The sequence below is a fragment of the Phascolarctos cinereus genome, unplaced genomic scaffold (assembly GCF_003287225.1).
Source record: "Phascolarctos cinereus isolate Bilbo 61053 unplaced genomic scaffold, phaCin_HiC Scaffold_726;HRSCAF=1367, whole genome shotgun sequence".
Taxonomy (NCBI): domain Eukaryota; kingdom Metazoa; phylum Chordata; class Mammalia; order Diprotodontia; family Phascolarctidae; genus Phascolarctos; species Phascolarctos cinereus.
In genome coordinates, this window is record NW_027556098.1 from 362,141,801 (window position 1) to 362,213,392 (window position 71,592).

Below are 71,592 nucleotides of genomic sequence, written 5' to 3' on the forward strand. Positions count from 1 at the left end.
TCAACCTAGGTGTCATTCTTGACTTCTCTCTCTGTCTCTCTCTCTCTCTCTCTGTCTCTGTCTCTCTGTGCCTCTCTGTCTCTCTGTGTCTCTCTGTGTCTCTCTGTCTCTCTGTGTCTCTGTCTCTCTCTCTCTCTCTCCCCCTCTCTCTGTCTCTGTCTCTCTGTGTCTCTGTCTCTCTCTCTCCCTCTCTCTCTGTCTCTCTGTGTCTCTGTCTCTCTCTCTCTCCCCCTCTCTCCAATATCCAGTCATTTGCCAAGCCTTGCTATTTCTGTTTTCATAATTTCTCATATATATATATATATATCTCCCCTTCTCTCCTTTGACACTGTCACTACCCAGGTCTAACTCCTCATTGCCTCACACTTGGATTATTCCAATATCCTGTTGTTTGGCCTCTCCACCTCAAGTCTCTCTCCACTTTAGTTCATTCTCCACTCAGCTGTCAAATCAGTCTTCCTAAATCACAAGTCTGACTATGTTACCCTCCTAGTCAATAAACTCCAGTGGCTGCTATTGCCTCCAGAATCAAAAATAAAACCCTCTGTTTGACTTTTAAAGACATTTATGACCTCACCCCTCTTCAGGTCTTCTTATACCTTACTTCTCTCCCTGTCCACTCCCCTCCACCATCCAGGCGACCATCAGACAAACACTCTGTGATTTAGAGATACTTCTGGTCTTTGCACATAAAACTGCATCTCTTGACTCTTAAGTGTTTTCCCTGGCTGTCCTCCAGGCCTAGACTGCTCTCCTTCCTCATCTCTATACGCTGCTTTCTCTGGCTTCCCTTAAGACTCAGTTTAAATTCCACCTATTTCAAGGAGCCTTTCCTGATCCCGCTTAATGTTAGTGCCTTCCCTCAGAGGATTATCTCCAACTTGTTCAGCCTTTGTCTTGTCCACATCTAGATACTCTCTTCTCTCTAGGTTTTCAGGACACCACCCTCTCCTGATTCTCTTACTCATCTAACTGTTCCTTATCTATCTCCTTTGCTGGATCCTCCAACAGATCACAGCCTCTAATCTCAGGGTTTTGTCCTTCTCTTGTGGCTATCCTACTTTACTTGGTGATCTCATCAGCTCCCTTAGATTTAATTGCCATCTCTATGCTGATGATTTTCAAATCTGTCAAAATCTCACCCCAAACTCTCTGTTGACCTCCAATCTTACAACTCCAACTACCGTTTAGGCATCTCCAACTGGATGTCTAAAATGCAATTTATTTTTTCCTCTAAACTTTCCCCCTCCCAACTCCCCTATGACTACAGAGGGCAATACCATCGCAGTCCCTCAGGCTCCCAATCTAGGAGTCATCCTGGACTCCTCACTATGTCTCAACCCTCTCCCCCCATATCCAAGCTGTTGCTAACTTCAGGGAGGTGATGGCCATGACGTGCAAGTGAATCGGATTCAGTACCACTGGCCTCCTGAATGATCCACGAATGGGACACTCCATCTTTCCAATGAAGGCATTTTCATTGTCTGTCCCCCATGCCTGGAATACTCCCTTCTCCACTCCACTCACCAGCCTCTATGGCTTCTTTCCTTTAAGTCCCAATTAAAATCCCACCTTCTAAACAGAGACCTTCTCAACTTCTCTTAATTCCAACGCCTTCCCTCTTTTAATTATTTCCTATTTATCCTGTATATAGCTTGCTTTGTATATACTTGTTTGCACCTTGTCTCCCTGATTAGAATGTAAGCCCCTTGAAGGCAGGGACTGTCTTTTGCCTCTCTTTGAATCCCTGGCACTTAGCACTCAGTAGATGCTTCATCAATCCTTTTGGCCCGACTAATGTTCCTTCCCTTTACCTCTTGGAACCCCTTGACCCTTTAAAAGCTCCACTCAAATGCCACTTTCTTCAAAGGACCTTTTTCAAAACCCTTCACCAATCACTTTGTATTTATCTCGCATATCCACATGTTTACTTTGTTTGACTTTTGTTTCTGTCTGCCCAGGGCCTAGCATCACACAAGGAACATAGAAGTACATGGCTGCAATATAATAAATTCTTCTTGGTTGAACTCTAAGGCTCTGTCCTCAGAGTCAATGTTTCTTCCAGTGTTCTAATGGGTGGGATTAGGGATTAGGTAAGGAGGAATGGGATGCCTTCAGATCCAAGAAAATTATAGAAATGTAGCAGCTGTCCTGGGTGCTCAAAAGAATGTGGACACCACTGTCAGGTATCAAGAAGGGAAGAGAAAGGAGAAATTATGGTCAGAGAAAGGGAGGAACTGTCATAATATTTTTAAAGTAAAACCTTGAAGAAATAAAACTCATTTTATTACAACCTTATAGTATGGGGCTTTTTCCCTCTTTTTTTTTTGCAGGGGAGGATGTCTTTTAGCAATGTACAAAATGGATTACTTTTTTACCTTAGGAAATTTGAAGGTCTTCTATGTTTACTCTTCCTGGAGCAATAAATTACCACAGGGAGCTGAAGGGGTTCTGGAGAACAAAAACCAGAATGGTGGAATTGGAAGGGCCTTTAAGACACAGAATGTCAGAGCTGGGACAGATCTTAGAACATAGAACATCAGAGCCGAGAAGTTCCTTAGAAGATAGAACATCAGAGGTGAGAGGGACCTTTTTACATTGAATCTCGGTGCTGCAAAGACCTTAGACTATAGAATGTTCGAAAATGAAGAAGCCTCAGAACACAGAATTTTGGATCTGGGAGGGACTTTAGAACATAGAATGTCAGAGCTGCAATGAAGCTTAGAACAGAGCATGGAAGAGCTGGGGGCTAGGGAAGACTTTATAACACAGAATGTCAGAACTAACAAGAACGTTAGGGCATTGCATGCCAGTGCTGAAAGGGACCTTCGCTATCATATTGTTCAACCCCTTCATTTTACGGATAAGGAAACAGATCTAGAGAAGAGAAATAAGTTACTCAAAGTTACATAGCTACCAGGACTAGAACCCTTGTCTTCTGGTCCTTCCCCTACTTCTGAATTCTTCTCAAGATATAGTAATTAGTAAAAGTTTCTACATTGGCTGCAGAGGAGATAGAGAAGGAAGAAGGCTTAGTATTCAGCATGAGTTCCTATTTTAATAATATTTAACAGATTAGAAAAAGACCACTTTGAACACAACCTGTAAGGAAAGTGGTTTGAGAATTACTCCCATTTCACAGATTCACTCATTCATTTTTTCTTACCTTCACACATTCCACAAATATTTACCAAGCACTCTCGCTGTAAGCAGGGGCTCGTGACGGTAGAGATTTTGTCTAAAGTTCTTGTCATTAGGGACCCTAGTAGGGAGTCTCTAACCAAATACAAATTAGGTGGAAGGAGTAAAGTTAACAGAGGGGGTTTCCCGGAGTTTTCCTGGAGGATGTCGAATTTAAGGAAACTGGGAAAACTCAAAATGGTTATAGAATCAAAGGATTTAGAACAGAAAGAGACTTAGGAGAAGTGGTCGAACAATCCTCCCTCCACCCTTCATTTTACAGACGAGAAAACTGAGGCTCAAATAGGGGAGGTATTACCAAATACCACAGGACTGGTAAGTGACAGAGCTTGGATTCAAACTCAGGCCTCTTGATCCCCCCCCCCCTCGGCAGACTCCTTCACAGGTGTCTCAGTCCTTACTAAATGATGGCCAAGGACACAGCTGCCAAACCAGCAACTATTTCCTTTGGGAGTAGGGGAGGGGGCTAAGTGGGGGTAGAAATGGGCCAACCTGAGTGTGAGTGATCTGTGCAGAGTAAAATGCAGAGTCACCTCCACTCAGCTGGGCCAGTCTTTAGGGGAGCCCCTGAGAGCCCTTACAAGAGGTACACACGAGCTGGCTTATTCAGGGGGCTGCCAAAGTAGTCCTTACCTCCTCAGACTTTTCTGAAACTCAAGTTAAACAATCTATGTAAAGTTCTTTGAAAAACTAAAATCATTCTTGAGGTTATTACTTTTTCAAAATAGATCTCTGTCGATATCTGTTGTTTTGACGTTGCCTAGATCTTCCCTCCACCCCCACCCCATCACTATAACAAAGATGTGATTGTTTTTTATCAGTATGCTTTAACATTTGATTAAACTATAAAGCAGCAAAAGCACCCAGAAGTCTCTTGTTCAGACTTCAGATCTCTCTCTAAATCTCCAGTTTGGGGATAGTTGTTTCAAACCAGGGATTTGATTTTATAAACATGCTAATTAAGATGGTTTTGCACCAGTTCTTTAATAAGTAAGTTCAGTCTTCTAGTTCCCCAGAGCTATAATTGCCCTCCCTCTCACTCCCCCCATTATCTCTAATTTCCATATAGTATCCCTCAACGAATTTAAACTCCTAGGGGGCAGGGGCCCTTTCACTCCCTCTCTCATTATCATGTACAAGCCTATTTCCATATAGTATCCCCCATCAAAATGTAAACTCCTAGAGGGCCCAGCTGGTTTTCCTTTGGTCTTTGTAGCACTTGGCTTTTGTTATTTTTCGGTCCTGTCTTATTCTTCCTGACCACGGAGTTTTCTTGGCAAAGATACTAGAGTGGTTTGCTATTTCCTTCTCCAGTGTGTCTCCATTTTACAGATGAGGAATTGAGGCAAATACGGATTAAGGAACTTGCCCAGGGTTACACTGTAAATGTCTGAGGTCGAATTTGAACTCAGATCTTCCAGACTCCAGGCCCGGTGCACTACCCACTGCACCCCCTAGCAGCCCGAATGGGTGTTTAGCAGACACCTAATACTGTAAATGTAGAGTGCCTCGGTGGGGGGCTGAGAAGATCAGGCCCTGGGAAGCTCAAATGGAGGGTGGTCTGGTTCACTGTTCCAGGAGATTCCTGGAGGGTCGTAGCAGCTGCCTTAGGGCGCAGCCTGAGCTCTGAGGAGGACTCTTCCTTTGGCCCCAAGACTGGGAATGGGATTCTTCGAACTCGGACACCAGGGTACTTTTCTCTCCCGTGGAAGAATAGGACTGTGGTGTGGCTGGCTTGTCCTCTTGATCCCGGCATCGGACCGCTCCTCGGCGCTTGGGGCAAAGCCCCCAGGCACCAGGTGAAGGAGGGACAAAAGGGCCCAGGAAGTGGAAGCGTCGGCCCAGGAGCTCTGGGCATTTTAAGAGATCCGGGAGCCGTGGGCATCGCCGAAGGTCAGGCTAGTGCCCCGGGGCGGGGACGGGGGCAGGACTCGTTGATTGGCAGGGGGCGGACCTGCGAGGCAGGTCCTTAAGAAGGGAGGAGGAGGCGCAGGAGGGAAAGTCGAGAAAAAGACCGAAGGGAGGCGGGGTAGGGAAGCACACACACGCGCACACGCAGACACACACACACACACACACACACACACACACGCGCGCGCGCGCGCGCACACACACACACACACACACACACACACACATACAAGTAGGGGAGAAAAAAAGAAAGAAAGAAAGCAGGCGGGCAGAGAGCTCTTTGCCGGCTCCGCCGCCTGGCGCTTTGCTTTCCCTTGCGTTTCATTCAAAGCCTAGCGCTGCTCCAGCCGCCCCAGCTCTGCTCGGTTCCGGGCCATGGCCAAAGGCGAGGGCGCAGAGAGCGGTTCAGCCACCGGGCTGCTACCCCCGGGCATCCTTCGGGGCGAGGAGAACGGGCGGACTCAGGTGAGAAGGGCGCAGTGGGGAAGTAGGATGGTGTTGAGGTGCTGGGGCAAGGATGGCGGCGGCTCAGGGTTGGAGGATTACAGGTCCGGGGGATGGCAAATAGCTAGAGGGGTAGAGTGGCATGTGGGGGCAGTTGTGGGGGGCACATTGGGGAAGGGGGGGCATACAAGGAACAAAGAGGAGGTGAGCCTGGAGGCCTGAGGCTGGAGGATGGAGAGCCCAGGATCTGGGGGACAGAATCACGGGACACTGAGCTGAGAGAATTGGGGACGCACAGTGAGGGAGGGGCAGAGATGTATTTAGTTAGGAAAAAGGGGAGCAGGTGGTGGTGGCTGTGGATCCGGGGAAGAGTATATGTAGCGGGGCGGAATAAATTTAGGGTAGATGGTAACGGGGAGGGGAAGGGTTCAGGGAAAGGGGATCAGCTTGAGCTTGAGGGGCTGCTGTGGAAGGGGGGAGTACAGGTGGAAAGCATAAGGCTGGAGTTGGGGAGGATGATAAGGAAGTGGGGGGTGGGGATAGACTTCTGGGACGCTAAAGGGCTGGAGGAGGAGGTCTCGGGACTGGGGCACAGAGTTAGAGAGGCGAGAGCGTGACACTTAGGGCCAGGATGGGGAGGAAGGCAGGTTCCATTTCGGGGCCAGGGATGCAGAGAAGAGTCCTTAGCTTTTCGGTGGACTGCTTGGGGGAAGGGGTCGGATGTGGGTCGTTTCAGTGGACGATTAACTGGGACACTGGGCAGGCAGAGTAAGCAAAGAGTTGGGGTTGGAGGGTGGTTACAGTCCTACCCAAAAGGAAAGTAGATGGGTCCGGCGGGGAACTTGTGTACTCTGGAGGCTCAGGGTTGAGCGGGGTACTGGGGGAAGAGGGTGTAGATATATGGTGGCGTCAGGTTGGGGGTACAGGTTTAGCTCCAGCTCAGGTGGGGTGGAGGGCGGGAGCTGGCGAGCAACCCCACCCCACCCCCTTCCTCTCCCTTCTCGGGTAGCTTGGCTCGCCGGCTTCCAGCTCCACGTGGTAGTGAGTGACTCCGCTACCTCATCCGGCCCGGCTTCCCGGCTCCCGAAGCCCTGTAGCCATGAACTGGGCGTCTAGAACCCAGAATCGAAACTCCAGGACCTGGGACCTGGCCTTCCCTTCTCAGCCCTGTTTTACCCTCAAGTTCATTCATAAGGACAGAGGCTCCGTTCTTAAAAGGGACAAGGCTGAGTCGTGCCGAGCTGGGCAGAATAGAACGAAGGAGATGAAGGGGAAGTCTTAACTTTGTGCGCCGCCCTGGTTCCCCTGCTCCATCTGGAGGGGGGTGGGGGTGCTCAGAGGCTGCTCCGGCTCTTGCCTCCTCATATCTGTGTCCTGGGAAAGTCGTAGAGTTTCAGGGTCCGGACCGTTGGGACGCACAGTCCTGTCCATTCCAGGTGGCTGGGACGCACAGTCCAAAGCAACTCAGCTCAGACCCCGAGGTTACCTCGTCCTGCCTCCTGTCCCCCCTCTCTTGCCGGGGCTGGGTGGTGCCCCCACCACTCCCTGTCCCCGCCCATTCCTGGGGCTCTCGAATTAATTTTAGAAGCTAGGGCTAGGCCGGGCATCTGTCTCTTGTCTGCCCCCTGCGGCCCTCCCCAGCCCCTTCCCCCCTCCCTTCTCCGAGCTGCTTGGAGCCTAAGTTTGCCGGGGAAGGGGATCTTGGCCAGGACTGCTGTCCGCCCCCCGCCCCAACTGCTTGGGAGGCCTGGCAGGGAAGCTGGGCCTGGAATCCTGAGATGACTGTCTTTACCTTTTAATTTTATTAATTGTTCCTCTGAAGGGTCTCCCACCTCAGCTATTAATCCGCTCACGATGAGTAATCCTAGTTTTCTGCCCCTGTGGTCTCGCCTCAACATGCCATTCCATCACCTCCCCCCCAACCCCCCCCACCTTTCAGAGCTCAGGGTTGGAAGAGACCTTGTAGAAGGTAGACGATGATTTCGGGTTTATGAAGTGCCCACTGTGTGCCAAAACCTGGGAAAGAGTTTAGTCAAGTCGTCTCTGCCCTCCTGTAATTAAATTGGAGGCCATTCAGTTCATTTTCAGAGGCGGAAACTGACGGCCAGGGATAGGAAGTAGCCTACCCACCAACCAGAATGAAAGCTGGTGGCTTCAGAATTCAGGGTTTGGGTTTCCAGCCTTTGAGTCCTCTTTCGTGGGGGGGGGGGAGAAGCAGGTTGAAGGAGGAAGAGCCCAATGTCATTCAGTTCAACAAGTATATATTAAGTGCCCACTAAGGATAGTGGACAGCCATAGTTTAGATGAGACCAAGCCTTTGCCTTCATAGAAATCCTAGCAGAGAAGCCTAATCTTTCTGAGGGCAACCAGGAGATCTCAAGGTAGCTTGTGGGGCTGAGCTAGGGCTCCTAGAGTTGGGAATAGTTCTTAATGACCACTTAGGATGGACTAGAGAACATTGTGCATCCGAGCTCCGGGGCTTTCCACCCTCCCCCACTCTCAGTGAAGTCCCTGGGGCCTGGAGGTTCCTGGAGGCTTGGGGTAGATTTGCCTTCTTGGGCACTAGCCCAACCCCCACCCCTCACTAGGGGCTATGGAGACCTTGACCGACCAGATGGAATGAAGCAGCTGTAAGCCTAGGCTTAGAAGGGCTGAGGCCCTGGGCTAGGCTTCCCTTCAGCCCTTATAGACAGGTCTATTCAACGTGAGTGGGACCTGGTCCTGGGTGGGGTTGGGCCCAGGTCCCAGATGCCTTGGAGAGGATTTTCAGGTTGTGGCAAAGGGACTGGTTGGGCTGCTGGAACCTGCTCTGTTTTCCTTATCCCATAGAGTGTCTTCCTCCAGCTAAATCCTTTCTTTGGTCTGGGGGTGGGGAGTGGAGGGAGAAGAACCCATAGGTTAAACCAAAAGTTGAAGGCCCTGCTTAGGAGTGGGGATAAGCAAAAATCACAGCCTTTCCTTCCTACCTCTTTTCCTTTTATTTGCCATTCCTCTTCTCCCTGCCCCCAATCTCTAGAAGTGAACATTTCTTTCCTTGTTTCTCCTCAAAGTGAGGAGTGTCCTGGCTGTGAGTGGGAGAAGGGAGGGGATGGAAAACCAGGGAGCCTGCTGGACTGGGGGAGGGACCGTACAAAGGGAGCTTGCTGGCCCTGGGAGAGGGGGCACTGGGAATGTAGGGTCTGATGGGGACTTGCTGGACAAACCCCATTGAACTGCTTTCTGTCCCTACAGAAGGTTGGGATCAAGAAGCTGACCATCTGCAGTAAGGTCTGCTATGCTGTGGGGGGCGCTCCCTACCAGATCACTGGCTGTGCTTTGGGCTTTTTCCTTCAGATCTACCTGCTCGACGTGGCTCAGGTGAGTGCTGCTGGCTCGGAGTTGTCTTGGGTACTACGTATGCTAAAGGGAGGACCTAGCCTCCCCTTTCCCTTTCCCCATTCCTTTCCTCTGAAGATTAGAGAGTTGGGAGGCACCTGAGATCATAGTGTGTTAAAGCTGGGAAGGACCTGGGAACACAGGGTGTTAGAGCGGGGAACAGCTTTAGAATATAGAATGTCAGAGCTAGGAGGGGCCATGGACCTAGATTGTCTAAGATGTTACAGGCCTACTGCCAGATGGAGCATTGAGGACCAAAGACCTTATGTGAGCTGCCTAAGGTCATAAAGCCAGCCAATGACAGCTCTTCCTTTCAAAATTATGTCTATAATGCTTTAAGATTGTAAAGAGGTATATATATGCTGTCACATTTGATCCTCAGAACAACCTTGGGAGGTAGATGCTGTTATTACCTCCATTTTAAAGAGAAGGAAACAGAGGCTGAGAAGGGTTAAGTGACTTGCTCAGAGTCACATAGCTGGTTAGTATCTGAGGGAGGATTCAAACCTAGGTCTTTCTGAGTCCTAGATGCTTGGCAATTGGAAGACCCTATTCCTGGCCCTGGGTTATACTTGTTCCAAAGGCAGGCACAGATGAAGATGGGAGTGGAGGTGGAGAGAGGATGGGATGAGTAAGAATGGTTCCTCCCTCCCATTGCCATTAGTGAAAGGAAGCAAGAGGTGTCAGGGAGTAGGGATAAGTATGGACCTGATGAGGAGGGGTCAGCAGAGGGAAGCCTGCCATTGGCAGTGGTTGATCAGTTTGTTCCAAGAAGAGATGGGCACACTGTGTCCCTGGCTTGGGGGCAAGCAGGGGCCTTGGCATGAGGTTTTCAGGGAGTGGCTGTTAGCTGATGGAGAGGAGTGAGTCTGACCCCTTTCTCCCAACTGGAGGTGGGGGTTAGGAGGCTGGGAAGTGGAGCACTGAAACTCTGAGAGGGCAGCAGTGCCCAAGCCCATCCGAGCTGCGTTTGGTGCCAGGCCCAACCTAGCCCATCCTCCATGCTTTTGGCAGGGGTACTGCCTCTTCTGGGAATACTTTGCTTATTCTTCTGAGGAAAGGCAGAATGTGAGACTGAATTGATTTCCCCAGAAGGTGATGGGATATTGCCTGAGGGTTGACTGATCCTTTTTTCCCAAGCAGAGGAAGCCAGAGGGACCTCTCTGCTTCAAAAACCCAGCTGAAGGGACAGATAACTTATTCTAAAAAGTTCTTTCTTCTCAGTGGCTCTTGGGTCTGTGTGTCAGATGGGAAACTGAGGCAGAGAAAGAAAGATGAAGGAAGGAAGGCTGAAGTGGATTCAACAAAGATTTATTGAACCCCTAGGGAAGGACAAATAGAGAGATTAAGTCCTGCTCTCAGGGAGTTCATAGCCCAACAATTCAATTTCGCACATCAGGTGGCAATCAGATGTTCACACAATCTAGAGAAAGGCTAGGCTGAGCCTTGACCAGAGACCTCCACAGCAAGAGGTAGGAGAGGGAGGGGTTCATGACAACTCCATTTGCTATGATGATTTAACATTTACAGAGTGTTGTTTTTTTTCCTCCATAGGCCTTGGATAGGATTATTAGTCCAGTTCTAAAAGTGAAGAAAGCTGAGATTCTGTGAGGAAAAATGCTTGGCTCAGGGTCACACAGCTGTAAGGGTCAGATCCAGAATGACCCCCCCCATCCCCCAGGACTTCTGCCTCCTAGTCTGCTGCTCTTTCTACTATGACTTAGCCAGTATTTATTAAACACCTTCTTAGAAGGCAAGCACTGTGCTACTCCCTGGGTATACAAAGGCAAAACAGAAGCAGCCTTTAATCTCTTGCATGCTATCTGGGGAAACAATCAGTTTGATATAAAGTAAATGCCAGATATATGCAAACTAACTTAAGGAAAAGGTACTAGCAGCTGGTGGGAAGAGCAGGGAAGACCTCCTGTAGGAGGTGGCATTGGAAATGAGCTTTGGAAGCATTCTTTGGGTGGCTAGGTGGTGCAGTGGAAGGACAAACTACCTCCACCACCACCACCACCACCACCACCCTGGTGCATTTGATTGAGCACTGGAACCCAGCATCAGGAAGACTCACCTTCCTGAGTTCAAATCCATCCTCAGATACTTACTAGCTGTGTGACCCTGGGCAAGTCACTTAACCCTGTTTGCCTCAGTTTCCTCCTCTTTAAAACGAACTGGAGAAGGAAACAGCAATCCACTCCAGCATCTCTGCCAAGAAAACCCCAAATGGGGTCACAAAGAGTTGGAAATGACTGAAAATAACAAGGATTCTTGGGGTGGAATGAGAACTCCATCAAATTATATCTCCTTCCTGGGAAGCTTAGAGCTGACACTTTAAAGGGCAGATAAGGCTTTGCCAGAGAAGGATGAGAGGAAGAATTACAAGCCTAGGGAATATCAGTGTGAGTGCAGAGATGGGGAAGTATAGGGATTTTGTAGAGGGGACAGAGTTTGGGTTGGAATGTTACCTTAACTTTTGAAGAGTGAGAGAATAATGGTAGTAATAATGACAGTGAACAGTAACTACTTTAGGGTTTGTAAAATATCTTACAAATATTATTTTATTTGATCCTCATAACAGCCCTGGGAAGTAGGAGCTATTATTATTCCCATTCTACAGAATGGGGATATACCCTCTACTGAGGCTGAAGAGGTTGGGATTGTCTTGGGTCACACAGCTGATAAAGCGTGTGAAGTAGCATTTAAACTCAGGTCTTCCTAATTCCAGATTTAGTACTCTATTCATGGGGCAGCTAGATGGTGAAGTGGATGGAGTACTGGCCCTGGATTCAGGAGGACCTGAGTTCAAATCCGACCTCAGACACATAATGCTTACTAGCTGTGTGACCCTGGGCAAGTCACTTAACCCCTAAAACAAACAAACAAAAAGTACTCTATTCATTGTGCTATCTTGTCCAGCTGTGTCCAACTCTTGGCAAAGATACTGAGTGGTTTGTCATTTCCTTCTCCAGCTCATTTTACAGATGAGGAACTGAGGCAAACAGGGTCACACAGCTAATAAATAAACAAACTAGCAAATTTAAACTTAGGAAGAGAATTCTTCCTGACTGCAGGCCTGGTATTCTATCCACCGAGCCAACTTGCTGTCCCCTCTGTGCAACCTAGCTAATGCCAAAAAAGGCTAGAAGGATAGAGTAGTACTCCCTCCCTCCTGCTCCTTCCCCATCCACTGGGAAGGCAAGCAATATGATATGAAGTCGTGCACAACATCATTCTGTATTAGCCATGTTACAAAAAATGAAACACACAAAAAAGCAAGAAAAATAAAGTGGAAAAAAAAATGTGCTTCAGTCTGCATTCAGAGTTCATCAGCTCTCTGGAGGTGGATAGCATTTTTCATCATGGATCTTTGCAATTACAAAGACCTGATTTCAGATCCCACCCACTATCCCCCACAGGCAGGTCCCACTTCCCATCCCCCTAGGCAGGTCCCTTAATCTCTGAGTGCCATAACCAGTTCCTTCATTTTCTTCTGTTGTCCCAATCAGTGGAATGGTGAGGGGCTGGTGGAAGGAGGGAATTCTCACACTTGTGATGGAGAGAATTCCTCTACCCATGAGAGAATCCCCACATCAGGAGTTCTCTCATGCTTTCAATGAAGCGTAAGAAATGGTTACTACCATGCTGGAAAGTGGGAAAGAGAAAAACCAAGTCATAATTGGTATAATTATAACCAGTAAAAGCTCTCATTTCTGTAACAGGGTTTTCTTAAGGATTCTTTTTTTTTTTTTTTAAGGTTTTCAGCCGTGTAATGGAGGGAGGGGGTAGTAGAAGTATTTTTTTCCCATTTTTTCAGATGAAGAAACTCAGGCTCAAAGAAGGAAGTGAGTTACCCAAGGTCACATAGCTAACTAGGGCTTGAAATCATGACTTCAGGCCAGGACTGTCCTCTACATCCCAGTAGGGTTAGGTCCAGGCCAGGAGAGCTATAAGAGGACAAAGAAGGAAGAGATCACTGAGCTTCCTGGGAGGGTTTTCTGGAAAAGGCGGAACTTGAGTGTGTTGTTTGTTGAAGGGCAGATGTGATCTTAGATAGTGATAAAGAGGGGGGTTAAGCCTGAGAGCCAAAGCCTCCGGTTAGTGTGTGTGGGGTGGGGTGGGGGAGGTAGCATAGCGTGGTGTATGTATGGCGTATGTGCTCAGACAGTGAGGACCAGTCAGCCTGGCTGAAGTACAAGGTATCATTTGTATTTTCATTGAAGAGTTGACAAGCTTTTCTTAAGCAGTTCTATGGCCTAGGACTCAGGGGTGGGGAACCTGTGGCCCTCTAGGCCCTCAAGTGTGGCCCTCTATATCCTCAAGTGCAGCCCTTTTACTGAATCCAGGGCCACACTTGAGGGCCTTAAGGCCACAGGTTCCCTACCCCTGGGTGCATTGTATTCTCCTTAGAAAGACAGCTAAGGTGGGACCAAGTCATAGAGAACTTCGAATACCAGGCAGTGGGGAGCTATTGAAGATTTTTTTAGTGGGGGAGTTGATGAGTTCTAAGTTCTTCTTTAGTAAGGTTTACCCTAGTTCATAAGCCCTACTGCTTTGGAGTAGAGAAACCAGTTAGAAGGCCATGGAGGATAATGGAAAGATGCTTAGGCCTATTTAGGAGGCATCTAAATGGTACATCTTGCCTGGAGTCAGAAAGACTCGAGTTCAAATCAGAGACTTACTAGCAAGTCACTTAACTGCTGCCTGCCTCAGTTTCTTTAACTGTAAAATTGGAATTGATAGCATCTACTTCCCACAGTTGTTGTGAAGATCAAATAAGACGATATTTGTAAAGCACTCAGCACATGTATGTGTGTATTTCCTTCTCCTCCACTTCGCCTATCTCTCTGAAGACATACCTATCTTTCATGCCGCCCACCTCTCTTGGCTGGTGGAGGAAAATGCTTTGCAAACCATAAAATTCCAGAGAGTCATTATAGTAACATTAGGTAAGGTGTTAGGAGAGTCAGAAAGCTTCGTTAGGTTCATGCGTGGGCAGATGAGAGGAGTATAGATTTGGAGCTGGAAAGAATCTCAGAGGCCAACCTCATAATTTTAGATGAACACCTGAGCTCCAGAAATGACTTGCCTAGGGTCACACAGTTAATCAGTGGCAGAACCAGAGTTTGAACTCAGCAAAACTAGTGCTTTTACCTAGCCTCCCTTAATGGCTGGGTGTCCACTCAGAGCCTTTGTGTCCTGGGGATAATAATACATGCTCAGCCTATATCTTGTTTGGCGAGGGCACATCGTGGCAGAGCCAGGCAACAGCCATGCTGACAGCTTTAGGCGGGGCCTGGAACTGTCACTCGAAGGCACCCAGCCTGTGTGCATTGGTATAGAGGGCTTCTTCACTGGGAATTTCCTGAACCAGCTGCCCCCAAGGTCCATTCCCCCCACACCCTAACACACAAGGCTGCTTGGAGCAAGTGAGATTTAGGTCCTGTGAAGTTGATTTCTAACCATAATGTTCTGTATCAGTCCAAGCTGGCAGGGGTGTGCTGGAGCCAGCTCAAGAGGTCTCTTAGAGCTGATTGTTAAATTTCCAACACGAGCTTTTATACATCGAAAATTGGTAAATGCCACAGACCAGGGCTTGACTTATTAGCTTGTTGATTGTCCAGGTTTAAGAAAGATAGAGAAAATGTCAGTAAATCAAATTAAACTTAAAAGTGTGTCCTGCATACGTGTTGCACCCCCCCACATCCCCCAGAGCTGGTTGTTAAACATTTATCAGCATACCCTTGAATGTGATGCTGTCTATTGGAGAAGATAGATTTCCCTTGAATAATCTTTTCAAGGGCAGAAATTATTTCATTTTCTTGATTTTGTATCCTCGGTGCCTAACATAGTGCCTAGTATATACCAGGTACTTTAGGAAATGCTTGTTGACTAAGTGAATTTGGAGTTAGAGGACCTGGATTTGAAACTCAGCTCTGCCACTTAACCCCTCTGTAATATTAGGCAAGTCACCTAATCTCTTTGGGCCTTAACTGTAAAAATATGGGGGTGGCTGAGGGGGCCTTTAAGCTCTCTTCTCATTCTATATATGTATCCTATTATGATTACCAGTCTTTTTTTCCCTCTTACTTTTTTTTATTTTTTACTTTTTTTTTTCCATATGCTTCTGAGTTGAAAATTTTTCTCCCTTTTTCTCCCCCCCACCCTCCCCAAGACAGCGCACAGTCTGAAATAGGCTTTACATTTACATACCCATTAAACATATTTTCACATTAGTGAAGTTGTAAGTAAAAATTAAAACCAACAGGAGGAACCGCCAGAAAGATGAAACAAAACTCAACAGAAGGTAAAAATAAGTGAGAGCGATTCGACTTCCATAGTTCTTTCTTCGGATGTGGACAGCATTTTCCATCCCGAGGCCTCTGGAGATGTCTTAGATCCTCGTAATGCTGAGAAGGGTTCAGTTTAACATTCTTAGTCATTGCATAACGTGGCTACTATTGTGTACAAAGTCCTCTTGGTTCTGCTCACTTCACTCAGCTATGATTACCACTCTTACTCAATCAGCAGTCATTTTTATTTGTTAGTAGCAGTACTGGTAAGGCAGCTAGGTGGTGCAGCAGAGAGAGCACCAGTCCTGGAGTCAGGAAGACTTGAGTTTTGATGTGACCACAGACACTTACTTACTAGCTTTGTGACCCTAGGCAAGTCACTTAATCTTGTTTGCCTCAGTTTTCACATCTGTAAAATGAGCTGGAGAAGGAAATAGCAAACTGCTCTGGTATCTTTGTCAAGAAAACCCCGAATGGGGTTACAGAGAGTCAGAAACAACTCAAAAGCAACAACAACTAGTACCAGCCTAGGTCAAGGATGCTTCACTTTCACCAGTAAAGCCTATGGATCCCTTCTGAGAATCATGTTTTTAAATAATTGAAGGAAATGCTAAATTGCAGTTAGAGGTTAGTGAAAAGAAAGATGTCTTTTTTTTTTCTCATTCCAAGTTCATCGACCCCCTGAAATCTATGCGTGGACCCCAGTCAGAACCCTTGGTCTAGGGTGGTGATCCATGATCAGGGCCTAGACCAGGGTGGTGGCTGTAGGAATGGGGGTAGAAAGGAGTGTTGTTCCCAAGGTAGAATCTGGGGGACCCAATTTGATTGGCTGTGGGGAATGAAGGGAAAGGTAAGCCTGCTGAGATTTCTAGGCTGAGTGTTGGCCTGGCCAGCTGTCTGGCATCACACAGGTCTGGGATTGGTGCTCAGCTTGAAAGTCTGTATCGCTGGGCCTTCCAGACATAGAGGAGCTCTTCGGTTTTCTAGTTGGGAAAAGGAGGCTTCAAGGGGTTGTGTGGTCTTACCCAAGATCATACAGGGAATCGGTGAGCTTGGAACCCTGGTCTTTACATTTGAAATCCAATCCTCTTTCCTGAAGACCAGGCCAAGGCTTTTCCTCACAAGCCACAGCTGTACCATGGCCCCTGTTCCAGTCACTGGTGGGCACTTCAGGGCAGGGCCATCCAAAGAAGACAGACGAGCTGGATGTTTGTCTCTGTGAAATGGCAAGGTAGTAAGTGAACTACAATTGTGACTTTGGATAAAGTCACTGTCCCCTCTGGTCTTCAGTTTCCACATCTGTAAATTGAGAGTATTGGAGTAGATCAGGGGTTCTACACCTGGGGTCTGTAAACTTGTTTTTTTAAAAAATAGTTTGATACATCATATTTCAATATAATTGGTTTCCTTGTTATCCTATGCATTTTATTTTATGTATTTAAAACATGATTCTGGGCAGCTAGGTGGCGCAGTGGATAGAGCTCCAGCTTTGCAGTCAGGAGGACCTGAGTTCAAATGTGGCCTCAGACACTTGACACTTAATAGCTGTGTGACCCTGGGCAAGTCACTTAACCCCTATTGCCTCACCAAAAAACAACAAAAAAACCCCCAACCAAACAACCAAACAAAAAAACCATGATTCTAAGAGGGGCCCAATAGTCACTAGACTATTAAAGGGGTCATAATATAAAAAGGGTCTCTCTGAGACCCTTTACAACTTTCTATGATTGCCTTCAGATTGCTAGAGGGAGACCCCTCAGGCTTGGGGTGATCACTCGGCCTCAGTTCTTTGCTTTCTCATCGTCTGTCCCCCAACCTTGTGCCAGGTGGACCCCTTCTCTGCTTCCATCATTCTGTTTGTCGGCCGTGCCTGGGATGCCATCACGGACCCCCTGGTAGGATTCTGCATCAGCAAATCTTCCTGGAGTCGCCTGGGACGCCTGATGCCCTGGTAAGAAGAGGCCCTCTTCTCTGTCTTCTCTAGCCCTGCCCCTTCCAGTACTTAAGCTGTTGCCCTTTCCCGCACTGGCTCTCCTCTCATAGGACAGCCTGTGTACTTGTTACCTGTGCTGCTGAACCAAGTTCCAAGGTTACAGGTGTCACAGTGGGGAAGCATGACGCAGGAGCTGGGCCTGGGACTGACCTGGGCTTGACCTAAGCAGCTAAGGGCTGTTGTCACCCCGGACTGGGACCTGCATTACCAATAGTTGGGCTCCCCTCTGCTTATTCACAGGAAGCTCCTGGTCATTCCCCTGTGGTTGGCACAGCAGCCCAGCCAGGATGTCCTCTTCCAAGCAGACTGGGCACAGTGCCTGGGGCTCGGGCCTTACTGATTTCCCTTTCTTGCTTACTTGGCTAGCGTGTAAGGCTTGTCCTTCAAGCATGTACCCCAGCATTATCTGGGGAAGTCTCCTTTGCCCTAAATAATATTTAGATTCAAAGTCTTTCCATTCTTATTCCTGGAGCATATCTGAGCCCCATAAGTGATGGATCCCCAAGTGCGCTGGTCTTTTTCTCCCCAGAGTTCCCTGGCCTCCTGTGATCTGTGGGAAGGGACCCGGAGACCTACTTTGCTAAGCTCCCTTTATAGGCTTAGGGGAACTTTAGGGGTTTAGAGGTCCCTTTCTGCCCAGGTTCTTCTCCTCCTCACCAACCCCACCTGCCCTTTTTGCTAGTTGACCAACAAAGTCCTGGGCAGCTGGGGTTGGTGCCAGGGGGTGAAGGACCTGATGGGCAGCCTTCAGAGTTTTTCCAGCACCCAGGATTTTTCTGAAAGAGTTTTAGTGTGTTGCCTGATTGTTTGAGGAATGGAGGAGGGAGGTGGTAAAGAACAGGGTGTGGGCATCCTGCACCAGGAGATGGCCTGGATAGATGTAGAAAAGTGGAAGGAACATTAGATTTGGCTTCAGAGGTCCTGGGTTCAAATTTTATCTCTGATACTTACCGCCTTGGTTTCTTTCCCTCTATAAAAGAGGGATTTGGACCAGTCACATTTTAGTCCTTTCAAGCTCTAAGAGCCTATGATCCTTGAATGAACAGACTGCTGGATGGGTTGGGGGTGGGGGGCATGGTTCCCTACAGGACATCCTGCCTGGAGCTTGGGGGGGAGGTAACAGGGTGTGCCTCCTGTTTGGTTGGGCTTGCTGGCTCTTGGGACCCCCCACCTAGCCCCTCCTGCCTTCAAAGGTCTGGCCAGCCCTTCCCGCCCCTTGCCTGGCTTCCTTTCCCAAGCAGTTGCCCCAACTCTGGCCAGGTCCTGAGGCGGAGAGTCTTTGATCCAGACCCCCCCAGGATGAGCACACTTTGGGGGCGTTTATTTTTCTTATAGTGGTCATTATTCACCTGCTTCCGCCACCCCCTCCTCCCAGACTTCATGTCCTCCCAGGCTCTGGCCTGGCCTGGGGCTGGGAGGGGGAATCAGGAGGTCTGATTTGGGGCTGAAACTCCCACTTCCACCACCTCCTAGCTGTAGGACCTTAGACAAGTCACTTCCCTGATGGAAGTCTTACTTTACTTTTGTCTAAGAAGAAAGGGTTGTATGCAGGGATCTCATCCCTTCCAGTTCAAGAAATCCCATGATCCTGTGATTTGTCTAGGCTGGGTCTGGGCCAGGGCCAGGGCCGGGCTGGAGCTGGGGAGGGGGGCACTGGTGGAGGGAGATTGGGAAGCCGGCTCTAAGCCGGGTTGGCCACGACTCAGGATGGGCCGGTAAGGAGGAGGTGTGGTTCAGCCCCTAGGCATCTCCCCACCCAGCCCAGCCAATGGTGAAGCAGGGTGTGTCAGGGGCTGGTCCCCAAGCTGGGCGAGGTCAGGGGTTACTCTCAGTCAAACTCCTCTGCCTCTGTGGCTGGGGCTGAAGCTGTGCCAAGCAGCCAGAGGCTCTTGCTGGCTCTAGGCTCTCCATATCCCTGGAAGGAGTCAGGGTGGATGCTTGCAAAAATGGGGGTGGGGTCAGGGTGTGTAGTGAGAGTGAGTGCCAGGCTCAGCCCATGCCCAGGAAGAAGCCTGGGAACTGCCCTGCAGGGCTCTGTCTTGGCGAGCTCTTCTGCTCTGCACTGTTTTCAGGGCCTTGAGGGAAGTATCCCTTGTTTGGCCTAAAGATGGGCTGGCTCCCCCATAAACTGCAAGCTGGGTCCTTTCTGGATGCTTCCCTGGGCACATGTTACCATCTCCCCTCCTCCCCACACTAAGACAATTCTGTAGTGCTTTCAGGTTTGTAGAGGGCTTTCCTGCTCTGCCCCTCATCCAGCTAGGTGCCCCTTCCCTTCCCCTGAATTATCTTAATGTGGTGTACCTGGTGTTTTCTCAGATGGAATAGAGGCTCCCTGAGGGCAGGAACCATTTCCTTTTTATCTTTGTATCCTCAGCACCTAGCACAGTGCATAACAGCAGCCACAGTAATATTAGTGATGGTGGTGGTGGCGGTGGTGGTAGTGATAGTAGTAGTAGTGGTGATGGTGGTGGTGGTTGTGGTAGGATTTGACAGATGGGGAAACAGGCTCAGAGAGAAGTGATTTATCATCACTTAGTTACATTTTTAAAGTAGGAAAAGAGTTATCCTAGACCCTCACTCTAGGCCATTGAAATCCGTGGAAGACTGATGGCCAATGAGCTCGCTCTTAGGGATCCGTGAGTTCCCTGGGGTTTCTGTCTATAGTTAAATTTCCTTGGTTGGCAGGCAGGCTGAGAAGATGGTAGTCTTTTAACCTGCCTTCCTCCTAGCCCCATTGCCCAGCCTCAGCTGTCTTCCTACCATGCTGGGCTGGGGTTTCCCTCTGGTGAGGAGGTAACTGACACCCAACTTTCCCGAGAAGGGCAAGGTTAGCCCCACGCTCTTGAGAACTAGGAAAGGCAGGACCTACCAGTGGGACAAGTCTGCTGCATCTTGGTCTCCCTGCTTCAGGAGGTCTAGGCTGGTTACCTGCCCATCTTTCCTGTTCCCTGGGGGAGAGCAGGGCTGTCCTAGCAATTTGAGGAATCAAATGAGCAGGGCCCAACTTGGAAGAAATCTCCCCCATTTGCACTTTGCTAGGTGGCATCTCTCTCCTGAAATCCTCCCTAAGAAACAAGACTGTACAGGCTTTCTCTGCCACTGCCCATCATCTCAGCTTTAGGAACCCTACATTTCCTGGGGTTCTTCAGTGAGGGGGCTAAGGCCAGTCAGGCTGGGGTATCACGGTTAGATGATTCTGCAGAGAGAGTAGAAAAGAAGCAGTGTCCATCTCCTGATACCAAATCTAGGGCTCTTTCCCCTGCACTGTGCTGTTTCATGGGGTTTTTGTGAGGAACGTGATTTGTAAATCTTCAAGCACTACATGGATACAGCTTCTTGTTTTTTCTAGCACCCAAATTCTTCCCTACCCCCACCCCCAGGATTATGATCTAGCTTAAACCCCATTCCATACTCTAGCCAAGTGCATAATAGGATTTAGAGCTGGAAAGGACCTTAAAAGTTGGCTAGTTCAATCTTCTCCTTTTTACAGATAGGGAAACTGAGGCCTAGACTGGTAAACTGAATTTCCTAAGATCACACAGCTAAGTGATGTCCACACTTGATCTCGCCCTTCTGATCAGGTGTTCTTCCCACTCTTGCTTAGGGCCTCCTCAGCTTGGACTCTGGGATGTTCGGCTTTAGAGAAAAAATGTCCCCTCCCATCCTGGCAAAGGGGGCGTAAGGGAAGACCTCTGTTCTTCTGACTTTTCTCTAGGGACAGAGGGAGGGATGGGTATCTACAGTGCTGAACTTACAGGGTGGTGAGGGAGGTGGATGGAATAAGAGAGATATGGGAGCTTTTCTCTGCCCTCACTCTCCTTACTGAATTCTCTGCTTCCTCCCCCAAGGATAATCTTTTCCACTCCACTGGCTGTGATTGCCTATTTTCTCATCTGGTTCGTGCCTGACTTTCCCAGGAACCAGGCTTTGTGGTACCTGGTCTTCTATTGCCTCTTTGAGACATTGGTGACAGTAAGTCAAAAGTAACCTGAATCCTAGAGACCACCCTACCATTCTCCCCTCTGGGATTCTCTCACTTAGCTGGGCTCAGGGTCAGAGGCAGAAAGTCTTCTAAAGATCATCTGGGTCAAAGCCTTCATTTTGCAGACAAGGAAACTGAGGCCCAGAGAGGAGCAACTGACCCCTGAATCACACAGATCAGCCTGTAGCAGAGGTGAGATTGGAACCCAGGTGTTGGGCTTCCAAACTCTGTGCTCTTTCTGCTACCTGAGCTGTCTTCAGTTGGCATCTTTGGAGAAGCTCCCTTAGGTATTGACATGAGGGAGTGCTGGAGAGAAGCAAGGGGGCTGCCTCGTCCAGTGCAGCTGCCCTCCTGGTCCCTGTTTAGCTTGCATCTGTCTGGGAGATTGGATCACATCAGGAGTATTGGTACCAGTTCTTGGAGCCACATCTTCGAAAGGGTATTGACAAGTTAGGAGGAGAGGAGAGAGCTTGATACTGTGCTATACAAGGACCAGTGCAAGGGACTGGGGATGTTTAGCCTGGATAAGAGAAGGCCTAAGGGGGCATGTGATTACTATAAGAAGACTTCTTACCTGGAAGAGGGATTAGTTACTCTCTTTGGGGCTAGTGGGCATGGCTATGCCCAGTGGAAATTGACTGACCTCAGGTTTTCTCTTTCAGTGTTTCCATGTCCCATACTCGGCACTTACCATGTTTATCAGCACAGAACAGGGTGAACGAGATTCAGCCACAGCATACCGTAAGTCCTTTCTCTCCTTAGCTATATCTCCTATCACTAAGGTCAAGGTCCCTTGATGCAATTCAGTGCCCCTTCCTCAAAGGAGGGGGGGTAGGCTAGCTCAGATCTGCCCCTCCCAAGTCCATCTCACCCAGCTCCCTGCTTTTCCCTAGGGTGGAGCGGACAATATGAGCTCTGTCTTAGCCTTGTCCTTTGACCTGTGGGGTTTCCTTTTCCAGGATGGGCCTTAATAACCACCTGCTTTTTTTTTAACCACCAGGGATGACTGTAGAAGTGCTTGGTACAGTGCTGGGCACTGCCATTCAGGGGCAAATTGTGGGCAAAGTGGACACTCCCTGTATTCAAGATCCCGACATAATCATGGAAGAAGTGAATCAGACACAGGCTACCACCTCTCTGAATGATACGGTGAGACCCCCCGAGGCTCTCCCAGGACCTGAGACTGAGCTTGCGACCCCAGGTGTTAGGGGTCTCAACGGAACTGACAATAATCATAGCTCACCAGTGTTGTTGTTCAGTCCATTTCAGTCATATGCAACTCTTCATGACCCCATTTGGGGTTTTCTTGACAAAGATAGTGGGGTGGTTTGTCATTTCCTTCTCCAACTCATTTTACAGATGAGGAAACTGAGGCAAACAGAGGTTCAGTGACTTGCGCAGGGTCTCACAGCTAGTAAGTGTCTGAGGCCAGATTTGAACTCAGGAAGATGAGTCTTCTTGACTCTAGGCCCAGCACTCTATCCACCGTGTCACCTAGCTTACCTGTAGTATACTGCTTTATGGTTACAAAGCCAACTTTGGGAGGAGGAGTGGTAGTGGCAAAGGATTGTCATCCCCATTTTACAGATGAGGAAACTGAGGCCTGGAGTAGTGAAATGCTACCTGCCCAAAATCACACACCTGGGAAAATAGGATCATGGGCTTTAGAGCTAAAAGGGACCTTAGAGATCATCTAGTCCAACCCCATCATCCTTCAGAGGGGACAAGTGAGATTAAATGACTTATCTAAGGTCTCAGTTTTTTATTTATATACATATTATATGCTCCAAATGTAGTGCTCATTCTCCTACACTGTCCTGCTGCCAACTAGAAAGAGAAGTTTACCTCAAAGATAGTCCCTGCCCTCAGGAAGCTTCCTACAGTCTAAGGGGGACACAAACCAGGGGAGGATTAGGCAGGACACAGCACACAGGAGGCAGGCACATGGTGGTGAAGTCTGGGAATGCAGAGTCAGGAGGGGGGATGGAAATATCAGTGGCCTGTGCCCCTCCCCACAATGGAGACCACCAGGATGCAGGAGCTTACCAATGGCAGAAGGCGGCCAACATGGCCAGGATGCTCCAGGCTGGGAACTTTAGTCAGAGCTTGGAGCAGGATTAGGATGGCCCCTTGTTCCAGATGAGAAGGGATTCCTGATTAAATTGCTCTTGGGGATTCCTGGAATTTCTTTCAATTCTTTGATTTCTTCTAGTTCTAGTTTATTATGGTTCTGCTGAAGTAGCAGCCCATTGTTCAAACCATTGTTGAAATTCTCCTGATTCCCCCTCTCCTTCTCCAGTCACTCCATTCTCCTTCCTTTCCCCCCTTCCTTCTTCTCCCTCTCCCTATCTCTTCTTCTCCCTCTTCTCCTTCCCTCCCCCTCTCCCTCCTTCTTCCTTTCCTTCTCCTTTCCTCTCCCTCTCTCCCTCCCTCTCTCTGCTTCATTCAGCCCCTCTGCTTCCCTCTCCCTCTCCTCCTTTCCCTCTCCCCTTCATCTCTCCCTTTCCCTCCCTCCCTCTTCTCCCTCTCCCCTTCACCCATCCTTTTCTCTCCCTCTCCTCCTCTCCCTTCCTCCCCCTCCCCTTGTTCTTCTTCTCTCTCCCTCTCCCTCCGTCTCCCCCTCCTTTCTTCCTCTCCTCCCCCTCCCTCCCTCTTCCCTTCATCTCTTTCCCTCCCCCCCTTTCTCTCTCCCCCTCCATCTTTCATTTTTTTTGTGCTTCCATGATTTCCTGGTCCAACTCTCCCATACAGCCTTCTCCATTCCCCCTTTCTCTATACCCTGCCTCCAGAATTTAACATCCTTTGCATGGCTTGGAGGGGGCTGATCTGCCCAGGAGCCTGCCTCACCTCCACCATGTTTCCTCTCCTCTACAGAAGAATGCCTACATGCTGGCTGCTGGGGTCATCGCCTCCATCTATGTCCTCTGTGCTGTCATCTTGTCCCTGGGTGTGCAGGAGCACAGAGGTGAGGGGTTTGGGCTGTGGAGAGAGGGGAAGCAGAGACACCAACCAGGGATGAAGGGATGAAAATGTGGTGCCTGGGGCCCTTGATCACTGGCAGCCTGGGGATTGAACCCATATGAAACTAATGACCTAGTCCCAGCCTCTGCCATTAATTCTCATGTGACCATGGGCCAGTCTCCTCCCTTTTCTTGGGCTCAGGTCCCACTACTTATAAATGTAGAGAGTTGGATGAGAAGGTATCTAAGATCCAGCCCTGGCTTTGGAATTAACTTGCTGACCCTGGGCTAGTCACTTCTCCCCTGGGCCTCAGTTTCCTCATCTCTAAAATGAGGCAATTGGATTAAATGACCTAAGAGCACTTCTAGCTCTAAATCTTAGGATCTTTCTAGGTCTAAAGCTCTAGAATCTTAGGAGATAACCCTCCTTCATCTTCTCTCCCACTGGTACCCAGCAGAGATTCTCACTCCTCCCCATTTCCCAAGGATTGAGCCCCTCCTCTGGCCTTGTTATTCCCTTCCCATGGCTTCTAGGGCCCCGGAACTTGGAGATCAGAGCTTTAAAAATGGTTCCCCTAAAGTCCTCCCTCTGTCCTGGGCTTGGCCCAGGTACTTCTACTAGAGGTGTGGGTTACTGGTGCTGCCTAGGCAGTTGTACAAAGAAAAGGGCCTCTTTCCCCCTCAGGCAAGGGAGGAGAAAGGAAGCCTGGGCCTCAAGGGCAGGTACTGCCAGAACCTTGGCTGGGGGCCATCTGGGCTTGGGGCTGCGTGGATAGGGGCTGAGGCCTTTGGCCTTTGGATGAGGAGAGTGGAGGCCTGGGGCTTGTTGTTTATCCCCCTCTTTGGCCCACAGAACCCTGTGAGAAGAAGCAGGAGCAGCCCCCTTCTTTTTTCCGAGGGCTCCGGCTGGTCATGAACCATGGCCCCTATATCAAACTCATCGCAGGCTTCTTGTTCACCTCTTTAGCCTTCATGGTAAGACTATGGGAGGAGTGACGGAGTGACGGAGTGATGGAGGGAGGGAAGGAGGAGTGACCAGAACAGCATCCCCACTCCCTTCCCCTACCCCATCCTGGGCCACTCTAGGAGGAACCAGGAGAATTGGAGCTCAGGATGCTCAGAACCCTGGTGGGAGGGGTGGGGTGGGGAGCCTCATGGGTGAGGGAGTGGCATTAGGAGGGGAATGGCTGGCGGCTCAAGGTTTCCTTCTCTCCCATACCAGCTGGTAGAAGGAAACTTCGCTTTGTTCTGCACCTATACCCTGGGCTTCCGGAATGAGTTTCAGAATCTACTCCTGGCCATCATGGTAGGTCCTACACACAGGGGTGCTGCAGGGAGAGCCAGGCCAGGACTCTGAGGGAGGGGAGTGGGGAGGAGGAGAGCTGGCTGTGACTGGTGAGCAGGCCTGCAGGGGGAGGGGGCCAGGGGCCCAGAGGACTAGAGAACAGGGAATTCTTTATTCCTGCCTCTAGCAGGCAGGCAGAGGTGGGAATGGGAAAACCACACTCTGTGTGTGTGTGTGTGTGTGTGTGTGTGGTGTGTGTGTGTGTGTGTGTGTGTACGCGCGCGCGTACATACATCTATGTTCTAGGGCCACCGATTGGACTGGAGGAGACACCTAGGCATAGGCACCCAGCTGTATTTACATAATTGCTCTTGTTTCTGTAGTACCTTATGAAAAGTTGTATTTGTTTTCTCGTGATATCCCTGTGAGGTCATGTGTATAGGTGGTGCTAAACCGTTTTATGACCAGAGAAATAGAGGCTAAGAAGAGGGGGCATCAGGCCCTGCCAGAGCTGACTCTGTAGCCCAGGTCTCACTACCCCAGGGCTCTGCCCCCAGGCATATGCACTCATGAACTGGACCCCAACACTCTTGGGGGCTATGAAGATGCACCCTCTTGGTAGGGGGTGAGGAGGGAGCTTATAGGCAACCATATCTGAGTTCACAGGACAAATGTAGATTCTTGGCTAAATTTACTAGATCATACAGTGAGGGTGAATGACTTTATTCCCTCCCCTAACCCCAGTCTGTTTCCTCTGTAAAATTCAGATTCAAGGAGTTTATAACCAGGCCTGAGTACTGGACTCAGTCAGGAGAGACCTGGGTTTGAATTCTGGCTCTGACAGTTATTGGCTCAGTGGTGTTAGGCCAGTCCTTTCCCCGATTTGGGCCTCAGTTTTCTCATCTGTAAAATGGTACTCATAGTACCTACCTCACACAAGGGATTCTGAACTATAAAGTGCTGCTCTAGGAAAGTGAACTGGGATTACTGTTAGCCTGTACTCTGCCCCACTTCTCCCAAATCATTGGAGGTCCCAGCTCTCTCCCGACCTTTCATTCCTTACCCAAAAGAGCATGTGTGTCTGTCAGATGTGTGGCCTAAGGGCAGCTAGCTGGCTCAGTGGATAGCACTCTGGCCTTGGAGTGAGGAGGACCTGAGTTCAAATCTGGCCTCAGACACGTGACACTTACTAGGTGTGTGACCCTGGGCAAGTCACTTAATCCTATAGCCTAGTGGAAAAAACCCAAACAAAGATGTGTGGCCTTCTGGCTCAGGAGCCACACTTGGCTGACCCTGCATCTGTCTTTCCCCCTGCCCCCAGCTCTCAGCCACCCTTACCATCCCCATCTGGCAATGGTTCCTAACTCGGTTTGGGAAGAAGACGGCTGTGTACCTTGGGATCTCGGTAAGTGAGAGAGAGGCAGTGATGGAAGGCCAGATGTATGAAGGGGAGCAGAGCAGGCTTCCCCGGGGGAGGTGGGCTTTAAAGGGCAGGAGAGAGGACATTGCAGGCCTGGGGAGCAGAATGTGCTAAAGTGCGGAGTGGGGGGGAGATGCTGGGGGGTGGGGAGGGAAGGGGCTGTACTTACTGACCCTGGACTCCCCACCCCACAGTCTGCTCTGCCCTTCCTCATCTTGGTTGCCCTGATGGAGAGTAACCTGATTGTCACCTATGTGGTGGCAGTGGCTGCTGGCATCAGTGTCGCTGCTGCCTTCCTCCTGCCTTGGTGAGTCAGAATTCTAGGGTGCTTCCAAAGAAGGCCAGTTAATGTAACTGTGTGGCCTTCAGCAAATCACTGAACCTCTCTGGGTCTCAGTTTCTACCTCAATAAAATGGGAGTTTAGATTAGATGCTCTCTAAGGATCCTTCCAGTTCTAAATCTGTATACCAATGATTGGTCTACCTATCGCCATGAGCCTTTGCTTCCTTACCTGTGACGTGGGAGGGAGGAGATGGAGTCATGGCCCATAACCCTCTGATGTCCCTTCCAACTCTAAATGTATGATCCTCTGATTCTCTGAGTCTTAACTGCATTATGTGTAAAATGAGAGGTCTTCAAAGGTGATATTAAGTTGGATGGTGGGTAAGGTGTGGCACATATAGATGTCCATATCTAACATTCTGTGAATTTGTAACACCTGATACCTGAAGATGAAAAGAGAGAGAGTGTATTCTGTCCCCATCCAGCTCCACACCTCCCCCCCTGCAAAAAAAAAAAGTCTTTTTCTCCTTCTGTGGGCCTCATTTTTCTTTTCTGTAAAATAAAAGGTCTAGACTAGATACAGTGAAAAAATTGCTGGACTCTGGAGACCTGAGTTGCCACTTACTGGCCATGTAAGCTTGGGCGAAGTCACTCCCTGGGCCTCAGATTGCATGCTCTGCAGCATGGAGGTCTTACAGTGTTGCTAGAAGTTATCTGTAAACCTCATGTTGATGTAGAAATAGGAGTCATCGCTGTTCTCACTACTGTCCTCGTCCTAGGTCCATGCTGCCTGATGTGATCGACGACTTCCATCTGAAGCACCCCGGTGCCAGGGGACATGAGCCCATCTTCTTTTCCTTCTACGTCTTCTTCACCAAATTTGCCTCTGGTGTCTCCCTGGGCATCTCCACTCTCAGCCTCGAGTGAGTGAGTGAGTCCCTGGGGTGAACAACTTAAGGCTCCCTTCCTTGGGGAGGGGAGTTTGGAGGCCAGAAGAGCTCTCAGCATTTACCCTTGCCCCTACCCTTCTCCAGCTTTGCAGGCTATCTGACGAGGGGCTGCTCCCAGCCGGAGGCCGTCAAGTTCACTCTGAAGATTCTGGTGACCGTTGTCCCCATCGGCCTCATCCTTTTGGGTCTGTTTCTCTTCAAGCTGTATCCCATTGACGAGGAGAAACGTCGGGAGAACAAGAAGGCCCTGCAGGTGATCAGGTAAGAGCCTGCGCTGGGTTGACCATGGGCAGCCACGGGCAGCTGGGTGAGCAGGGAGGGTAGGGGGAGGCTGAAAAACAAGTCTAAAGAGAAGAATGACATCCCTTGTTCTGGTACTTTTAAGTTTGCTCACAAAATCCCTTTGAGGTTAGTAGTTGTAAGGATCCTTATCCCTATTTTACAGATGGGAAAATTGAGGTTCAAAAAGGGAAAATGGCTTGATCCTGCCTACATAGCTTTTAAGAGCCAGAATCAGGGTTTGAACCCAGTTCTCTTGATTCCAATTCCAAAGCCCTTTCTGCTAAACCAGGGGTGGGGAATCTGTAGCCTCGAGGTCACATGTAGCCTTCTAGGTCCTTGAGTGCTGTCTTTTGACTGAGTCCACAATTTACAGAACAAATCCTTTTATTGAGGGGATTTGTTCTGTGAAGTTGGATTAGGTCAAAAGGCCACACTTGAGGACCTAGAGGGCATGTGGCCTCGAGGCCACTGCTTACCCACTCCTGTGCTAAACCATTCTGTTTTGCCATTCACACCAATAATTCAACCAATATTTCTTTTTAAATTTTGTCTGTCTTTTATTTTTACATCACTCCATTCCTTTAATACATCCCTCACCAGAAAGAAAAGCCTTGTTTTTGTTCAGTCTTTTCAGTCATGTCCAACTCTTTGTGACCCCATTTGGGGTTTTCTTGATAGAGATACTGGAGTGGTTTGCCATTGCCTTCTCCAGCTCATTTTACAGATGAGGATACTGAGATAAGCAGGGTTAAGTGACTTGCCCAAGGTCACATAGCTAGTAAGTGTCTGAGGTCAAATTCATTCCGGTCTTCCTGACTCTAAGCCCTGGTGCTCAATCCACTGTACCACCTAGCTGCCCTAGAAGCCTTGTCACAAGAGTGAAAAAAGAGAGAGAACTAAAAAGCAGTTTAGAAAAACTAACCGATATATCAACTGACTCTGACAATATATGCCGTATTATGTACCCATAGTCCCCCACCTCTGCGGGGGGGGTGGGTGCACTGCAGTTTCATCTTCTTCAGGACCAAGCTTATTCATAATGATTACATATTTAGCGTGGAAAGGTTTTTTTTGTTCTTGTTATCTCCAGTCATATTGTTACAGGCTTTTATGTATACATTGTTTTCCCAGTTCTGCTGATTTCAGTTTGTATCAGTTCAAGTCTTCCCATGCTCAACAAAACCTGATACTTATTGACTGCTTTGCCAAGCATTGAAGAGCTACCAAATTTAGATGCATGGCTCTGGGCCTCATGGAGATTACAACCTGGTGTGTGGATAAGACACCAGTAAGCTAATTGTACTATATACAGTATCACATGATAAAGTCCATTAGCAAGGTACTGAGGGATATGGGAGATGTGAGGAGAACAGTCCTGAAGTGCCGAGGGAAATCCAGGCAGTCTTCCTGGAGGAGGTAGCACTTGAATTAGGCTCAAAGGAATGTCTGGAAACCAGCAGATGAAGAGGGATAGGAGGACATTCTAGGTGCAGAGAACTGAGTGAACAAAGAAGATACTGAAGCATCTGAGTGCTGGGCACTGAAGGGATAAAAAGTAGCTGCATCTGGCTGGAGTAGAGAGTGTGGACCGGGGAGAGTAGTATGACCCTAGGCTGGAGAAGGAGGGCAGTGTCAGATTGTAGCAGGCCTCCGGTGCCAGACAGAGCCACACACATCCTCCACACACACAGATGCTTGCTGAGTCTTGTCTCCTAGGCACAGGGAACATCCCTTCCTTGGCCTCATATGTCTGGGGTCAGCCTGGGTAGTAGTAGATGGCCAGTCCTCATGGCCAAGAACATAGCTCTTGGAAGGAGAGGTGGGGGCAGGGGTACTGGGGACATTTTCTATGATTCCTCACCTCACTGTCCTCTCCTGGCCTATACAGGGAAGAAGCAGGAAGCTCGGGCTGCTCTGACACGGACTCTACAGAATTGGCCAGCATCCTCTAGGAGGACATGATGCAGCCCGGAGGCCCACATCCTGCTCCTTAGGCTTCACTGAGAAGCCCGATCGGCCCAGGCCAAGAGCATGAACTCAGGGCCGAAAATCGGGTCCATCTGTAACCAGGCCACCCTAGGGGGTCATCTGGTCTCTAGGCCCCCAGGGGCCTCTAAAACACAAGGAGTGAACACTTCAGAGACTACTGAACGCACTTGCTGCTCACCTGCACTCCCAAAGCTGGGCTCTCTCTCCAAAGGAAAGAGGCCCCCAGCCAGACTGACCAGCCCCAGCGGGGCTGTGACTGCAACTACCCAGTGACCGATCCTGTCCTGGGACCCCAGACACTAATGTAGACAGAAGTTTTATAAAGAACCTAATTAATAACTTAATGACTGTGTACATATGAAATGTGCTCCTGTTTGTATATGTCTGTTTGGAAAACTAGCTGCCTCAGTGCTATTAATATTATTAATTTACATAAAAAAAGTTGGATAAATGGTAACAGATTTTCAGACTTGCTTCTTTTGGTGTTTTAGAATTTGTTTTCATACCACACTGTATAACAGAGCGTGGATTCTGGGGTGTGTGTTTGTGTGTGAAAGAGAGAGAGACAGAGACAGAGGGAGAGGGAGAGGGAGGGAAGGAGAGAGGGGGAGAGAGAGAGAGAGAGAGAGAGAGAGAGAGAGAGAGAGAGAGAGAGAGAGAGAGAGAGAGAGAGAGAGAGAGGGAGAGAGAGGGAGGGAGGGAGGGAGGGAGGGAGGGAGGGAGAGAGCTTCAGTCTGCGACACTGTATCAAATAGCTTTGTTCCGGGACCTCTGTGTGCCTGTGACTGAGCCTTGGTTTTTTTCACAAGTCTAAGAAGGTCTTTGGCCATATCTCAGATCCGCATCCTGAGAGGAGCCTCAAACCTCTCTGATTTGTTGTCAGGTCTTCACAGCTTCCTCCAGGCCCCTCAGCAGCCAGCCCTGCTCATCTCCTCTTCTTCTGGCCCTTACAGAATGGTCCGAGCTGACAGAGCCCCAAGGCCTCCACGACTCCTTCCCTGGAGGACAGGCAGCTGCTTTTTCTTCAGGGGTGAAATTCCTCTTCTACCTGGTTTTCACCCTAAGGTTCTTTGTTGTGGTTTTTAAGGACACTTCATTCTTTCTGATTACCTGGAGTATGGAGAGGTCTCCCTGAAGCCCCTTATCTTCTTTGCTAGAAGTAGACCTGCTTACACTTTGTGAATAGATACTTGGGGGTCTGGCTGTGACAAAAAATGCAAATGCAAACATTGCATTCGGTGCCTGATGTCTCTGCCAAATTATGAATTATTCCTGCTCTCCGTACTTAATGAGAGTGAGGTCTGCAGTCCTGATTCTTCTTGTTAGTGGCTCACCTAGAGAACTGCTGGGGTAAACTTTTTTTTCCTTTTTAAATGTCTTATTCATTTCTCTATCAGTTACTTCCCAGTGACTTCCCCTCCCTACCCTTACCCTGTCCCCCATCCCCTGGAATCTGCCCAGTCAAGAAAAACAAGCTACTAGCCCTGTCTGACAATGTAGGCCTCAATTCACACCTATGGTCCACCATCTCTTTGCCAAGAGGAGGGAAACACAATCCCCTCCACCCTTTGAAGTCACAATTGGTCATTGACGTGATTAGACTGTTATTTTTCTTTAGATTGGGGTGGTCCATAGAACGCTAAAGCTGGGAGGGCCCTTAGAACACAATGTCAGAGCTGAGAGGGCCCTTAGAACACAAGTCAGAGCTGAGAGGGTCCTTAGAACATGGAATGTCAGAGCTGGAGGGGCCTTAGAACACAGAATGTCAGAGCTGGGAGGGGCCTAGGACACAGAATGTCAGAGCTGGGAAGACCCTCCGAAAAAAATGCTAGAGTTTGGAAGGACCTTACAGACCATCCCGCTTATTCAACAGATGGCAAATGAGAAGGAAACAGATCCCTAGAGCTCATGCTGTAGTCACTGCTTTCATATCCCTACAGGTCCATGCCTGTAGGCCTCCCTCATCCAGAACCTGCGTGGACCTGTCCGCAGATGGGCTCATATTCAGGTTCAATCTGGACTCTCATTCCTCATGTAGCTGGAATGTCTGCCATCACATCATGTAGCTACCCAGGGATAGTTCTGAGTGGTTAAGTCTCAGAGAGGCAGGTGGTGGTCAGTCAGGGAGGAAAGAAGCTGCAAAGTAGAGTAGGTAGTGAACTCTCTGTCACTGGTGGTGTTCAAGTAGAAGCTGGATGACTGCTTGTCAGGGATATTATAGAGGGGAGTTTGGTCCGGGTGTGGGTTGGCTGCATGCCCTCTAAGTTCCACTGCAGCTTTGGCAGTCTGTGGTTCAATGGTCAACCCTCAGAGGGATCAGGTTGATGAAATCAGTCTTTGGGGTGTATTTCCCAACCTTTATACTATAGAGGAGCCAGAATCTGACCTCAGAACATCTCTGGGTAAGGCAGAGAGCCTCCCCACCAGGGCCCTGCATATGCCCAGGGGGAAGCTGAGTCAGGGAAGCTTATAGACCCAGTATGAGTATAAGAGAATGAAGAATGGCAGTTTTTAGGTAAGATGCCTGCTTCTTCTGGAGAGAAACTTCAATTACTGCCAGGACTGGGAAGAGCTGCTAGTGACCATTACAAGAAAGAGAGTCAGATCAGGGCCTGGAGCCAGGGGCTCCCGACAGCACCATGGCAAAGCTAGTTTGGGGAATTAAGTTCCTTTGGGGGCCAGCAGGATACCAGGAGGGCCTGATGGTCCTGTTGGTTCCATGGGACATGTCTCTCAAGAGACTACTCGGTGCCTCATGTATAGGAGGTGATTAATAGATGTTTGCCATGTTGAACCAAAGTTGGACCAGGTGAACCTGGCTCCCAGAACACCCAGCCCAACTCACCTTGGCTTTTGGGTTGCTGACTGTGTTTTGACTCATGCCTTCCTTCTCTGCAACATCTCTTCCATCATCCCCCCCCCCAACTTTGTTCTTTGGGCCACCATCCTTGTTCAGGCCTGCCTTAACTATTACAACAGCGTCCTGACAGGTACGGTCTTTCTAACTTTACTCTCTTCCTCCTCAAATCCATCTTTCATAAGCTGCCAGAGTAATCTTTCTCATGTCATTCCTTTGCTCAAAAATCTTCAGTGGCTATTACCTAATATGTAACATTCAAATTCCTTTGTCTGGTGTTCAATGCCCTCCACAATGTGGTTCCCATCTGCTTGCTCACTACCTTTCCAGCTTCATCTCAGCTTGGTGTAGTGGGTTTGAACTCAGAGGACCTGGTTCCAAATTCTGGCTTTGCCATTTATTGATTGTTTGATCTTGGAAAAGTTACTAATACTGTTGGGGCCTTAGTTTCCCAATATGTAAAATTAGGAGGTTGAAATGGACTATCTCTATGATTTCTTCCAGATATAAATCTTATGCTCCTGGGAGTCTATTACCCTCTAAATTCTCTGTCCTCCACCTTGAAAACATCATGTATTCTTCAGCCTCCTTGCCTTTGCTCATACTGGGCATGGAACGTCTTCCAGTTGGTTTCTCCTTCATTCTTTTTTTGTTTGTTTGTTTTTAGGCAATTGGGGTTAAGTGACTTGCCCAGGGTCACACAGCTAGTAAGTGTCAAGTGTTTGGTCTGAGGCCGGATTTGAACTCAGGTCCTCCTGACTTCAGGGCCAGTGCTCTATTCTCTGTGCCACCTAGCTGCCCCTTCTCCTTCATTCTTTAAAACCCAACTCAAATGCCACCTTTTCCAGAAAGTCTTTCACCTCCTTCCTCCCCATTCCCTCAGCAGTAATGACTTCTCTCTTCAGGTATCACATAGTCTTTTTCCATTTCTCTAATGCCCTTGTTATATAATATTGTATGTTATTACTATCTACATCTTTAACTTATTTTAATGGGCTGTGATCCAGCAGGCTGAGGACCCCATCTTACCTAAACTCCTACCATCAAGCTTGTGCTTTGCACACAGTAGGTTCTTAATCGTGTTTGGTGATACGATGGATATGTCTCAGAGCTAAGAATCCCTCCGGAGAGGCAAGGGAAAGTCTCAAGGAGAGAGGAGAAGAAGAGTTTGCTGGTGGAAAGAGCTTTGGAAACAAGGATGAGTCCTGCCCCTGTAATTTACAAACAGGGGGACCTAGCTCAAGCGACTTATCCTCAACAAGGTTCAGTTTTCTCTTTTAGAAAATGGGGATCATAATCCTAATCCAGTATTGTTGTCAGTATCAGGCTTAGCAATAGACAGAAAGCATTTGGCAAACTGTAAAGTATTATGGAAATCTCTCCTTGGCACCAAGTTTCTTCAACCCGAAGAGGAGTATACCTAATCATTGCACCACACTGTCAGACCTTTCAACAGCTCCCCAAGCAAATAGACATATCCTGGACCACTCCTACCTACTTGTCCCCTGCTACTGACATCCCTGGCTTCTTTTAAGTTCCAACTAAAAACTTACCTTTGACAGGAAGCCTTTCTTAACTCTAGTGCCTTTCCTCTGTTAATTATTTCCTATTTATCCCTTGTATACCTTATTTTGAATATATTTCTTTGCATCTTTTCTCCCCCATTAGATTATGTGTTCTTTGAGGGCCTGGACTATCTTTTGCCTCTTTTTGTATCCCCAGAACTTAGCACAATGCCTGACACATTATTGTTGTTCAGTTGTTCAGTTGTGTCTGATTGTATGTGACTGCATGGACACAATTGTCCATGGGGATTTCTTGGCAAAGATACTGGAGTGGTTTGCCATTTTCATCTCCTGTGTGTCCCCATTTTACAGATGAGGAACTGAGGCAAATAGAGGTTAAGGGACTTGCCCTGGATCACGTAGCTAGTGTCTGTGATCTGATTTGAACTCAGATCAGGTGCTCTGTCCACTGCCCCACCTAACTGCCCCACCTGACACATTGTAGATGCTTAATAAATGTTTATTAATTGATTCTCTGCTGCTTCAGGGCATGGCCACCTGTTCTGCAGAAGTGACAGCCTCTATACACCCACAATAAACCCTCATGACCTTGGGCAACTCCCAAATTCTTTGGGTCTCAGTTTTTTCATTTGCAAAATGGGAGAGTCAGAACCAGAGCCTTCACCAACATCCTTCTCTAATATCTCCTCTTGGAACAAAGGTGACCATGAATTCTTGAAGGCTATTCTATTTTCAAAAGTCTTATTTTTATTGAGATGCCCAAGTAGTGCAGCAGATAGAACACTGTATCTCAAATCAGGGAGACCCAAGTTCAAATGGGGCCTCAGACACTTACTAGCTGAGTAATCTTGGGCAAGTCATTTAACTCTGTTTGCCTCAGTTTCCTCATCTGTAAAATGAGCTGGAGAAGGAAATGGCAAACCACTCCAGTATCTTTGCCAAGACCCCCAAAAGGGATCACGAAGGGTCAGATACAACTGAAAAATATCCAAACAATAACAATAAAATGAGGGGGGAAAGCTTAGAGAAACCAATCAGCACATATACTCTCTGACAGTATGTGCCATAGTCTTCCACCTTCTCTAAGAGAGGAGAGAGGGGCATCAGGAAGAGTACAAGCCCTGAGAGATCCCACAGAGCTGGAAAGACTTTAAGTATGAGCCCGGAGACAGATTGAGACTGCTGTCCCCGGGGCCTCCTAGCTAAATTCTGACCTCTCTAGGCTGGCTTTAGGGTAATGGCATTTTTGGCCAAGGCAGCTCTTAGAGATCATCTCCTAAGTTATATGGAGGAGCTGAGATCTGCACCAGTGGAGGGGATGCCCACACAATGAAAAACCAGATCCTTGAAGTTTGGAGATAAGCTCCATGAAATCATGAATCTCATCACCCAGTGGGACCTAGGAACTAACTGCCTTCTAAGCTGGACTTCCTAGGGGACGATGCAGGGAGGTAGTAGCAGCCTGAGAATCCAATACAGCCGTCCCAAAAGTAGCAGGACAAGCTGACGAGGCAGAGGCAGGCAGGAGCACAGCGCCACCTGCTGGAACCAATCAGGACTCTTCATGTCTTCCTCTGGGAAGCCAGCTAGGCTTGCTAGGCAGGAAGAAGACCGTTGTCAGGTCAGCCCGTTACTTGCTGTATGAGTCCGAGTAAATCCTGTCGTCTCTCTGTTACCTAATCTGAAACAAGAAGCCTAACTCCTCCCTCACTTTCCTTTTATTAGGCGTGACGAGTACAAAAGGAAATAAGAGATGAGAAAGTGGGGGTGTGGCGTGACACTAAGCTCTGAGTCCTCCTTGGTAGAACAGTCACAGGTGGCTGAGAAGGACCTCAGAAGCCATTTAATCCAACCTCTCCATTTTACAATGAGGCCGAGGAAAGTTAGGTGACTGGATCAAGGTCACATAGGTCATAAGTATCCTGGGAAGGGTTTGAACCCAGGTGCTGCAACCACCCACCTCATAGAGTCATTATAAGGAAAGCACTTTTTAAACCTGGGAATACTATAGCCATGTATGTTGTTATTATTATTGCTAGCTAGACGACTATGAATTAGTTTTGGTGTCTTTATATAGAAAATACACTTGTATCACCTACCTACCACTTGCCTGTCTGGATCTCTCCAGAGCAGAGAGCTGCCTTCCTGGCAGCTTCTCTGCTGCTGGGCATTCCTTCTTGCATGTCTTTTTTAATTTTTAATTAATTAATTTTAAACATTCACTTTTATAAGATTTTGAGTTCTAAATTTTTCCGCTTCCTCCTTCTCGCCTCCCCAAGATGGCATGCAATCTGATAAAGGCTCTACATGTACAATTATATTAAACATATTTCCACATTAGTCATGTTGTAGAGAAGAATCAGAACCAAAGGGAAAAACCACGAGATAGAAAAGAGAGAGAAAGAGAGAGAGAGAGAGCACGCGAGAGCAAATAATCTGCTTTGATCTGCATTCGGACTCCATGGTTCTTTCTCTGGATATAGATAGCATTTTCTATCTTTAGTCTTTTGGAATTGTCTTAGATCATTGTTTTGCTGATAACTTAGTCTTAAGAAAGTGATAATGAAGATATTAATAATACAGATTAAGCTTAAAAGTGTTTAGTGGTTACATTTTTTTTTTTTGGAGTTAAACATTTACCAGCACACCCTGACTTCATCCATCTAGATCACTGTTTCCAGATCTTGGTTATCATCACTTACCAACCTCCAGGTCAATATTTTTCCTTTCTTAAGGTCTCAGTCTTTCTCTCCATCCTAATGCCTGCCTTTATACTCAGAAACTTAGAGGGACACATTGATGACCCCTCAAACACCTTAACCACCTCTGCTCCCCAGTTCATCAACTTTCTTGGCTCCCATGACCTGCATCTTGACACTACCATAGTCATCCACAGGAATGATCATCCCCTTGATCTCATCATCCCTTATAACTGATATACTCCCATAATCCAGAACTTTGTGTATCAAGGGCTGTCCTCCATATGGAGCATGAGAGTGTTGTGTGGTTCAAAGGGAGGAAGAATAGACTCCTTTAGTCTCCTAAGGAGACTAATCCCTGTCAGGAGGATAGGCAGGAGGTTGAGGCCAGAGACTTGACCATTCTGCTCTCCTCAGAGAGAGGGTGCTGAGCTAGAATTATATCTATCTGCACTCTTAAATATTATTAGTGTAGGGGATGTAGTTTTCAAGTTCAGTCTAACTTTTGATCACTGTTTCATTAAATGGAGGCAGCCGGACCCCAAGTTTTATATGCAGGGCTTGACTCCTTTCCCAACAAATACCAGTTCCACAACAAATACACATAGCAGGTAGCAAATCCATTTATCCAAGTCCATAGCAAACAGAAATCAGAGAAAGCACACATAGGAGAATATATACCAGACAATAAAGATTGAAGAAGCTCTCCCATTGAGAGTGAGGTAACTTAGCTCATCCAAGAGAGAGTCCTGGATCTTACCCAAAGGTGTGACAAGTTCCCTGAGGTCTCTGGTGTAGCAAGCAGGGGGTAGGGATGTGATGGACACTGCCAACTCCTCTCATGTTGACTTCTTCCCCGAGTCTTTTCCTTCAGCAGCTCAAAGTGGGCTTGGCCTCTTCCATCTCTCTCAAAGCTAGAATCCAGAAGCTAGAAGAGACTTGAAGAAACTCTCAAGCTCAAAGAGAAGTAAATTCTTCCTCTTTCCCACTCTCCCTCACATGGTTGCAGGGCATCCATCTCCACCAGGGAGGAGAGAACCCCATACCAATGGGCTTTGGGACTCAGGCTACATCTGAAATTCCTCTTTCTGATGATAACTTCCCTTCCTTCCATTTCTAACTCTGCCTCATTCCTCCTAATCAATTAAGCAACCAACAGGCACTTATAAAGCACCTACTGTGTGCCAGAGACTGTGCTAGGTGTTTGAGAAACAAAGACAAAAATGAAACAGTCTCTGCCCTCAAGGAGCTTATGTCCCATTTTGGAAAAACAACATGAACATATGTAATTATATATAGAATAAGTATAAAGTAAATACAAGGTGGATAAGGAGGGAGGGCAGCAGAAGCTGAGGGGATTAAGGAAGATTTCACATATAAGATGACACTTGAGATGAGTCTTGAGGGAGTCTATGGATTCTATGAATGCATTCCGGAATGAAGGACAGCCAACATAAAGGCACAAAAATGGGAGATAAAGTGCCATGTTCAAAGAATGCTGAGAAGGTAAGTTTGGCTAGATGATAGAGAGAGGGAGGTAGGTTGGGGTCAAACAGAGGAGTTTATGGTTGAACTTAGAAAAATAGGGAATCATGTGAATTTATTGAGTGGAGAAATGACCCATGGTATGCTCTCTATTCCTCCACTCTTCCCTGTTCTCCCAGTCTATCATTCTTGTTCTGTTCTTTCATCCTTTCACAGCCTTGAATTTCATGGTTGATCAGATTAGTCAGATTGCTGTCCTCTTCCCTTGAATACTCTTTCCCTATGCCTTTCCAAACTCCAAACATGGCTTACCTCCATCACCTTCTTTCTCCGTGTCCATTCAAATGCTACTGAAGACCCATAGAAAAAGTCATGCAATTGTGTTGATCGGGCCTACTACAAATTTGTTATCTAACACCAACTGGGCCCTCACTGTTGTAATATGGCAATCTTTCTTCTCTTCCATGGTTGATTCTCTCATACTCTTTATATTATCTACTCTGTACCTTTTCTATTCTCTGACATTACCTGCTCCTCCTTCCCTCTTAGTAGAAGACTTTCTCTCCTATTTTACTGAATGCAGCAGGGATTGAGGGGAGGGGTTTTTGATGATTCTCATGTGTAGCCTATATGGTGTAATCACCCTTCAGCCTGCTGATCATTTCATTACCATTTTCATTTTCACTATCCTGAGTTCTACAGTAATGCAGGGATATGTTTGAATATTTTCTTAATTTCCTTTCTAATTATCAAAAGTATAGCATCTTTCTCATTAAATCATTAACTCTAACCACCACCCCCACAGCAGTTTGTTAAATATTTATCTGCTGTTTGTCCTTCATTTTCAAAGAGGCTTAATGACATCACAGAGTGATATTTTGACTTGTGCACGAATTAGATTTAAGTGAAGCAGAGTTGCACAAAGCAGTCACCCTTACTTTCTCTTCCAGAGTCATCGAAGTCCAGTGACAAGACAAAGTCAAGATGACTGGAGATGACCCAGGATGCAGTGGATGACCTTGGCATCTTTGATGTCTGATCAAGCTTTAAGGTCTCCACAGCACCTGCTTCAGCTGCCTTCAGGGCCATTGGAACAATCCACCTATTCTGCCAAGGGGAGTCTTCACATGTTTGGGGCAGACACCTCCCTAACTTACTGATGGATTTGAGGCCTGCCCATCACCTTCAACCTGTTTTATCCCACCAGCTGAGATAGTTTACCGGAGCGTGGCCACTGCACATGCTACAGCTTCTTGGAGCCACAGGTGAGAGATGAGTGCCAACTGGGCACCAAAGGTGGATGCGCATCCTTGTAAAGGGTCTGACAAGCCCTCACACCAGAGGTGCCCCCCCACTCCACAAAATGAAGCAGCATAATGGGAAAAGGGAGGAATCTTGAAAAGCACATCCTCTTCCACCAAGTCTTACTTCACACTTCCAGGGATACAAATTTCTAATAACTAGTTTGGGCAGTTATATCACACTTTTACCCATAACAAAGATGGAAACATTCTCTGACTATCTTTAATGAGAAATAGAAGTTGATCATTGAGGAGGGGAAAGAACTATTAGAAAGAAAAAGAATACATACAGAAGTCACAAAAAGTATTTAATAAGAAGGCATCACAAGAATAATTTGTACAAAAATATTCTATCCAAACCAGGGGCGTATTAGCTCCTTGAACCCTTAAAATGGTAGTGAGGTACATTTGTGGAGAACACATATGGCAAAGAGGTATCCAACTTTTTTGTCATTCATGGAGTCTTCATGCAATCACCCTTATATGTAGGTACTCTTTGCCGGGTGCCAAGAATTGGTGCTTTTCTAAATCCCAAAGTTGACACATCTCTTTCAGGAAGGGCCGTCATCTCTAAAGCTCCTACCTTCTTGGATGACTGTCTTTCCACAACCAATGCTTTTCCAATGCTTCTACTACCATTGGCCATTACTACTGCAGTGACCATTGATACTCCCTCATGTTGCCAGTGTGATTTTTGATGAGGCCTTTGGATTTTCTTACTTCACAAGATGTTTGGGCACTTTTATTTAAGAATATTCATTTGCCTAAAACTGGGCAAGAATATACAGAAGGAGATAGCCACAGCCACATGCTTAAAGCCACCACAGCCAGAGGGAGAGAGGGGAACCCCTTTAATCCTGGGACCAGCACAAAGTAGTCCTCATCTCTAGAAGCTGCCGAGGAAACCGAATGATATTGGGGTAGGTCATCCTTTTTGTATTAGACATTTGGTACAGCAGCACAAATCAGTCAGTCAGTCAACAAGCATTAAGTACTTTTATGACTCTTCTTTTCACCCACAATGATCTCTCCCTTTCCCATATCCACTAGCAAATGTTATTAATGACCCTAATTTTGTACTCTGTGATTATTTATTGTTACCCATTAAATATATGTAGTTGTTATCTCCTCAATGAAATCATAAATAACATAAGGAGATGAATCATATTTTTAGTCCCATGGTATCTAGCACAATCCTGAACACATAGTAGGTGTTTAATAAGTAATAATTTTATTACATCTAATAATTTTAATTTTATGCTGGAGAAACTTCTTTTCCCATAAGCAGCTGCTTATCTTTCCATATATCAAAACCTCAAAGTTACTGTCTATACAATTTATTCATTATGTAATAAATAATAATACAAAGACATAAATTACTATCTATAATACTTTAGCTCTGAAAAAGATCACATCCAGTCACTTCCAACTATCAATGTTACTCTTGACTTCTCACTTCTGGAGCACAGTCTCAACCATTCAGCTCTTGAGATTGCAGTCAAAATCCCTCAAGAATCCTCTTCCTATCTAATCACAATACGAGTTAAATTCAGTTCTCTCAGGGGGTAAGCTGTTTCTCTGTACCCTCTCAGTCTCTCTACAGGCATGACAGGCAACAATCTCTCCAGAATGAAAGCTAAACTGCCAGTCTCTTCATAGACAACAGATTCAGATCTCTTTCACAAATGACAGTTACAACTCGTATCTGTAAAGATGGGTTAAAACTCTTCATATTCTCACAGACTCTGCTTGGATCAAAGTAAAAACACCTTCCCCACTGAGTCCTCAAAGAACGATAGTTAAAATGTCACTATTGATGATTCTGAAACCTCCTAAAGATTCAGTAACAGTATCAGTAGTCTTTAGGAAAGAATGTCAAATCTGGTGCTACATTTGAAAAAAGAAGCCACCCTCAATGAGCTCCTTCCTCTCTCCTGCTCCACAACAGAAAGTTCCTCTATATTATCTCCTTTCCTTTCTTGCTTTACTTCTATGTTTAAGGAAGAAGTAGCTCTTCTTACCAAGACCAAGTCCTTTACTTGTCCTTCCTCCTCCTCCTCTCATCTCCTTTAGGAGCATTACCTCCTGGCATTCCCTCTCTTTTTTTAAAAAAAAATATTTTTTGGCCTTGGCATTAAGTGACTTGCCCAGGGTCACACAGCTAGTAAGTGTTATATGCCTGAGGTCACATTTGAACTCGGGTCCTTCTGAATCCAAGGCTGGTGCTCTATCCACTGCACCACCTAGCTGCCCCTATTCCCTGTCTTTTTTCAACCTTTTCTTATCCACCAACTCCTTACCCACCACCTACAAACATTCCTAGGTCTCCACTAGTTTTATGTTTATGGTTTTTTTTTCATTACTAAAACTTAAAATACACAATAAGAAAAAAAAAAGAAACATTTTAAACTTAAATACTGAAACTTACATATAAAATAAGAAAAGGGGGAAAAGCATGTAATGTGCACAGCAGAAAATAAGAATTAAAAATATATAGCGATAACTTTCCATTTCAAGAAAGCCTCTATAATAAATACTATACATTGTGTTAAGAGCTGTCCATCTTTTCTTTGCTTCCTTGTAAGTTTTCTTGTGTTCTCTGCTGTGCACTTTTTACTTTGTTCTTTTTCCCCCCTTCCTGCTCCCCCCCAGGCAACAATTAAGTTTGGATACATACATACATACATACATACACATATATACATATATACATATATACATATATACATACGTATATAAGCATGTATTTTCCCTAACAAATTCTACTTCTGACCTTTGTTTTTATGTTTGTGCATATCTCTTATTTCCTATCCCTCCTAATTCCTCTTCTTTACTTCTACCCTCTACCTCACCTTCCTATTTCCTACCCTACTCCCCTCCAAGATTCCTCCCTTATTCTCCCATTCCCATAAATCTAAATACCTGTCAAATACCCCCCTTTGACCTATTCCTTCACCCTCCCCTCTAAAGATCCCTCCCTTATCCTCCCATTACCATTAATCTAAACACTCTTCTAAACTACCTCCTTTAACTATTTTAAAAATCTTTCATTTGACTCTGCCACTCCCCCCAAATTATCATTCTAGATGGCTTCTGCCATTCATGATCAAGCTTTACTTGCTGCCTCCACTTCTTCAGCTCCCACTTGCTTCTCACCCCCTTGTAATACTGCTTCTGGCCCCAAAACTTATCTGAAAGTGCTCTCTCTAAGGCTATCATTGATCTCTTAAATACTAAATCCAATGACCTAGCCCTGGTCTTCATCCTTCTTAACCCCTCTGAAACTTTTGACACTACTGCTCACCTTCTCCTACATAGTCTCTTCTCCCTTTTGCTCCTATGATGCTTCTCTATGTTGGTTCTCTTCCTACTTGTCTGACCACTCCTCTATCTATTGCTGAATCATCATCCATGTCCAGACACCTGTTCGTAGGTGTATCCCCAAGGCAATGCCCCAGTCCTACCTCCTCTCTTATTGTCTATCTATACTTTTTCTCTTAGTATTTTCAACAGCTGTAATGGGTACAGAATCATCTTTAAATGACCACTAAATCAACATAGCCAGCTCTAATCTCTCTCTCTCTCTCTTGAACTCCAGTTCACATCACCTTTTGGGTATCTCCATCTGGATGTCAATTCAATTCAATTCAATAAGAATTCATTAAGAGAACTCACAGTAAATGGCCTCAATTTTTTTTTCTGTAAAATACGAGGCAAGATTCCCAGCTAAGAGACTGAGGGAAAAGGGATTCATGGGAGATTTGAAGAGAGATGAAAAAAAGGTCAAAGACAGAAGGAAAGATCCAATATGTCCCCAAATATTTATGGGATCACTTTTTATGATATCAAGAAACTGGGAACAAGGTATATGCCCAAGAACTGGGGAATGGTTAAATAAATTATGGTATATGAATATAAATAGGCTATTATTACATTATAAAAACAGTAAATTCAGAGAAATTTGGAGGAATATAAGAAGAAATGCAGAATAAAGTAAGCAGAAACCAGGGACAGTTTACCAGGGGTGGGGAACCTGTGGCCTCTAGGTCCTCAAGTGCAGCCCTTTGACTAAATCCAAACTTCACAGAACAAATCCCCTTAATAAAAGGATTTGTTCTATAAAATTTGGACCCAGTCAGAAGGCTGCACCCATTGTATCATACAATGACCACAAAAATATAAAGGAAAACAACATGAAAAGGAAGCATACTTCCCACTTCTCGATAGGGAAGTAGTGGACTATAGGCATAGAATGAGGCCTGTACTTTTAGCCATAAGTAATGTGTTAGCTTGTTTCACTTAAATGTATTTATTTATTACAAAGGAAGATTCTATGAGGGTTTATGAGGTGGGTGAAGAAGTGGGCTGGAGTCAACTCTAATTGGCTTGTGTTATATTTCAGAGTAAGCATTTATACCTCAGAAATAAAAAATCACTACAAAGAAAAAAAAAAGAATTCATTAAGCCCCTAATAAGTACAAGGCACTGGGCTAGTTACTGGAGAAACAAAGACAAAAATGAAATGGTCCCTGCTCTTAAGGAACCTCCATTCTATTGGGAGATACAAGTTGTTATGTAAATAAATAATGTGTACAAAATAAGTACAAAGTGATTTGGAGCTGAAGAAATCAAGAGAAGCCTCTTGAAGGCAGGTGCACTTGAGCTGAGCCTTGAAGGGAGCTTGGGATTGAAAGAAATGGAAATGAGATGACAAAGAGTTCTAGGAATAGGGAATAGCCTATAAAAAGGGATGGAGGGGTGGGATGTTAAAGGCCATGTTTGGGGAACAGCAAATAAATCAATTTGATGGAAAAAAGAGTGTGTGAGGTCAAGTCAAGTCAACAAGCAAGTATTAAGTGCTTTCTGTGTGCCTGGCCCTGTACCAAGCACTGAAAGAAAGTCCTTGCTCTCAAGAAGATGGCTATCTAATGGGGGAGAAAACATGCAAATAACTATATATGAATAAGATAAATATATGACAAATGGGAGCTAATCTGAAAAGGAAGGCAACAGCACTGAGGGGGACAGGGAAAGGCTTCTTGTAGAAGGTGGAATTTTAGCTGAGACTTGAAAAAACCCAGGAAGCATAGACAAGGAGGGAGAGTATTCCAAGTATAGGGGACAATCAGTGGAAAAACACAGAGTAAAGAGATGGAGTTTTGTGTTCAAGCAAGAGCCAGGAGACCGTTGTTATTGTGCAGTATAGTACATGGAGGGGAGTAAGGTATAAGAAGATTGGAAAGGTAGGAAGGGAGCAAGTTATGAAGGGTTTTAAAAGCCAAACAGGATTTTCTATCTGAACCTGGAGGCAATGTGAGCTACTGGACTTCATTGAATAGGGGGATGAAATGGTCAGACTTGCACTTAAGGAAGATTAGTTTGACAGTTGAGTGGACAATGGGCTGGAGTGGGGAGAGACTTAAGGCAGGGGGACCAACCAGCAATCCATTTCAATAGTCCAGTGATGAGGGTCCCCATTAGCATGGTAGTACCGTCAGAGGAGAGAAGGGAGTATTTATAAGAGATGTTGTGAAGGTAGAAATGATAGGACTCGACAATTGACCAGATATGGGGGGTAAGAGAGGGTGAGGAGTAAAAAATGACACCTTGGTTGTGAGCTGGATTGACTGGGAGGATGGCAGTACCCTCAATAGACATAGGGAAGTTAGGGGCAGCTGGGTGGTGCAGTGGATAGAGCTCCAGCCTTGGAGTCAAGAGGACCTGAGCTCAAGTCTGACCTCAGGCACTTGACACTTACTAGCTGTGTGACACTGGGCAAGTCACTTAACCCTGATTACCTCAGCAAAAGAAAAAAAAAGAAATAGGGAAGTTAGATATAGGGGAAGTTTTTTCAGGAAAGATGAGTTCCATTTTGTACATGCTGAGTTTATGATGTTCTCAGGACATTGATACATGGTAAAAGGACATGAACAGACAGTTTTCAGATGAAGAAATTAAAGCTATCTATAGTCATATGAAAAAATGCTCTAAATCACTATTGATTAGAGAAATGCAAATCAAAGCAACTCTGAGGTGCCACATCACACCTATCAGATCAGTCAAGATGACAAAACAGGAAAATGATAAATGTTGGAGAAGATGTGGAAAAACTGCAACGCTAATGCATTGTTGGTGGAGTTGTGAATGATCCAACCATTTTGGAGAGTAATTTGGAACTATGCCCAAAGGGCTATAAAATTGTGTATACCCTTTGACCCAGCAATAGCACTTGTAGGGCTGTATCCCAAAGAGATCATTAAAATGGGGAAAGGACCCACATGTACAAAAATATTTATAGCAACTCTTTTTGTGATGGCAAAGAATTGGAAATTGAGAGGATGTCCATCAATTGGGAATGGCTGAACAAGTTGTGGTATATGAATGTAATGGAATATTGTGCTACAAGAAATGATGAGCAGGCTGACTTCAAAAAAACTTGGAAAGAGTTGTATGGTCTGATGCTGAGGGAAGTGAGCAGAACCAGGAGAACGTTGTACACAGTAACAGCCATGTTATGCAATGACTAATATTGATAGACTTAACCCTTCTCAGTAATACAAGGATCTAAGACATGATTAAAGGCCTCATAATAGAAAATGCTATACACATCCAAAGAAAGAAGTATGGAGCTTGAATGCAGATCGAAGCATACTATTTGCTATTTTTTTTTTCATCTGTTGCATTTTGTTTCCTCTTTCTGGTGTTTCCTCCTATTGGTTCTAATTCTTACTTACAATATCACTAATGTGAAAATATGTTTAAGAGGAATGTGTGTGTATGTGTGTGTGTGTGTGTGTGTGTGTGTGTGTGTATAGCCTGTGTCAGATTTCACACTTCTTAGGGAGGGAGGGAGGGAGGGAGGAGGGGAGGGGGAGAAAAATTTAAAACTCAGAAGCTTATGGAAGTGATTGTTGATAAATCAAAATAAATTAATTAAAAATAAAAAGAAATGATGAGCAGGCAGACTTTAGAAAAACCTGGAAAGACTTATATGAACTGATGCTACGTGAAGTGCTCAGAACCAGGAGAGCATTGTACACAGTAACAGCCACATTGTACGATGACTAACTTTCATAGACTTAGCTCTTCTCAGCAATGCAAGGATCTAAGACAACTCCAAAAGACTTGTGATGGAAAATGCGATCCACATCCAGAGAAAGAGCTATGGAGTCTGAATGCAGATGGAAGCACACTATTTGTTCTTTCTTTTTTTATTGCTGTTTTATTTTGTTTCTTCTTTCTTGTGGTTCCTCCCACTGATTTGAATTCTTCTTGACAACATGACTAATGTGAGAATATGTTTAATATGAATGTATATACAGAGCCTATATCAGATTGCCTGCTGTCTTGGGGAGGGGAAGGAGGGAGGGGAAGAAAGTTTAAAAGTCAAAAGCTTATGCAAACGAAAAATAAATCAATTAATTAAAATAAAATAAAAAAAGATGTTCTCAGAATGTCCAAGATGTCCAGTAGGCAGTTGGAGACATGAACCTGAAGTTAGGAGAGAGGCTGGGGACAGAATGAATAGATTTGAGAATTATCAGCATAGAGATGATAATTGAATTCATGGGAGCTGACATTACCAAATGAAATAGAATAGAGGGAGAAGAGAAGAAGGCCCAGAACAGAGCCCATGGGTATAATCTATATGATAATCCAATAAAAGAGACTGAGAAGGATCCATCAGACAGGTAGGAGGAGGACCAGGAGAGAAAAATGGCACAAAAACCTAAAGAGAAAATAATATTCAGGAAAAGAGGGTAATCAAAAATGTCAAAGGCTGCAGGAAAATCAAGAAGGATTTTGGTCATTCAAAAGATTATTGGATACTTTGGAAAGAGCATTTTCATTTGAATGGTGAGGTTAGAAACCAGACTTCAGAGTTAAGAGAGTGAAAGGAGAGGAAGTAGAGGCACTGATTGTAGATGACTTTCTCAAGGAGGTTAGTCACAAAAGAAAAATATGGGATGATAACTTACAGAGATGGATGCATCAGGTAAGGGTTTGTTTGAAGATGGAGGACACTTGGGTGAGTTTGTAGGCAGCAGGGAAGCAGCTACAGGCAGAGAGAGATTGAAGGTAAGTGAGCGAGTGGGGATGATAGAGGGAGCAATCTGCTGGAGAAGATGGGCTGGGATGGAATCACTTGTGTAAGAAGAGGGGCTTGCCTTGGCGAGGAGAAGGGCCACCTCTTCAGGTGAGGTGGTGAAAGAGGAGATATAAATGGAAAGCATCAGAGTAATATGAGATGAGGAGGAGGGGAGAAAAGAGAGAACTCTTGGCAAATGGCTTTAGTGTTTCAGTGAAATATGAGGCAAGGTTCTCAGCTGAGAGGATTGGGGGAGGGAGAGCCTTGGGAAATTTGAGGAGAGATGAAAAGCTTTGAAAGAGCTGCCGTAGTGAGTGGAATATTGAATTGATTAGGGAGATGTAAAAGGATAGCCTTGCCACAGTGAGGGCCCAGCTGAGATTACATAACATCAATTTTAGTGGATCCAGTCAGCACAGTTTCATGGTTTTTTCCATCTTCCTTCCGCAGCAAGTGAATAGGAACAAAATTAAGAAATGTGAAATCAGTCCATAAAGATAGGCTGGAGCCAGAGTGTAGGACTTTAAATAACAAGGAATTTGCATATTATCTAAGAGATGATGGGGAACCCTCAAAGCTTCTTGAGTAAGGGAGTGAAGTAGTCATACCTATACTTTAGGAATATCAATTTGGCAGCTATGTAGAGAATGGACTGGGAGAGGAGAGAGACTGGAGACAGTGAATCCAATTAACAGGCTATTTCCACAGTCCAGTGAGAGGCAATAAGGGTTTAAATCTGGGGCGTTGTGGTGTGAGTGAAGGGAATAGGGTGAATAGGAGAGCTATTGTAGTCATAGAGTTGATAATACTAGTCATCTCAAGATCAACATACCCAAAACTGAATTCATTGTAGTTTTCCCCAAATTCGTCCTTCTACCATACTTCCTTACTTCAGTTGATGGGGCTGCCATCCTTCCAATTATGCAGATTCATCACTGTTGAGGCATACTTCCCTCTTCTTTCTCCCTCATTCCCCAATCAGTTACTGAGTGTCATTTTCAATTCTATCCAGGATTGTGCTGGAGCTCCAATAAGGACTCATAAGAGAAAGAGTCAATTGTTAAATTTTCAGTTTGAGCATTTAGACCTTGTAAAACAGCAAATGCTACAAAGCTGGGCTTGATTAATTGTTTTTTTTATTGTCTAGACTTAAGAAAGTGATAGAGAAAAAAAATGTAATGATGTTGGTTAAACTTTAAAATATGCCATATATACATATATACACATTTATATACACACACATATATCTACATATATGCAAACTTAACCCAGGTTCTATGTCTACTACCTCTTGTATCTTCCCTTTCTCTTTACTCACACAGCCATAGGCCCTTTACATGATCATGTAAATTTCCAAAGGTCACGAAGGCAAGTGGTATGAGCATCCAGGTGTCTAGGTGTCTGGGAGTCCTGAAGGTGAGCCCACCTCTTTTGACACTGAGATTATACAGATCATCTTCATAGAGATAATTATTGAAGACAAGACAGTTGAGGAAATCCCCAAGGGAGAGAGTACAGAGGGGAAAAAAGGGCCAGGGAAGGAATATTGGGGGACACCCATATTTAAGGGTCAAGAGGAGAATACTGAGCCTTGAAAGGGGACAGAATGAGTCATTAGAGTGGTAAGGGGGAGAACAGCTGAATTCAGTGTCACATAAAGTAAGGGAGGAGAAGACATCCAGAAGAAGGTAGCTGTCCACTGGATTCCATGCTGCAGAGAGGTCAAAAAAAAAAAAGGACAGGAAAGGCCCCTTGGATTTAAGATTAAGAAGTTCTCCTTCCTCAAAATTTTCTAGAACACTGTATCTAGATCTTGGCATTGTGCCTCTTACTCTATGTTATACTTGTCTGAAGACCTGTCCTAGTAAACTGTAGCTTTCCTCTCTCCTCCAATCCAGCACTGAACTTACTATAATCATTTGCACACTTTCTTTTTTTGTTTTTCATCATTTGTGGCCAATTGGATCAATCTTCATTTTTCCAAGAGAGCTATAGACAGCATGGGGTTGAAAATACCAAAATCCAGATGAAAATGGATGTTTCTACATGTTCATAAAATTTGATTTCAGTAATTTATTCAATAAGCATTTTATTTCAATCATTTATTCATCAAACATTTATGAAGCCCCTAAACTGTGCAAGGCTCTGAGGAGGATATTATAAAAAGATAATAAGCCAGGGTCCCTGCCCTCATGGAGCTTACACGACAACCACAAGAATCTACATTTTTATTAGTGACTTGGATAAAGGCATAAACCCTAGTTTATAAAATCCGTGGATGACACAAAGCTGTGAGTGAAAGTTAACATGTTACATTACAGAACTGGGATTCAAAAGATGTCACCAGGTCAAGATGTAGAGAGAGTAAGCTCCAAGCACTTTGACTGGGTTTTTCCATATACAACCAACCTACAAAGACACAAACCTTGAGATTGATTCTAAATTATTGTTGGTTTTAAATTGATTTGGAGAATATACTCACTGATATATTATTAGGATTATAATGTCATACTGATTTATCAATTAATACATTATTCATTCATTCATTTACTTACTTTTATTTATTTATCTATCTATTTATGTATTATTAGGGCAGATAGGTGGTGTGGTGGATAGAGTGCCAGGCCTGGAGACAAGAAGACTTCTCTTCCTGAGTTCAAATCTGGCCTCAGACACTTACTAGCTGTGTGATCCTGGGCAAGTCACAACCTTGTTTGTCTCAGTTTTCTCATCTGTAAAGCTGGAGAAGGAAAAAGTAGATCACTCTAGTTATTTTTGCAAGAAAACCCCAAATAGGGTCACGAAGAGTCAGACACAACTGAAAATGACTGAACAACAACCGATTTGTTACTGATGAATGAAATTACTTAGACCCACCACATATCTCTCCATTGCCTTTTGAGTCATCTTTGGAAATTATGAAGTTTAATGATTCACAGTCATAGGCTTTTATAAGATAATCTTGGGGTTTTTTTTCTTAAATGAGCCTTTCTTTAAGGGAACAGCTTGGTTCCATTGAAAGAAATCACTTGCAAAAATGTATGGTGGGCCTAAATAGGCTACATCATGTTATCATTAATATTTCTTTTTGTTCTAACAAGTCTGATTGTTCACATACAGCTGATTGAGGAATGACTCCAATCTCAGTACTAAATCATTTCCTGCCTATTCAAATTTAATCAATTTCATTATTTAAAAATTTTGTTTGGTGCCTGCCACCTCCAGTGCCTTCTGAGCCTTTTCTCAAAGAAAGTATTAATGATGAGTGAGCATGACGTCTCTGGAGGGGAGACAACACACAGTAGTGGAAATCAGGACCTCCCACTTGCAAGGTCACTGTGTGACCTTGGATAAATCACAATTTCTCTGGATCTAAGTTTTCTCCTCTGTAAAATGGACTAGATTTCCTCGAAGGTCCCTTCCAGCTCTGAACCTATGAATCTATGATTGTAGGTCCAGTTGTAGCTTGTGCCCGGAAACTGGGGTAAAAGGTGAAGAGAGGTGCCATCAGAAAGGGCATAGGCTGGTCTTTAACTGGAAAAGAGGGATAACAGACTGGCAGCCTGAATGCTACACTGAGGCTTATCTAATTTTAAATTGTATTTATTTTTATTATGAACTTAAACATCAAACATGAGTATTTTAATATACAAAGAAGAGCAGAGGGCTCCAAAGAGCTTTTGTTTATATGGCTTATATCCATCAATATCATCAATATATGTATCAATGTTATCATATTAGAAATTAAAGCTGATATAATTTTTAAATGTCTTGATTAATTTTAAAGTAACAGTAATAAACCTAATTACATGCTAACAATGATAAACTCTTATGAAAAATAATCATATTTTCCAAAACAAAAAAATTAGTGAGCAGTGGCACCGTGTTCCATATTTTTGCAAATCTTTTTAATGCCTAACTCAATAGAATTCAGCTGGCACCTTATAGCTGCTTCTACATTCAATCTGTTACAATGGTAGAAGTATATGAAGAAAATCTGGCTTCGCACAGATGTATAGTTGGAAAAGGGAGAAATATTTCAATAGGCCAACACTTTTAGTTTCATTATGAAAATAGTTTTGACCATGGAGAACCCCAGGAATCTTGCGACCATACTTTAAGAATTGCTAAGCTAATGGATTTGTGAGCTTGGTTATTTGTGGCCTGTCCCAGCTTCCTCTGAATTCAGCTAGACAGTCCCCACCCACATTGTTCTTTCTGGCTTAGTGGTGACAAACAGGTGCCTTCTAGGGTTACCAAAATCCACACAACAATGCAAAATAAGTGGCCTTAACATGACATTATCAGTAAAAAAAAAAAAAGCAACAGGTTTCTGTGATAAAATGCTAGCCTAGATGGTGATGCAGTGTGACCAATTGGCAAGCCTTCTGCCTTGAAAATTAGCGATTCAGTCAGTCATTTCAGTCATGTCAGAAAATTATTGGCAACCAATTAACTGATGACTTTTTTTTTTCTTTCCAGAAAAGTGTATTGCACAGAGTAAGTCCCTAATATATGCTTGGTGAATGAGCCAATCCGGTTTTCAGCAGAAAAGCACCTCCTTCAGGCCCTGCCATAGCCTTGGGTGACTGAAAGGAAAGCCCTTGCACAAGTGTCCCAGCTCTATTTCTCAATGTAGAATCACTGGCTGAAGAATGGTTTTCTATGTGGACTGGTCTCTCAGAGCCTGATCGCCTCTGGGTGGACTGATAATATTTGCATAAAGCAAGTATCTATCGAGTGTCTAATGTATACAGAGAGCTGTGTTATCCACTGAAAGGAATACGAAGTTGAGATGAGACACAGTTCTGCCCTTACAGAGCTCATAGTTGAGTAGACAGATAAGACACCACCAATGGACAACTAGGTGGTACAATGGCTAGAGCGCTGGGCCTGGAGTCAGGAAGACTCATCTTCCTGAGTTCAAACCTGGCCTCAGACACTTACTAGCTGTGTGACCCTGGGCAAGTCACTTAACCCTGTTTGCCTCAGTTTCCTCATCTGTAAAATGAGGGGGGAGAAAGGAAATGGTAAATCACTCTAGTGTCTTTGCCAAGAAAACCCCAAATGAGGTCACTGAGAGGTGGGCATGACCAAAAAACAACTGAATAACGAGATATCACCAACACAAATAATACAATAACACAACAATTTTGTAGCCCAGGACTTCTCCCAGTGTGGTTTCTCTCCTAGATTTAGGTACCATTGGGGTAGTTACAGGAGGTTGCTAGAGCTGGTTGTTAAATTTTCATTGTGATTATTTATACCTTGGAAATTGTCAAATACTGCAAATCAAGGCTTGATTTATTTTTTCGTTGATTGTGTAGGCTTAAGAAAGTGATGGAGAACATGCTAAAATTGTAGATTAAGTTTATAAGTGCGTCACTGCATACCTTTTCGCTCTGGAGAGCTGCTTGTTAAACATTTACCAGCATACTTCTAGTCACAACTGTCTTTCCCCTTCCCCTTCCCATGTGTCCCCTGATATACGACTGAACCAGATAACACATTTTGCACTATTCAAAGCAAAAGACACTTGGTTAAACAGAAGAGAAAGGTAATTGGTATTAAAGAATCCTTCCATATGCAAAGGAGCCAAATTGTTCCCTGAGTTTGATGCTGCCAGGGGGAGACAGGCTGCTTCTCAGACGACTCCTGATGCTAGGATTGCATCGCAGCTGCAAGACCTCCCACAGTTCTGTCTGTCTGGGCTTCTAGCAGCCCACGGTGCCTTTCTCCTGCTCCTGCAAAGATGCTGCTTACTGCTCAAGCTCAGACCTGATCCATTGTCTGACGCCGGCTTTCTTTTCCAGGGAGCTGCTGCCATCTACTGGAGCTGTCCTCAGCTCCTAAACCGTTGTGATCTTCAAAAGGAACGTTCCTCACTCTCGTATATGGGAGCGATGCCTAGGGGCTTTTTCGGCTCTTTTGTTAGTCCCGCCCGTGGCTCGGAGAGCCAACACAAACCAATAGTCTCTCGGATCAGGTTTTTCTCTTTGAAAACCTCACTGCTCCTCACTGAGAAGCTTTGCTTGTTCTCTAGGTTGGGGTTAATATATTCCTTTCAGATCTCATCAAGTGTGCCAGCTATACCCAAGGCCATGCAAATTATCATACTGTTTGACTGGAAAGGCAGAATGACACTGTGGCTAAATATATATACATATATATATGTATATATTAAATATATAATATAATAATATAAATATGTTATTTATTTTATATATTATTACTAATAAATATAATCTGTATAAATAAATATACAATATATAATGCAACAAACATTTATTAGGCTTACTTTGGGTACAGCACTGTTTGGAGAAGACAACAATACACTATGTTATAGTTGCTCTTGAGAGTTATAAAATAAGGTGCTATGCGAAGTCTGAAGGGGCAAGGTTATTTCTGACTAGGGTAGAACGGTAAGGCCTCCAGGTGGCATAGTATTTGAATTGAGGTTTATAGAATGAATAATTCAACTGCCAAACATAGGTGGTGAAGACATTCTAGGCAAATTTAAGTTCTGGTATGCAAAATTTGCCCCTGAAAAGGGAGGAGGAGCCTGGAACCTCTCCTGGTCTCTTTCCTCTCTGGTCTCAGGGATTGGGCTCCAAGGTTCTGGTCTGGGAAGAGATGAGGAATCTGGAGACCTCGCTCAGCAACCCACAAGCCAGAGGGCCAAAGCAGGGAGAGAGCCTCCAGGCAAGGACCAGGGAGGAGAGTCTAGGCTCCTGCCTCCTTCCCAGGGGCAAAGCAAGAGGCCAAGCTGAGTCTCATACGCAGGGCTCTGGCATTCTCTGCACTCCCGTACTATGCGCCATGACCACCGAGGGTCTTTGACTTAGCCCTGGGCTGCCACCCGATGAAGGTGAATCTCACCTTTTCCTAGCAGCGTGCTTTCCCACCCAAAGCTTGGGAAATGGGAGCACGTCAAAGGTTTGGGATCATTGGCTCTGTGCAGGATGCACTTGATTTCTGGGAGAAGGTTTGACCTCCTGTGTGTCTGTCTGTCTGTCTAAGAGCGAAATTTTTATTTAATTCTGTAAAAAAGATGTCCATCAAGGGCATGTTTTCACATAGGGTCTGTAGGGCAGATGTCTATTTTCCTCTAGCTTTCCTTTTCTAAGCTCCCACTCAGTCTACAAGTCCAAGCTAAAAGTATCACAGGGGTCAGAGGACTGTCCTCTGCTTCCCCCTCCCCAAATTAATTTGCCTCCAGCATTGGAATTCCTTCTTACATTTCTGATCAAAAACATTCTAGTCACTGGCATACATCATTTACACTTCGCCACATTGTAGATTAAGAAATGGATATTCTAGCTTACACATAAAGCTTCCTATATTAAATTCTGAAGCTCTCGACAAAGGAGGTTCAAGGTGTGGGCACATGCACATGCCCCAAATTAAGTCCCTAGACTAATTTAAGAAGCATAGAGGTGTTCTCTTGGCTGGTGTTTGTGAGGAGTGGTGTTTAAAAAAAAGCAGTCGTGGGAATGTGGAAGGAGATTTGAGAAACAGATTGTGTTAGAGAATAACGGAGGGAGGGAAGGATTGTCTGTGAGGGCTCCGTTACTCCAGAATACTAACGCAGATATCTCTTGGCTTATTTTCAATCGAACCATGTATGGAGGCTTGGCGCTCCTGTTCCTGACCACAAGTGCCTGGAGGCTTTGCTGTATGGTGATAAGTAATCTTCCGGTTGACTGCAGAGCCTTAGGAGACAATGACTCAAGAGTTGCTGAACTGAAACTAAACATGCATACAAAAAGTTCAGATTGCAGGAGCTTTCATTCTCTTCCTGCGAAGTTTTTAAGTGAGGGGCACCTAAGTCAGAATAAACCTGACTTCAAATCCAGCCTCAGACACTCACTAGCTATATGATCCTGGGCAAGTTGTTTCCCCTCTGTCTGCCTAATTTTCCTTATCTGTAAAATGAGGATGATAATAGCCCCCATCTCCAAGCATTTTTGTGAGGATCAGCTGAGATAATATTTGTAAAGGGCCTAGCACATAGTAGGTGCTGTATAAATGCTTCTTCCCTTCCCTTGGTCTCTTTTTATCTTCACTCATATTTTGGTGTGAGAGTTATTTTTTGTTTTGTATTTATCTAATTAATGATAGAACATTTTTTCACATAGTTGTCGGTGGCTTGCATTTTCCTTCTTTTGAGAACTGCCTGTTCACATCCTTTGAAGGATTGATTTTTCAGACCCAACAACTACCCGTCCCCCAAAAAACCAAATCAAACAAACCAAAAAATCCAAACCCCGAAAGAAATAATTCACACTGGGGCAGCTGGGTAGTGCAGTGGATAGAGCAATGGCCCTGAAGTCAGGAGGACCTGAGTTCAAATCCTGTCTCAGACCAAACACTTGACACTTAGCAGCTGTGTGACGCTGGGCAAGTCAATTAACCCCAATTGCCTTAAAAAAAAAAAAAGAATAAATACCAATGTTCTGCTGACTGGTTTGCAGTTTCTTGAATCTACCTTTTTAGAAGATGATGACATTTGCTTCTCTCCAGGCCTCCTTCCTTGTGTCATTCATCTGACACAGCTTTGTGGAGACAGAAAGTGAGACCAAAGGAGATTACAGAAACAAGAACAATGTGGGCACTATGGGGTTAAAGCCAGTATCTATGGCCCCGAAGAAGGCATCTCCCTCATATTTCTTTGCAGAGATGGGGGAGGTCATGGAGGTAAGACACTGTATACAACATTACTCAGTATGTTGGTTAGTTTGTGTGAACCGTTTCTCCCCCCCCCCTTTTTTTATATTTATTCTTCTTTGAAAGGAATAGCTTACTGAAAGGAGGAAGGGTATGTTGGAAGATAAGAGGTGATGTAAAAAAAAAAAAGATTAATGAAATTTAATTTTTAAATGAAGTTAACGCACATCTTTTGGGTGAAGGTTAACAGTCAGCAAGTAAGAGGAATTTATAGAAACTTTGTAGACGGCTACAGAGCATTGCAGTCCACGGCCTGGCTTGGGAAGCCTGAACCATAATCTCTAGTGCGGCAGCACCCTGGTGTCATCCTCAACTCCTCATTCTCTCTCACCTCCCCATATCTGATCAGTCACCAAGTCCTGTCGATTCTACCTTCATAGCAAGCCTCCTGTACACATACTTCTCTCCTCGGACTCAGTCAATGTTCTGACGCAGGCTCTCATCACCTCATGACTGAACTATTGCAATGCTTTCTTTCTGTTTCAAGTCTTTCCCCATTCCAGGCCATCTCCGATCAGCTGTCAAATTGGTCTTCCTAAAGCACAAGCCTGTCCATATCATCTCTCCCCCACTCCCATCCAATAAACTCCAGTGGTTTCTTATCACTTTCAGGATCAAATATAAAATCCTGTTTGGCTCGTAAAGCCCTTCATAACCTGGCCTCTTCCTACCTTTCCAATCTCCTTACTGTGGTGGGGGAAATCTGAAATAACTGAGGAAACAAAGGTTCAAGCTGCTGCGCATACCATGCATGCCAATTGCATGACAAATTGGGACCAGGCCTCCTCAACTTGGCACTGAACCCCGAATACAGGGTGTGATGGACTTTTATGTATTAAAAGAAAATAATTAACAAGACAGAAACCAAGATACAAGATTAGGTAATCTGATTTCTAATTAGAGGAAAGATTAAGGACTTTCCAAGTTGGGAGGGGGAAGAGTGATAAAGTACAATTCCCTGAAATAAGAAAAAGAGATGTCTGTATTCAATCAAAGGAACAAGGCAACAGTAACTGATTGACCAGTATGGGGCCAGTTTTCAGATAAGACACATGGATTGCTTGAGATGTATAACTGTGAGAAAACTCCCTGCATCAATCTTCAGATCTGACCAAACGTCTGGGCAGCATAACCTATGTCTTTAGTTAAGGATCTCTAAGCAGCAGGTAGAGGTGGTCCAGCTTCCCAGCCATGCAGAGCTAGGTTCAAACAATAAAGTTTTCTCTCAACTCCCATAATTGAGTAAAGTTTTCTCACAAGACAGAAATTGGATTAGACCCATAATTGAATAGAACGGAACTGAGCTAGCTCCAGAACTGAGTCACAAGATGGAGTCAGCGTGGTTAAATCAATAGCCACAATTCCCACATTACACCTTATCCCTCCCTCCATCCAGGGACGCTCCATCTCCTGACTGCAAGTGATTTTACTGTCTGTCCCCCATGCATGGACCGTTCTCCTTCATCTCCGCTTCCTGGCTTCCAAGGACTCCAGGGAAATCTCAGCTAAAGTCTTACCTTCTGTAAGAAGTCTCTCCCAGGCCTCTTTATCTTAGTGCCTTCCCTTCGAGATTACCTCCAATTCATCCTGCCTTTATCTTGTTTATTTGTATATCATTGTTTACATAGTGTCCCCCATTAAACAGAGACCTTAGAAATGGAGAACTGGTTTTTGTGGTTTCTTGTATACAGCTTAGCACAGTATCTGGCACATAGCAGGTTCTTAAGAAGTGCTAGCTGACTATTTCAGTGTCGGCTGTTATCAAGGATGGCATCAGAGAAATGTCTGACTGGGGAAAACAATGGGCCAGGCCTGCAGCTAGATTAAGGGAAAGCCCGTGGAAAGCTTGGGGACTGCCCTGGTATCCATGTAATGTTAAGATAGTCAAACTCTCTAACTTTTCAATTCCTCAGATGCCTGAAATCCCATGACCTGCTTCTCGGAGACTCTACCTTAGGCACTCATAGACAAGACCACACCCTGGATCTCACCACCACCATAATGGAATATGATTGTGTTGAAGGAATGATGAATTTGATAACTAGAGAGAAGCCTGGAATGACTTAAATGAACTGAGGCAAAGAGAAATAAGAAGAACCAGGAAGACAATATACACAATGACCACAATCATGTCGATGGAAAGAACAAGCATAAAATAATGGGAAATGTTGCAAAGTTATTTGTATATGTGTGTATGCACACATGTATAGATATATGTGTAGATTTACACATATATGTATATACACATCTATAGAAATATGTATACTTACACTTACGGCTATATACACATGTATAGATATATGTGTAGACTTACACATGTATACATACACATGTATAACTATGTGTATGGGTTTACACATATGTATATGTACATGTATAGATTTTTGTGTAGATTTATACATGTGTGTGTATATACAATCTTCAGTCTCCTAGGCCAGTCTCTCCCCCAAGCTTCAGCCCTTCATCACCAGTTTCATATTGGGCGTCGGACATTTAAAACCGATTATCCCAGAAACATCTCACATGCAGTATGTCCAAGACAGAACTAATGATCATTCCCCCTCAAACCCACCTCTCATTCAAACTTTTGCATTTTTGTTGAAGGTACTGTTATTCTCTTCATCCTCTAGTTCATAACCTGAGTACAGTCCTTGCCTCCTCATTCTTTATCACCACACTTACCGAAGCAGTTTGCAAATCCTGTTGTTTCTATTTTCGTGACATCTTTTGTATCCAGATCTCCTTTCTTCTCATAGACAGCCACCACCTTAGCTCAAGCCCCCATCACCCCTTGCCTTAAGGACTGCAATGGGCCCATAGTGGGCCTCCCTTCCTCAAGGCTCTTCCCACTTCAGACTAACTTCCACATTCCTGCCAAAGTGGCTTTTCTAAAGTATAAATCTAACCATGTCACTCCTCTACTAAATAAATTCTAGAATCAAATACAAACTCCTCTGTTTAGTTCTTAAAGCCTTTCATAAGAAGTTCAGTGGGAAGAAAAGTTTCCTAACAGTCCGGACTATCCAAAACTGAAACACACAGCCTTGGCAGGTAGTGAGTTCCCCATCACAATTCCAATGAGGAGGAAAAGAAGAAAATGTTTAGAGACCAATGTGGATTTACAGGGAACTCACTGACCAACTTGGATTTTTAGAAAAGTGAATAAAAAGCTGGAAGCAAAGTTAGGTAGTAGGAGATGATCAAAGCTCTTCATGACCTAGCCCCTTCCTCTTTCCATACCTAACACTCCAACATACAATCTTCCATCCAGTGACACTGTGGGCTGTCCCCCAAATAAGACACTCCATCTGGGCATTTTCTCTGACTGTCCCTCATGCCTGGAATGCTGTCCTTCCTCCCCTCCAACTACCAACCTCCCTGGTTTCCTTTAAGTCCCAACTAAACTCCCATCTTCTACAGGAAGCCTTCCCTAACCCCTCTGAATTCCAGTGCCTTCCCCTCTGTTAATTATTTCGTATTTATCTGGTACATGGCTTACTTTGCATGGATTTGTTTGTTTACCTCACACATAAGATTGTATGCTTCTTAAGAGCAGAATCTGCTTTTTGCCACTTTTTGTATCCCCAGAGGTTAGCACCATGCCTGGCACATAGTAGGGTGCTTAATAAATGTTTATTGACTGACTGACAGATGAATACAAAAGTCCAGCTGGTCTTGTGAGAGTAGTGTCAGGAAAATTAAACGTCAGAATGTGTGCTGAGGCTGTCTAGGAAAGATAAGGAAAACAGAAAGGTTTATGTTTAGAAGCTGTATTGGAGAAAGAAAATGATCACAGAAAAGATAGGGACCTCCAGGGTAGATGGAATGATGATAATTGAGAACAAGGAGACTGGACGCTGCTTCTCTGACCAGGAGAATATTCTCTGATAGGAGAGGACAGAATAAAAATGGCTCCAGGGATTTGAAACCCAAGACAAATAGAGAACTAGTAAGAGGGTGACTGGTTGCTCTAGGTGTCTTGATGTCTTCAGAACCAGCTGAACTACATCCTCAAGTAGAGGTCTCCAAAGTGGGGGCCCTGTACACCAAGTGGGCTGAGCTGACCCTCAAGGAGTGATAGATGGGAGGCAGGAGGATGGGTCACCTAGGGCTTATACACAGGGTCATACAGCCCTGTCCTTGACTTCCAAATGTTACCTAGAAATACACACACACACACACACACACACACACACACCCTCTCCAACCTCCCATAGCTATGCAAGCTCCCAATATCTCCCCATCTGCTCTGGGAGTAAGCTCTGCTGGACCATTATTGTTGTTTGTCCTTCATTCTTTTTTTTTTGCCTTTTTTTTTTTTTGCGAGGCAATCGGGATTAAGTGACTTCCTCAGGGTCACACAGCTTGTAAGTGTTATGTGTGTGAGGTCACATTTGAACTCAGGTCTTCCTGACTCCAAGGCTGGAGCTCTATCCACTGCGCCACCTAGGTGCCCGTTGTCCTTCATTCTTGAAGAAGACCATGACATCAGGAAGGTGATGCCATGACTAGCAAGTGAATTGGATTTAAGTGAGGGAGAACCACCTCTGGAGCCATCTGGGTCCAGTGGCCAGATATAGATCAGGACGACTGGAGATGGCCTCAGACCATTATAACCTAACCTCAAAAGAAAAACCTGAATAATGTCATGCTGACAAAATATTGCCTGCCCTCAGTATGGCCACCTCCTGCCTCCTCCTCCCCCAGGTCACCTTATGACTTCAATAGCTGCCCTTTGGAGGGTTCTGCAATCCAAGGCAAAGGATGCTGAGTAAGAGCCCCATGAGTTGCTCATAATGAACTTACATGTACAGGCTGTGATCTTCTAGACTTAGCTTTTTTTTTTTTGGCTAGTCAGTGGGGTTAAGTGACTTGCCCAGGGTCATACAGCTAGTAAGTGTTATGTATCTGAGGCCAGATTTGAACTCAAGTCCTCCTGAATCCAGGGCTGGTGCTCTATCCACTGCGCCACCTAGCTGCCCCCAGGCTGTGATCTTCATAACACTTCTTGCATTCTTTTCACCCCTCTTTCCTACTTGTCCCTCTTCTAATCTTCCCCTTCTGCGGAATAGGATGTGTTCTATCCACTGAGCTACCTAGTTGCCAAGGAGTAGTCATTAATGGTTTCATGGTCAACTTGGAAGGATGTCTTTTGTTAAGAGGCTCCCCAGCCTTCTTGGTTCATGATGCTGTTACTGCCTCAGTAATTTTTTCATGGCACCCCTAGGCCAAAAGAAATACTAAATTCACCTTATTATGTAGTTAGGTCAAAAAATGTAAATATCCCATGTAAATATCCTCAGTAAGTTTACTGTGGCTCTGTGGTACACAATTTGGAAACCAAGTTTCTAATGGATTATTACTCTAGTGATTTGTGTTTGATCCTGTCACATTTTTTTAAAACCAGTGATTTGAATAAAGGCCTAAATGACATGCTTATCAAATTGAAAGATGACACAGAGCTGGGATGGCTAGCTGGGATAGGATGTGAGTTTCCCTCATACAACTAAAAGAAGACCAATTATTCCCAGGACCTAACTGGCCTCAGCTTCCCTGACTCAGCTTCCTTCCCTGTCCCCCAATCCTCCACACAATCAACATGGGGTCCACCCAAGACAAAGCTGTCCCTGAGTCCTGATTGGCCCTGACTTCCCTGATGCAACTTCCTGGTCATTTGGGGGTATTAAAAAGTCCCAGCCACACTGAGTTTGTGCCTCTCAGACTTCATGGGTTCACTTCATGGTGGCTATAGTCACCATCTGCAGTGATCTTTAAGCCCAAGAATATAAAATCTGACACTGCTTCTATTTCTTCTCCCTCTATTTGCCAGGAAGTGATGGGACCAGTTGCCATGGTTTCAATTTTTTTTTTAACCAAACTACAATGTTTTCTATACATTTCCCACCCCCATGTCTTTTCACAGGCTACTCCCATGCTTGTAATGTTTTCCGTGCTCACCTTCATCTCTTGGAATCTCTAGCTTCCTGCAAGACTCGATTAAAGAGCTGCTTTCTCCAATAGGCCTTTCCTGATTTCCCTAATTTGTAGCCTTCCCCTACAAAAATTACTTTGAATTTATTTTGTATGTGTAATCAGTGAGGGTGGTGGTGGTGAGGGATTGGAGGATTAGGAGGAGGAGGAAACTGGCAAATGAGGACCCAATCTTTAGAGCATGCTTAGATGTGTTCTTCCTAGTGGGATATATAGAGCATGTTCAGATATTCCCTACCTCATTCTAATCTTACACATTCTTATCTTAGACTTGGTAAGACTACAAATGATTGAGGGACTGGTACTGTGTGTTGACAAAGAGTCTTCAGGCTGGGTAAGGAGCTGGAAGGAGTGATGACTCCTTGAGTTACAAAACAGAATTGAATGTGCATATGAAGGTGTGATCTGCTCCTCTGTCAGCCCCCTTTTTCTTCTTTTCCTTCCTGAAGGTGAGTGTGGTAGAGCTACTGTGAGCTGCTGGATGAGGGGAAAGGCAGCTATCTTCTCTTTCACTTGGTTGCCATGTGTCTATGAGCATATGGCATCTCTGTTTCTTTTGTGTTTGTTGTTTCCTAATTTTAGGTAAATGGGTCTTTGTGGAAGGAAGTGCCCAGGGTACCAGGATATTCTTCAGAGGGATCACAGGTCCAATAGGATCACTAGTAGAGTCTACTGGACAGGTAGTGACTGATGACACAGAAAACATCTGCGGTGGAGAGAGAAAGATGGTCCCCTGAGGATGAGGTAGCTTCAGGCATTCATGGCCCCTCATGACAGAGGGAGATGTTAGCTGTAGATTATAGAAAGGCACCCATTCTTGGGGCCTAGCAAAAAGCTATATCTGAGGGAAACTCCTTCTTAGCAAATATCCTTTTCTAAAAGCTAATAGAATTCTACTGGCTGATTGATAATAAGGAGCACACCAGATAGGGGCTCATAAGTAGTAGTACTTGAAACCCCATCCCCTGAGGGTTACCCCCTAGAATCTTGATCAGTCCTCAGTCTGTCAAAGAGTGGGAGTTGGGAGAGTAAGCCCAGAGGGAGTGCTACATATATTTTGTACTTACTTACCTGAGTATGGGTTGCTTCCTCTCTAGTAGAAAATGAGTTTTTTTGGGGTAGAAACCCTTTCATTGTCATCTATACAGTACAGTGCCTACCAACCACAGATCTCGGCACATAGGAAGCATTTAGTAACTGCTTACTGAATTGAATTTCATCTAGAAAAAAATCCCAGAGAACTAAACTGAAAGGAGTGGCAGCTTTCTTTGACAAGTCAAAGAAAGAAAGTTCACAGCTTCCTGTAATGAGTGAACAGCCCCACCCCTCTTGCCCCTGGAGAGAAGAGAACATCAGACTATTTTACTGATGCTGGGAATAGGTGGAGTAGGAGTGCTGGAAGCTGGCCCTGGTTTTTATGATGGTGTGTGTTGAGAACACAGCTTGAGCATATGGAGGATGGAAAGTTAGTGTTTGGTTTGAGTGATCAAGAGAGATTAGATAATGTGACTATGTGAAAGGGGAAGGAGCATTGCTTGGTGTGACTGTTTGTGAGTTATGATTTAATACATGAATCAGCGGGAGTGTGTTCAGGTACACATCCCTAGGTAATCTGAAGGAGGGCTTCCAGCTTCCGGGTATGAATTGCTGGAGGGTTTGGGAATGTGGAGAAAGTGGGTGGTGAGAAGGAGGGGGAGGCTGGTACATTGCCTTGGTACTTTGTGCCCTGGGATTGAATGTGTGATGAGTCCTGGTGCTGATCCCCAAAGAACAACATTCATATTTTGAGAGCTGTGATGATGAATGGAACAGTTCTGAGCCTCTGATCATCTCGCAAAGGAAAAGATAGTAACTGGGGGAGCATAATTGTAAACCAAGATTGGTGAGTGATTGAGTGGAGATCATATGTCATGTCAATAAAATCTGGAAGAAAGATAAGGATTTTAAGAGGCAGAGACATCATCTTCATGGAGTATATAGTCTAATAGGACAATAAAACCAGATACAGTTAACTCTAATGTATAATATTATGTAGGCAGAAGCAAATATGGAATCTGAGGGGGGAAGTTGTAAAAAATGTAGAATGATTCACAAATCTGCGTGTTCTCAAGATTTAAAATATTTTGTTCTTCTTGTCCCCCCAATTATTCAATAAGCATTAACCAAATAGTCTTTCATATGCCCACTACTGGTCTGGGTGCTGGGATCAAAAATAGAAAAGTGAGACAGACCCTCCCTTCATGGGGTCCACATTCTACTGGGGGGAATACAACATGGAACTTGCAAGCTTATAAATAGAGCAAAGATGTCATTACCTTTTATTCTTTCCTGGGCTGTATGGGCTTCCTGGCTTTGGGAGGTTTCATTATGGCTTTCTTAATCAGAGAGTAGGAGCTCTCCAGATCCCTTCATTGAGGCCAAATGCTTCATATTCAACATGCCAGATTTCTAAAGGGTCTCTTTCCTCCCTAGGTCTCAGAGTACTGAGGAAAAAGGCATGGAATCTATTATTCCCTCCCCCATCCCCATGCCCACCACCCCACCCCACCACCACCACTTCAATCTGGCCTTGAGTGATGAAGGTGCAGAAACTTGGTCTTATCAGTTCATCTAAAGATCAGCCTTTGGGGGACTGAGTTACCCTGGCCACATTCAAAGATAAAAATATTAGCAACAGCAACAACAATAATGACTAGTTATTTATAAAGTACTTTAAGGTATGCAAAGCACTTTACAAATATTATCTCATTTGATCCTCACCACAATCCTAGAAGATATGTGTTCTTATTTCCCCCATTTTATAGATGAGAAAACTGAGGCAAACAGAGATTAAGTGACTTGCCCAGGGTCACATAGTTAGTAATTATCTGAGGCAGAATTTGAACTCAGTTCTTCCTGACACCAGGTCCAACGTTTTCTATCCCTTGTATCATCTAGTTGATGAATGGATAAATCAGACACCAATTTATTTAGTGATCTGGGCTATCATGGGAGGGGGTAGAGTAGGATTCTCTTGCCTGATCTCAAAGCAGATCCAGGAGCAATGCAGGGAAAGTTATAGGAAGGCAGATTTTTAGTTCAATCTCTAAATATTAGAACCACCCAGGAGCTGCCTCAGGAAGTAGTGCGTTGACTAAGCCAGGAGGTCTTCAAGAGGAAGCTATTGGCCAGTTGTCAAAGATAATGGAAAGGGAGATGTATACTCCAGTTTGGGTTGGGTTAAACTTTGAGATGACTTTGAACTATATGATTTTGTGAGAAAAGGACAGGAGAAGACAGGCACTTAAGTGAATAAGTCATAAGAAAACTTACAAAGAAAGCAAACATTGATTCTAGATAAGGGTTTTGCAGAAAGGTAGAGTAGAGAGCATACCTCACCTCTCTGGCAGGTCAGGCAGTTCCATATCCTGCACAAGGAAAGAGACAACAGAAATTGTCTTAATGGAGCAAGCAGTTCCCTGGGCTACGTGAAGCAACCTGGTAAAGTGGGTAAAGCCCTGGCCTGAGAATCAGGAAGACCTCAGTTCAAACCCTATCTCACATATTAATCACCTGTGTGCCAACCTCTCTGCATCTCATTTTCCCCATCTGTAATGAAGGCAATAACAATAGTAGCCATCTCATAGGATTGTTGTGAGGATCAAATGAAATAATATATGCAAAGCACTGGACACATTTAAGGGCTGTATGATCAATCACTGACCACTTATTAAGCACCCAATGTCTATTGGGTGCAGTGCTATTAATATTATCTTGATCCAAGTTTCTCCAGACTTGTATATAAACTAATGTATGTAAACTAACTATTCCCATATAATATTCCGTAAACTTACTGTAATTTTGCCTCCACCTGGAATTTCTTCCAGGAAAATACCTAAATGTAGGTTAGGTATGGCTAGTGTCTCATTTTCATTGACACTGGCATCTCCTTCCCCTCTCTGTTTGACTTACAAAGAAACACATTGTGGTTTAATATGCCTTTGTTGCTGTAAAATCAATCCTTCGGTCAACAGCCACTTTAAACACCTACTTTGTGCCAGATACCAGAGGAACAAAAACAAAAGTGAAGTAGTCTTTGCCCTCAGGGAACTCACACTCTCCTGGAGGAGAGAATATGTACATAAAATAGCTTTAAAAAGATGTGGTAGGAAAGTTCCAAGGAGTGTCTTGTCCTGATTAGTTATAGGATCTGACATCTACAAACCCAGCAGTTCCCCCCAAAATGGCTGAGTTCACCCCTTTACTTTTTAAATGATTTGCTGAAGGCATCATCAGGGGACAAGAAACATTCATTTCCTGCCAATGTCATAGTCACAGAGTGGTGGCAAAAAACCATCTCATGGTACCCCATCTGGCTTGTTAAGCAAATGCATTAACTGAGTCAGGGTCAAGAGCCATCTGGATCATTTCCCTTGAATTCCTGGGAGCTCAGCAACCAGCCATACCATCTCTACTCTCTCTGCTTCCCTTCTGACTGGGCTCCATCAGCTCTGTCTCATGTCTCTAGCATCCCAGATGGCCGTGGTCTGTGATTCCCATCTACCCAAGAAAGAGATAGGTAGTCCTCTACAAGGCAAGGTAACCTCTAGGCAGTGATTTCTTTCTCAGAGCATACCATAGTGTGATTTGGCTCCATTTGGTAGCTTGCTGTGGCTTTGTTGTGGATGTCTTCAGGAAATCAACTGTGTTTTTAAAAAGCCCTTCTCAGTATGAGAATTCACGACATTCCTGTCACTTTCAGTTCTGAGTATTTCATCTCATTCCCGTTTATTTTCCCTGGAGTACAAAGGTACGAGCAGAAACTAGAGGAATGAAAAGGAAAGCTACATCCATGAAAACACAGGGCTTCAAAAATCAACATGGCAGCATGGGCAATCTACAGTACTGAAGTTATATGAGACTACTTCAAAAACTTTGTCCAAATGCTTTGACTGGAGACCTCCTTTCTTACCTCCTATGGTATGGAGATGGATCTGGTCATACAAGGCTACAATAACAAAGAACAAATTTTAGCAGTCTCTTCCAAATTGGAAAGACTTCAAAGATGGGCCTGATATGGGAAGCGATGCACTGCAAAGAGCATCAACTCAAGGATCAAAGCATCTGGATTCAAATCCTTTCTCTAATGCTTACTGCCTGTGTGACCTTGAATTTATTCTTTTTTCATTTTAATTTTATTTTTTATTCTTTTGTTTTTTCACTTTTTAAAAGTTCCGAGTTTTAACACCCAAAAAATGGACATTTCTACAAACACAGCAGAACACAAAAGAGGATCGTATGTGAAATTCCATCTCATATTATTTGATTTTTCCAAAAAAGATAAGTATATAATAATTCCACACATTTCTTTTAAAACTGCCTTGCATGTCCTTTTTTTACATGCTTTTTTTATTTTGAGTTCCAAATTCTCTTGCTCCCTCCAGATCCCCCCTCATCCATTGAAAAGACAAACAATATGATACCTATTATAAATGTCAAGTAATGTAAAACATCTTTCTGCATTATATGTATTGCGAAAAAAGTAAGAAAAATAAAGTGAAAAAATATGCTTCTGTCTGTACTCATAGTTCATCAGTTCTCTCTTTGGAAGTCAATGGCATTTTTCAACATGAGTCCTTTGGAATTATGGATCATTGTATTGATCATAGTAGTTAAGTTTTTCACAGTTGATTATCATGCAATACTACTGTTACTGTGTACAATGTTCTCCTGGTTCTACTCACTTCTGTGTATGACCTTGGACAAGTAATTGTTCTTTCCTGAGCCTCAGCTATTTCATCTGTAAAATGAGGAGATCTAGATGGCCTCCAAGGCCATCAAGACCAGCTCTTGATCTATGATCTTATTTTAAAATGGTACATCTTTTAGATGTGGGCAATTTTGCCGAGGAAAAGGGAAAAATCAATGAAGGTTGTGAAAGAAATATTGAAAAAAAAAAGCAACCCCTCAAAGAAAAGACAGAGTAAAGACAACCAGGGTGTCTAGTTTCCAAGCATCTAGTCTACATATGACTAATATGAGGACTTTAATGTTGATAGCTGGGAAACTCTAATATTTAGAACTGTTTAGGAACTATCAGACAATTATATATTGCCTACTTGTGGTTTGCCAGACAGAAATATGAATCTTGGTTTCTTACCATCACATAGAGGTGATTCATTTTACGTGGAACCCTACTTGCTTTGGAGAAAAAGTATTTATCAAGAACAGCTCTCTAAGATTAGACATTCAAGTGGTTCTGAGAAGAGTTCTTGGAGTTGGGTCCAAGAATTAACTTCAGAGCTGGGTCACAACAAGATTTCAGAGCTTGCACTGCTCCTGGCAAGAGCTTTTTTGGAAGAAAAACTTTGCTCCTCAGAGCAGACTGGAGGAAAAGCTTTGCTGCTTGGCACAGCCAACCGAAGGAAAAGTTTCACAGTTTGAGGGGAAAGATTCTACCTTTACCTTTCCTGAACTGCCTGAGATATGGAAACCCCTTAGAGCCCAACCAAAGGAGCAGAGCTGGAGAAGCAGACACCAACTTGGAGGAAATGCTTTTTGCTTGAAAAGTATAATGCTGCCTCAGAGTCCAACCAAGGGAGCAGACCTGGAATGGCTCTGAAGATCTCAGGCTTAGAAATTCTCATTTAACTAAAAAGCTTACTACTGCCTTGGAAGACCACAGGAGAGGTCCAACCAAGAGGTGATTCTACTCAACAAGAGAGTAGAGAAGCCCAGAAAAGGAGTTGTCTTACCCATCAATGAACTACTGTGTAGACTATTCTGAGAGGGACATTGGACATCAAAGCCAATAGTCCAGAGTTGTGAATTGTCTTGTCCATGCGTATTCTCTACTTATGTGTCTCTACGCTATGGTTTTGTAAGTTTGTACTGTTTATCCGTCACGGACATTATGCATTGGTGAGAGAGTGTGTCCTAGGTTTATGGATGGAATGTTATATTTTAAAATTATTCCTTCTTTGCCTTCTGTTTAATCATTGTTTCTAGTTTAATGGTATTATCTTGGCTAATTTGTAAAGTGGGAACTGCACCAATGGGGGCTCAAGAGATAGGATTATGAGTAGATGGATCCTGAAAGGAGATATAGTCAGCAGAGAGGACCCAAATTGCCATTCTGAGTGGGAATTGTAAAAAGGCCCTCCCCCCTCCACACACCCCCAACCCCTGCATACACTCCACTATCATCAATCCCATGAAAAAAAATTATCGAAATCACTGATAATAAGCAAAACAAGAATTAAGACAACTCTAGACGTAGCACCTCATACCCATCAAGTATTCAAAAGCCTGTCATGTAGAAAAGTGTCCCAAGCAGAAACTAGGCAGAACTAGGAGCAATGAATACAGGCTGAAAAAAAGGCACATAAGGGAAAACTGATTAAAAAATATAGCTGTTAAAAAGTAGCATGAAAAAAAAATAAAAATAAAAAAAGTAGCACAAATTGTTTCAGAGGGTAATATAAGGAACAAGGAGGGAAAGGAAGAAACATTTATTAAGTGCCTACTATGTGTCAGGCACTATGCTAAACACTTCACAAATATTTCATTTGATGCTCACAACGTCCTGGGGAGATGGGTGCTATTATTATCACCCACATTTTACAGTTTATGAAACTGAGGCAGACAGATGAAGTGACTTTGTCTAGGGTTCACACAGGAACTGTCTGGGGGTCAGATTTGAACTCAGGACTTCTTGACTCCAGGTCCAGAGCTCTATGCACTGCACCACCCGGCTGCCTCACTAAGTGTGTACTCTCCATCTCTAGGGGTCTCTAAATGGAAGCTGGGTGACCATTTGTTGGGTATGCTGTTGAGAGAGTCCCTACTCAGGTCCCTTCCACGCCTGAGATTATGGGACTTCAGTGCAACACAGAGGACACAGAGAAGGGAGAGTTTTAGAAAAGCATAATGGGAAAGTATGACTTTGTATCAAGAAATAAGAGGCCAAAAGGGCTGTTAACTACTCAGAAACTTTCCATTTGTGGCCAATTGATACTTTCTTTAGAAAGAGAATTGGAAGGCACTTGATGGAGAGAGCACTGATTAACAGCTCCATCACCACCATTTTGTACAATTGCTGAGAGCCAGAATGATGTAATGGATACAGAGCTGGCCTCTGAGTCAAGAAGACTTGATTTCAAGTACTCCCTGGCTGTGAGACCTTGGGTAAGTCACTGGAGCTCAACGGGCACCCAGGCAACTTCCTGACAGTAGAAGTCACAGAGAAAAGTGCCTGGCTGTATTGGTAGAGGAAATTCATCACTTGTAGCTCCCAACACCAGTGAAATTTCAGGTCTGGTTAAAGCATTTGCTACAACTTGAAGCCTCAAGGAGTCCAGAAAACACTTTATCCAATAAATACTTGATCTCTTTTCCATGTGGAAACCCAAAGGCATCTCTTGTTCAGAATATAAATTAATTTGCAAGATATTACAGAGAGGAAGTGGGCAGTTTGGTGGCACAGTGGATAGAATACCAGGCCTGAAGTCAGGAACTCTTTTCCTAGGTTCAAATCTGGCCTCAGATACCATTTAGCTGTGTGACCT

The 71,592-nt window shown here is 44.8% G+C and overlaps 1 protein-coding gene across 1 annotated transcript; it reads left to right on the plus strand.

Annotated features, from left to right (window-relative positions):
• Nucleotides 1-5,211: 5,211 nt before the first annotated feature.
• Nucleotides 5,212-30,828, plus strand: MFSD2A (MFSD2 lysolipid transporter A, lysophospholipid). The gene is made up of 14 exons (XM_020983571.2): nt 5,212-5,577; nt 8,788-8,913; nt 17,054-17,178; nt 21,069-21,192; nt 21,865-21,943; nt 22,203-22,351; nt 24,077-24,167; nt 25,016-25,137; nt 25,385-25,468; nt 26,769-26,852; nt 27,062-27,174; nt 27,930-28,073; nt 28,185-28,361; nt 30,271-30,828. The coding sequence occupies exons 1-14, from the start codon at nt 5,488-5,490 to the stop codon at nt 30,332-30,334; spliced, it is 1,572 nt and encodes a 523-aa protein (XP_020839230.1). The 5' UTR covers nt 5,212-5,487; the 3' UTR covers nt 30,335-30,828.
• Nucleotides 30,829-71,592: the final 40,764 nt, after the last annotated feature.

What these genes read in the sequence shown, in the direction of transcription:
- MFSD2A (XM_020983571.2), top strand. Translation starts at nt 5,488, where the DNA reads ATGGCCAAAGGCGAGGGCGCAGAGAGCGGTTCAGCCACCGGGCTGCTA. An exon ending in AGATTCAGCCACAGCATACC is followed by an intron (nt 21,944 to 22,202) that starts GTAAGTCCTTTC and finishes TTTAACCACCAG; the next exon opens with GGATGACTGTAGAAGTGCTT. An exon ending in GCTGCCTTCCTCCTGCCTTG is followed by an intron (nt 27,175 to 27,929) that starts GTGAGTCAGAAT and finishes TCCTCGTCCTAG; the next exon opens with GTCCATGCTGCCTGATGTGA.